The sequence below is a fragment of the Pelodiscus sinensis genome, unplaced genomic scaffold (assembly GCF_049634645.1).
Source record: "Pelodiscus sinensis isolate JC-2024 unplaced genomic scaffold, ASM4963464v1 ctg82, whole genome shotgun sequence".
NCBI lineage: Eukaryota > Metazoa > Chordata > Testudines > Trionychidae > Pelodiscus > Pelodiscus sinensis.
In genome coordinates, this window is record NW_027465999.1 from 431,966 (window position 1) to 493,490 (window position 61,525).

At 65.1% G+C, this 61,525-nt stretch overlaps 2 protein-coding genes across 3 annotated transcripts; one reads left to right on the top strand and one right to left on the bottom strand.

Moving 5' to 3' along the window:
• Positions 1-1,330: 1,330 nt before the first annotated feature.
• On the bottom strand, positions 1,331-43,317 carry CATSPERG (catsper channel auxiliary subunit gamma). The gene is given in 30 exon segments (XM_075917953.1): positions 1,331-1,682; positions 2,934-3,060; positions 3,457-3,556; positions 7,167-7,259; positions 8,266-8,367; positions 8,786-8,884; positions 9,268-9,331; positions 10,206-10,362; positions 11,543-11,599; positions 11,687-11,767; positions 15,855-15,982; positions 16,680-16,800; positions 16,802-16,861; positions 17,875-17,937; positions 20,241-20,454; positions 20,943-21,067; positions 21,961-22,119; positions 23,139-23,250; positions 23,888-24,017; positions 25,420-25,470; positions 26,972-27,085; positions 29,408-29,473; positions 31,401-31,538; positions 33,737-33,908; positions 34,461-34,616; positions 37,132-37,201; positions 38,866-38,992; positions 39,576-39,720; positions 41,047-41,100; positions 43,067-43,317. Coding segments are annotated over 30 exon segments (3,372 nt in total). The 5' UTR covers positions 43,283-43,317; the 3' UTR covers positions 1,331-1,611.
• A 1,129-nt stretch (positions 43,318-44,446) lies between these two features.
• Positions 44,447-52,808, top strand: PSMD8 (proteasome 26S subunit, non-ATPase 8). Of its 2 annotated transcripts, none has more exons than XM_075917950.1 (7): positions 44,447-44,692; positions 47,006-47,078; positions 47,850-47,952; positions 49,714-49,879; positions 50,274-50,374; positions 51,613-51,724; positions 52,324-52,808. In XM_075917950.1, exons 1-7 carry the CDS (start codon positions 44,543-44,545, stop codon positions 52,459-52,461), a joined length of 843 nt encoding a protein of 280 aa, XP_075774065.1. In that variant the 5' UTR covers positions 44,447-44,542; the 3' UTR covers positions 52,462-52,808. The 2 variants fall into 2 exon arrangements, with proteins under 2 accessions (XP_075774065.1, XP_075774067.1); XM_075917952.1 differs by lacking the exon at positions 44,447-44,692 and adding an exon at positions 46,248-46,260.
• The last annotated feature ends 8,717 nt before the right edge of the window (positions 52,809-61,525 follow it).

Here is a 61,525-nt window from a genome sequence, read left to right on the forward strand (position 1 = left end):
GGAGCCTGGTGGGGGTGAGCGGAGGTGCTCAGGTCCCCCTGGAGGGCTGGGTTTACGCTCCCTGACCCCGAGGGACCCAGGGAGAAGTTCCTGCTGGCCCCCCTCCCAGCCGGTGGTGACTGACAGCAGCCTCGGGGCTGCTCTGAGTGAGGCCATCCCGGGGTGGGGGCAGTGACGGAGTGAAACAGGCCTGGGGCGGGGAGTCAAGCGGGGGGGGCGGGAGGCAGCCGGGCGGGGCCCGCGAGGCCTTATGGCGGGGGGGGCTGGCCAGCAGGGCGCCCAGGCCACAGCACGGCAGCTGGGGAGACAGGCCTGAGCAAGCCCCAGGCAGAGGCCTAGGAGGTCCTGAGGCAGCAGGCCTGCACCCCTTGCCAAGGAGAAGGGGCCAGTCCAGCCTCGCCCCGACCCCCCCGGTCACCTCCCCCCAGCCTCGCCCTGACCCCCCCCCCCGGTCACCTCCCCCCAGCCTCGCCCCGACCCCCCCCCCCGGTCACCTCCCCCCAGCCTCGCCCCGACCCCCCCGGTCACCTCCCCCAGCCTCGCCCCGACCCCCCCCGACTCCCCCAGTCACCTCCCCCCAGCCTCGCCGCAACCCCCCGGTCACCTCCCCCCAGCCTCGCCCCGACCCCCCCGGTCACCTCCCCCAGCCTCGCCCCGACCCCCCCGATCCTCCCAGTCACCTCCCCCAGCCTCGCCGCGACCCCCCCCAGTCACCTCCCCCAGCCTCGCCGCAACCCCCCCAGTCACCTCGCCCAGCCTCGCCCCGACCCCCCCTCCGATCCTCCCAGTCGCCTCCCCCAGCCTCGCCGCGACCGCCCCGGTCGCCTCCCCCAGCCTCGCCGCGACCCCCCCAGTCACCTCGCCCAGCCTTGCCCCGACCCCCCCTCCGATCCTCCCAGTCACCTCCCCCAGCCTCGCCGCGACCGCCCCGGTCGCCTCCCCCAGCCTCGCCGCGACCCCCCCAGTCACCTCCCCCCAGCCTCGCGGCGACCCCCCCGGTCACCTCCCCCAGCCTCGCCGCAACCCCCCCGACCCCCCCAGTCACCTCCCCAAGCCTCGCCCTGACCCCCCCAACCCCCCAGTCACCTCCCCAAGCCTCGCCGCGACCCCCCCAGTCACCTCCCCCAGCCTCGCCGCGACCCCCCCGACTCCTCCAGTTACCTCCCCCAGCCTCGCCGCGACCCCCCCCGACTTCCCCAGTTACCTCCCCCAGCCTCGCCCTGACCCCCCCCGACTCCCCCAGTCACCTCCCCCAGCCTCGCCCTGACCCCCCCCGACTCCCCCAGTCACCTCCCCCAGCCTCGCGGCGAGAGCCTCGGAAACAGGCGGAACCGGGAGGAGAGGGGACAGTTTTCATTGGCTCAGTGAAGGGAGCAGCAGGGGATTCCTGGGCCCAGAGGTTTGGGTCCCGGCGAGAGGCCCGGGCCGTCGGGGGAGAGCTGCCGGAGCCCTGGGACAGGCCAGCTGCCGGGGGATTCCGGCCTGAACCCGCCTGGCGGTTCGCCCCCGGGCCGGGGACAGGCTGCTGCGGGCAGGAGGGCGCAGGGCGGGGCCTGTTGGGATCCGGGGGCTCGCAGCGGGACGGGTCCCTCCGTGCAGCGCGGGGCAGGCTCACAGGGAGGAGGCGCTGCGCATGGTGCTGTGGTTGTGGCTGGAGAAGGAGGCGAAGGTGGCCGTGGACTCTGGAAGAACAGAGCGAGGCGGCGTTGGCAGGGCTGGCGGGAGCGGGGGCAAGGCCGCGCCGCCTGGTCCATGGCAGAGAAAGGCAGCAGGGACGTCGTGGCCAGTGCGCCTGGCGCTACCCCCAAGGGTAACCCCCCCGTCACACAGACACCTGCTTGGGTGTGGGGGGGGAACAGAACCGGGCGGGGAGCCGGGAGGGAAGGGACACAGAACTGGGCTGAGAGCTGGGGGGGAGCCGGGGGGGGGACAGATCCAGACTGAGAGCCGGGGGGGGGGACAGATCCAGGCTGAGAGCCGGGGGGGGGGGGGGAGACAGAACTGGGCTGGGAGCTGGGAGGGAAGGGACACAGAACTGGGCTGAGAGCTGGGGGGGAACCGGGGGGGGGAGACAGATCCAGGCTGAGAGCTGGGGGGGGAGCAGGGGGGGGACAGATCCAGACTGAGAGCCGGGGGGGGGGGGAGACAGAACCGGGCGGGGAGCCGGGAGGGAAGGGACACAGAACTGGGCTGAGAGCTGGGGGGGAACCGGGGGGGGGGAGACAGATCCAGGCTGAGAGCCGGGGGGGGGGGAGACAGAACCGGGCGGGGAGCCGGGAGGGAAGGGACACAGAACTGGGCTGAGAGCTGGGGGGGAACCGGGGGGGGGGGGGGAGACAGATCCAGGCTGAGAGCCGGGGGGGGGGGAGACAGAACCGGGCGGGGAGCTGGGAGGGAAGGGACACAGAACTGGGCTGAGAGCTGGGGGGGAGCAGGGGGGGGACAGATCCAGGCTGAGAGCCGGGGGGGGAAGACAGAACCGGGCGGGGAGCCGGGAGGGAAGGGACACAGAACTGGGCTGAGAGCTGGGGGGGAGCAGGGGGGGGACAGATCCAGGCTGAGAGCCGGGGGGGGGAAGACAGAACCGGGCGGGGAGCCGGGAGGGAAGGGACACAGAACTGGGCTGAGAGCTGGGGGGAAGCCGGGGGGGGGGAGACAGATCCAGGCTGAGAGCCGGGGGGGGGGGGGAGACAGATCCAGGCTGAGAGCCGGGGGGGGGGGGGAGACAGATCCAGGCTGAGAGCCGGGGGGGGGGAGACAGATCCAGGCTGAGAGCCGGGGGGGGGGACAGAACCGGGCGGGGAGCCGGGGGGGGGTGGTCACAGGCTGGGCGGGTTAACACCCAGGCCAGCCGGCCCGCTTGGGGGCTGCTCTGGACCCCGCAGTGTCCCTGTTGCTGGATAGTGGTGGGCGGGGGCGGGGGCCCAGCTCACCTGTGCGCACGGCGAGTGTCTCCTCCACCCATTGCAGCAGGCGGGTGAAGCAGGCCCAGACGGGGGGGCCCAGCACTTGGCAGAGGATGTAGACGGAGACGATGGCGGAGAGCACGGCCAAGGAGATCTGCGGGGGGGGCACCGTTATCCCTGCCCGCGGCCGGGAGACACGGGGCCCCGTTCAGACACCGGCGGCCCCGTCTGCCCGGCTGGCGCGAGGCGCCTGGGATGGCTGGAGCCAGGACTCCGGGGGTCTGTCCCAGCTCGGGGAGGGAAGTAGTGTCCAGTGGTCAGAGGGGTCTGGGCTCCTCTCCCAGCTCTGGGAGGGGCGTGGGGGCTGGTGGGGAGAGAGGGGCTGGGAGCCGGGGCTCCTGGCTACAAGGCTTCCCTCACCTTGGCTTCGGCCGGCAGCCCGGGCAGCGCTTAGAGGTGCCCAGCACGTGCGGCTGTGCCAGCCCCTGGCCGTGGCAAGGCCCCCCCGAGCCGTGGCCCCCCCGGGAGAGCAGCCCCCCATCCCCCGCACCTTCATGAAGACGATGGCCCGGGAGGGGCTGAGCCGCAGGCCGTGGACGTGGATGACAAACTCCAGGTCGTAGTCGCAGTAGGTGTTCTCGTCCACGGCCCTGCAGGGAGGGGCGGGGCGGGGCGGTCAGGGCGCCAGGGTTCAAGCCCAGCAGCCCTCGCGGGCGAGCCCATCCGCCCGGACACGCAGCCTCTGCCCCCTCCCGTTACATGGCCCAGAGAGTGGGTCTTGGCAGGGGTGGGGCCAGCACCCAGCTCTGAATACAGCTCGCGGGGGGTCAGAGGATTATAGAATCACAGTCTAGTCTCCGGCCCCCATGGCAGGACCCAGCACTGTCTAGCCCATCCCTGACAGACATTTATCCAGCCTGCTCTGCAATATCTCCAGAGACGGGGATTCCACAACCTCCCTGGGCAATTTACTCCAGTGTCCTAATGTCCAGCCTAACCCCCCCTTGCTGCAGTGTAAGCCCATTGCTTCTTGTCCTGTCCTCAGAGGCCAGGAAGGACACGTTTTCTCCCTCCTCCTTGTGACACCCTTTTAGGTACCTGAAAACTGCTCTCATGTCCCCCCTCTGTCTTCTCCTTTCCAAACTAAACAAGCCCAGTTCCTTCAGCCTCCCCTCCTAGCTCATGTTCTCTCGACCTTTCATCATTCTCGTTGCTCTTCTCTGGACCCTCTCCAATTTCTCCATCTTTCTTGAAATGTGGCGCCCAGAACTGGACACAGTACTCCAACTGAGGCCTAACCAGCGCAGAGTGGAGCGGAAGAATGACTTCTCGTGTCTTGCTCACAACACTCCTGTTAATGCAGCCCAGAATCACGTTTGCTTTTTTTGCAACAGCATCACACTGCTGACTCATATTCAGCTTGTGGTCACTATAACCCCTAGGTCCCTTTCTGCCGTACTCCTTCCTAGACAGTCGCTTCCCATTCTGTGTGTGTGAAACTGATTGTTCCTTCCAAGTGGAGCACTTTGCATTTGTCCTTATTAAACTTCATCCTGTTTACCTCAGACCATTTCTCCAATTTGTCCAGATCATTTTGAATTATGACTCTATCCTCCAGAGCAGTTGCAACCCCTCCCAGCTTTGGATCATCTGCAAACTTAAGCATACTCTCTATGCTGATATCTAAATCGTTGATGAAGATATTGAACAGAACCAGTCCCAAAACAGACCCCTGCGGAACCCCACTTGTTACTCCTTTCCAGCAGGATTGTGAACTGTTAATAACTACTCGCTGGGAATGGTTATCCAGCCAGTTATGCACCCACCTTATAGTAGCCCCGTCCAAATTGTATTTGCCTAGTTTATTGATACGGATATCATGCGAGACCGTATCAAACGCCTTCCTAAAGTCTAAGTATACCATGTCCACCACCTCTGCCCTATCTACAAGACTGGTTATCCTATCAAAGAAAGCTATCAGATTGGTCTGACATGATTTGTTCTTTACAAATCCATGCTGGCTGTTCCCTGGCACCTTATTATCTTCCAACTGCTTGCAGATAATTTCCTTAATTACCTGCTCCATTATCTTTCCTGGCACAGAAGTTAAACTGACTGGTCTGTAGTTTCTCGGGTTGTTCTTATTCCCCTTTTTATAGATGGGCACTAGATTTGCCCTTTTCTAGTCTCCTGGAATCTCTCCGGTCTTCCGTGATTTTCCAAAGATAATAGCTAGAGGCTCAGATAGCTCCTCTATCAGCTCCTTGAGTACTCTAGGATGCATTTCATCAGGCCCTGGTGACTTGCAGGCATCTAACTTTCCTAAGTGATTTTTAACTTGTTCTTTTTTTATTTTATCTTCTAACCCTACCCCCTTCCCACTAGCATTCACTATGTGAGGCGTTCCTACAGACTTCTCGGTGAAGACCGAAACAAAGAAGTCATTGAGCATCTCTGCCATTTCCAAGTTTCCTGTTACTGTTTCCCCCTCCTCACTGACCAGCAGGCCTACCCTGTCCTTGGTCTTCCTCTTGCTTCTAATATATTTATAGAATGTCGTCTTGATTCTCTTTATGCCTGTAGCTAGTTTGAGCTCGTTTTGTGCCTTTGCCTTTCTAATCTTGCCCCTGCATTCCTGTGCTGTTTGCCTATATTCATCCCTTGTAATGTGTCCTACTTTCCATTTTTTATAGGACTCCTTTTTATTTTTAGATCATGCAAGAGCTCCTGCTTGATCCAAGGTCTTTTGCCATATTTTCTATCTTTCCAACGCAGCGGAGTAGCTTTCTTTTGGGCCCTTAACAATGTCCCTTTGAAAAACTGCCAACTCTCCTCAGTTGTTTTTCCCCTCAGTCTTGATTCCCATGGGACCTTACCTATCAGCTCTCTGAGCTTACCAAAATCCGCCTTCCCGAAATCCATTGTCTCTAATTTGCCGTTCTCCCTTCCACCCTTCCTTAGAATTGTGAACTCTGTGATTTCACGATCACTCTCACCCAAGCTGCCTTCCACTGTCAAATTCTCAACCAGTTCCTCCTTATTTGTTAGTATCAAATCTAGAACAGCTTCCCCCCGGTAGCTTTTTCGACCTTCTGAAATAAAAAGTTGTCTCCAATGCAGCCCAAGAACCTATTGGAAAGTCTGTGCCCTGCTGTGTTAGTTTCCCAACAGATGTCTGGATAGTTGACGTCCCCCATCACCACCAAATCTTGGGCTTTGGATGATTTTGTGAGTTGTTTAAAAAAAGCCTCGTCCACTTCTTCCACCTGGGTAGGTGGCCTGTAGTAGACCCCTAGCATGACATCACCTTTTTTTTTACCCCTTTTAATCTACCCCAGAGACTCTCAACACGTCCGTCTCCTACGTCCATCACCGCCTCCGTCCAAGTGTGTTCATTTTTAATATCTAAGGCAACACCTCCTCCTTTTCCCCGCCTGTCCTTCCGGAGCAAGCTGGACCCTTCCATGCCGATATTCCAATCGTGTGTAGCATCCCACCAAGTCTCTGTGATGCCAACGATGTCACAGTTTAATTTCTTAGCACTTCCAGTTCTTCCGGCTTATTCCCCATACTTCTCGCATTGTACATAGGGCATCTAAGGTACTGATTTGATCTTGCCTCCCAGTTCTGCCTTGTCCCTCCTTTCTCTCTGCTATTATAGCCCACGCTCCCTCCCATCTCCCAGGTCTCCATGTTCAGGAGTAGACACAGCTTGGGGGGGGGGATCAGAGGCCCAGACACAGCTCGGGGGCGGGGGGGGGGGGGGAAATCAGAGGCAGAGAGCGGTCCACACTAGACTGGAGGGCTGATTCTTGATTACTCCATTCCTGAGCTTGGAGGGGGTGAGGGCGGTTTTAAGCCCCCTTGTGCCCGCTGAACCCACCCTGCAGAGTAGCCTGGAGCAGCCTCGGGGTTGCTCCAACTTACCCTCCACATCCCCGGAGCCGGGGGAGCAGGGAACAGCCCTAGCTGAGGGTGGCCTGGCCATGCCCAGCCCGACACACTCGCCGGGGGCAAAGGCAGCTGTGGAGACCCCCCCAGGGGCCGCTACCCCCCTCCTTGAGGCCCTGTGCCGCTGGCAGAGCAGCCCATCCTGTCCCCTAGACACTGGGAGCTGGTCCATGGAGCCAGGGATGGGCAGTCTGGCCTAGTGGTTGCAGTTCTGGTCTAGGACTCTGGAGTGGCTGTGGGATGAACAGAGGTGCCGGGGCTATTACCGATTTGCCAGCTGCTGACTCTGCGACCGTGCCCGGGGCTCACCTGTTCGACACCTTCACCAGAAAGAAGAAATCCGGCGCCCTCATGTCCAAGGGGGTCACGTCGTGGCAGGGGGAGTTCTGCTCACAGACCCACCTGGGCAGGGAGAGACAGCGACCTGCAGGGACCCGGCGCCAAGCGTTTCCACTCACGGCAGCTGGCGCGGTCTCTTCTCTCGGCCGCCGCGCACACGGCCACACGGGGACCCCGCAGCTGGTGAGACTCGTCCGTCCGCACCCACCCCCCGCCACGCTCATCAGCCGCCTGGGTCTGGTGGCAAGGGACGCCCGCAGAGTCCCGTCCCCACCTGCACCCTGCTCTGAAGTTCCCGGGAATGGGAGCCCCGCCTGGCTGCCCTCTGTGACGTAGGGGGGTACTTGCTGGGCTGTGGTGACCCCTGCTGTCTGGAGCAAGACCCAGCAGGGAAAACCTCACTATGCAAAGGTGACTCAAAAACCTGTCTGACCTGCGGCCCCCCCATGGGGAGAAACAAAGGGAGGTGGATGCTGCCCTGGCTGTGGGCAGGGCTGGGAGAGGTAGAGTTAGTCCTGGCTGGAAAGCAGGGGAGAAGGAGCTGGGGAGGGGGCTGGGACTCCCCTATCTCAAGGGGGCACTGAGGCCTCTTAGCCCCAGTTCCTGTAACCAGATTCCATCTGTGCTGCGCTGTGCTGGAGGAACAATAAACAACCTCCATTCTACCGGCTGGTGCAGCCTGTTTGTGCCATTTCGGGGTGCAGGAGACGGGGAAATCCCGACGCGTCGTCACACCCTCACAGCTGCCGGCTGAGCGCTCTGCTTCAGTGCCCCGCGGCCACAGAGCCGGGCGCTCGCCTGGGCTGGCAGGCAGGGAAAGCAGGCGTTCCGGTGGGGTGGGCCCGGCCCTAGCCCCCCTTGCGTTAAGGTGGGCCCTAGCCCCCCTTGCAGTAACTCTGCCTGGAGGGGTTCAGGCCCCCCTCCCGCCGCACAGAGGCGGGCGCGTGTGGTGGGCCGAAGCGCCGCCCGCCAGCACCGTGCACCCCACACACAGGGCATACGCGGGCGTGAGGCAGGCTCCCCTGGCGGGCCATGGCGCGAGGGGTGGCCCCCAACGAGACGGCCTTACTTGATCCCACTCTTCCTGCTGGAGAAGATAGTGAAGCCCTTGGGGTCGGTGGGGGGGCGTCTGGTGCGATCGGCCCTCCTCCAGATCAGACTCAGCAGCGTGCTGGGGGGGAAGCTCCGCTCAGCCCATTGCCATGGGTCGGACAGCCCGGGGGCCGCCTCCTCCGGCCAGGAGTGCGATGGATGGAAGGGCGCGCTCCAGCGAGGGGGTGCTGGTGGCGCCCGTATGTGGAGCTGCCTTGCCCCGCGAGCTGCATCCTCAGAAGGCTGCCTCTTCTGCCGTGCAGCCCCCACCCCACGGTGGCAGCCCCAGCTCCCGGAGAGGCAGGAGAAGCCAGGCGGGGCAGCCGGGCTGACCATGGGGGGGGAAGCGGCCCTCCCTTCCGCGGGCCAGCCACCTGCCGCCTGCTGCTTTCGCTGGGCGAGCGGGGCCAGGTCGGGGCAGAGGTAAATAACCCTTCCCCCGCCCACCGCCTGTCCCAGCCCCGGTCGGGGGCCGCCAGCCGGCGCCTGGGTCCTACCTGCTGTTTTCCGTGTTATAGTTGAGGATTTCGCCCGGGCTGTACAACTGGATCTGGCTCTCGGAGTACGGCCCCCCACCAATGACCTTCAGCGTGTAGCTACCCTCGGAGCCAAGAACAGGCTGCCGTGAGAACCGGCGCTTGGAAACCCCCTCGCAGCCCAAACAGCCCAGCCCTCCCCGCTTGTGGCTACAACCCCGCGGCCGGGGCGGGCAGCTGGTGAACCCGGGCAGCGCCCCCACATCCCTGCAGCTGGGGCTGGTGTCTGTCACCCCTGGTGGCTCAACAACCTCGGCCTGCTGCTGGCGGGCTGTTCCCAGAGCTGAAGGTGCTGGGTTCGATCCCCTCCCCCTTGGTGCACCTGCCCTAGCGCTGGTGAGGGCCACGCTTCCCCAGGGCACTGGGCCAGCCCAAGAAGTGGCCCTGGTCACCCAGGGCGGGGTGATGCTGGGGCCAAGGCGGCAGCTTTGCCTGAGTCGCACCGTCCTGTGAAGGGCCCCGAGTCGCCCGTCACCATGTCCTGGATCAAGAAGAAGGGGTAAAACACTGCGGGAGAGAGAAGCACAAAGTTGAGCGGGCAGGGCGCCCTGCAGAGCACAGCCCGGGGGTGGGGGGGTACGTGTGGAGAGAATCCTAGGACACCAGAATGGGAAGGGGCCTCACAGGTCGGCCAGGCCCGGCCCCAGGACCAAGGCTCTGACACCTCTCCGGGGGGGAGACGGCCCCAGCCATGGGCCCATTTCCCCCGACGGGCGGGGGCGAGGCGCTCTCATTCCTACCCCCAATGTCAATAAAGTCGCGCCCCCTTGCGGACGGGGGGTGCAGGCGACATCCTACCGTGGGGGAGCCTCCCTCGCTGCCAGCGGGGTGGGGGAATCTCAGCTGGCCCCTGGCCAGGTGGGGGGTTCCCGTATGGAGGAGAGGCCATGGGCCTAAGAGGGTAGAGCGCAGCAGGCTGCATGCAAGTCCCTCCCTGCCAGTTGGGTGGGAGCAGCCACAGGAAGGCCAAGGTCTGGGCAGCTCAGACCCAGGCTGGGCCCACGGGCGAAGGCGGACGGGCCGGGCGGGGGGGGCCGGGTCCCAGGGGCGAAGGCGGACGGGCCGGGCGGGGGGGGGCCGGGTCCCAGGGGCGAAGGCGGACGGGCCGGGCGGGGGGGGGCCGGGTCCCAGGGGCGAAGGCGGACGGGCCGGGCGGGGGGGGGGCCGGGTCCCAGGGGCGAAGGCGGACGGGCCGGGCGGGGGGGGCCGGGTCCCAGGGGCGAAGGCGGATGGGCCGGGCGGGGGGGGGCCGGGTCCCACGGCCGAGGGGCGAAGGCGGATGGGACGGGCCGGGCGGGGGGCCGGGTCCCACGGCCGAGGGGCGAAGGCGGGGGGGCCGGGCCGGGCGGGGGGGCCGGGGCCGCTCCTGGGGGCTCCTCACCGTCGTCGAAGAAGAAGCAGGGCATGTCGGGGTTCTTGTGCAAGCAGTCGAAGTAGTGCTTGTTCTCCTTGGCCGTGTGCCGCAGGGTCCTGGTGATGTCAAAGGCCAGCCTCTTCCCCGGGGGGCAGCCAATGAACAGGGGCACCATGGCGTAGCCCTGCAGGGGGAGGGGCCCTGTGGGTAAGGGCCCCAGGGATCCCATGACGCAGCCCCTCGCCTTCGCGCACCAGCCCAGCACGGATCCAGGCCCACCCCCACTGCCAGCCCCAGGGCAGCACGGAGTGGGGGGGGGCAGGAACCCTCAGGAAGGTTTGTGTCCTGCTCTTCACAGGGAGCGTTTCGCCACAGGCAAGAGCAACCCTAGCGCTGCAGGAACCATGCTGTGGGGCAGGACAGACAGACAGCTAGCGACCGCGCACGGCAGGACAGACAGACAGACAGCTAGCGACCGCGCACGGCAGGACAGACAGACAGACAGCTAGCGACTGCGCACAGCAGGACAGACAGACAGACAGCTAGCGACCGCGCACGGCAGGACAGACAGACAGACAGCTAGCGACCGCGCACGGGGAGGACAGACAGACAGACAGCTAGCGACCGCGCACGGCAGGACAGACAGACAGCTAGCCATGAGTATGGGGATGGATCAATGGCTAGATGGGATTGTGACGCGGGGGGGCTGTCTGCTCTATAGCCCAGTGGGGTGTGGGGGGGCCTTGCTGGTTGCTGGGCTGGGCTGTGGGTGACTCCACTGGCGGCTGTCTGTAGCACGGCTCAGCAGGACAGCGGATGAGTCGCTAGGCCAGGGGCTCCCGACCTGTCCGACCGGTGCCTCCCAGGGAAGGAGACAAAGGGAGGGGGGCGGAGACCAACCACTGGCTGGGGGGGCAGGGCTGGAAGAGAGTCACTTTCTGTCTGGGATCATGGAGAAGGCAGCCTGGGGACGGGGCTGGGATTTAGGGGCCCAGGCTCCCCCATCTCCAGGGGCCTGAGGCATCCTAGGCCGGCCCTGGAACCAGATCCCATCTGTGCTGGGCTGCATCCTTGGAGAAGCGATAAACCCCCCTGTTCTACCAGCTGGGGGAGTCTGTTCGTGCCACTACGGGGGTGCAGGAGTCACACAGGATGCATGGAGTGGGTGGGTGGGGGTGGAGAGGGAGACAGGGCCGGTGTGGGGGGCGGGGGGGAGACAGGGGGCCTGGTGGGGGCAGAGACAGGAGGGCAGGTGGGGACGGAGATGGGGGGCGGGCGGAGACTGAGACGGTGGGCGGGGGGGCATACAGACGATGTGATATCATTGGCCCACTGCTATCCCCCCCGCGGCGCACATCCCGTACCTGCAGCTGGGGGCCGGACGCCGTGTAGTGGTAGCACTGTGTCGGCGCGTTGATCACCTGCAGTGCGGGGAGGAGGGGTGAGTCCCGGCCGGGCCACGGGGCTGCCCCTTCCCGTCCCTGCACCACGGGCGGCCAGGTGCCTACCTTCAAGATCATGGAGCTCCTCAAGAGGTTCTTGCCACTCAGCCCTTGTTCCGGGTACTTGCCAGTGTCCCTGATGGTCACCTGCGGGTGATTGGCAGCTACTGGGGGAGGGCGGCCCGGCAGGGCCAGGCTCCATCCACACTGGGGGCCGGGCTCTCTTGAAGCACTGAGGGATCCAGAAACACGCAGGCCGGCTCTGCAGGCCACCCCGGTGCCGGGCCCGCACTAGGGTCTGCACCCCCAGCTCCCAGCCCCCAGGGGCAGGGCACAGATCGGAGCCATGGCGGGGCGAGGTCAGGGACCCGGCGCAGGGACCCCTGACTCCTTCTTCTTAGGGGTCCTGGAGGGTTTGTTTCTCAGGAGGCAGTCCCTGCTCCCCAGGCCGGTAGAGGGCAGACCAGGGTGCACTGAGAGGTGCTGTTCCCTGCTCCCCAGGCCGGTAGAGGGCAGACCAGGGTGCACTGAGAGGTGCTGTTCCCTGCTCCCCAGGCCAGTAGGGGGCAGACCAGGGTGCACTGAGAGGTGCTGTTCCCTGCTCCCCAGGCCAGTAGGGGGCAGACCAGGGTGCACTGAGAGGTGCTGTTCCCTGCTCCCCAGGCCGGTAGAGGGCAGACCAGGGTGCACTGAGAGGTGCTGTTCCCTGCTCCCCAGACCAGTAGGGGGCAGACCAGGGCACACTGAGAGGTGCTGTTCCCTGCTCCCCAGGCCGGTAGGGGGCAGACCAGGGTGCACTGAGAGGTGCTGTTCCCTGCTCCCCAGGCCAGTAGGGGGGCAGACCAGGGCACACTGAGAGGTGCTGTTCCCTGCTCCCCAGGCCGGTAGGGGGGCAGACCAGGGTGCACTGAGAGGTGCTGTTCCCTGCTCCCCAGGCCAGTAGGGGGCAGACCAGGGTGCACTGAGAGGTGCTGTTCCCTGCTCCCCAGGCCGGTAGAGGGCAGACCAGGGTGCACTGAGAGGTGCTGTTCCCTGCCCCCAGGCCAGTAGGGAGCAGACCAGGGTGCACTGAGAGGTGCTGTTCCCTGCTCCCCAGGCCAGTAGGGGGCAGACCAGGGTGCACTGAGAGGTGCTGTTCCCTGCTCCCCAGGCCAGTAGGGGGCAGACCAGGGTGCACTGAGAGGTGCTGTTCCCTGCTCCCCAGGCCAGTAGGGGGCAGACCAGGGTGCACTGAGAGGTGCTGTTCCCTGCTCCCCAGGCCAGTAGGGGGCAGACCAGGGTGCACTGAGAGGTGCTGTTCCCTGCTCCCCAGGCCGGTAGAGGGCAGACCAGGGTGCACTGAGAGGTGCTGTTCCCTGCTCCCCAGGCCAGTAGGGGGCAGACCAGGGTGCACTGAGAGGTGCTGTTCCCTGCTCCCCAGGCCAGTAGGGGGCAGACCAGGGCGCACTGAGAGGTGCTGTTCCCTGCTCCCCAGGCCGGTAGAGGGCAGACCAGGGCGCACTGAGAGGTGCTGTTCCCTGCTCCCCAGGCCGGTAGAGGGCAGACCAGGGTGCACTGAGAGGTGCTGTTCCCTGCTCCCCAGGCCAGTAGGGGGCAGAACAGGGCGCACTGAGAGGTGCTGTTCCCTGCTCCCCAGGCCAGTAGAGGGCAGAGCAGGGTGCACTGAGAGGTGCTGTTCCCTGCTCCCCAGGCCAGTAGGGGGCAGACCAGGGCGCACTGAGAGGTGCTGTTTCCGCCCCCAAAGCACGGCCCCGCTCGGCGCCACACCCGCGGCCACGCACCGCCCCCAAAGCGAGGCCCCGCTCGGCGCCACAGGCACGGCCACGCACCGCCCCCAAAGCGCGGCCCCGCTCGGCGCCACAGGCACGGCCACGCACCGCCCCCAAAGCGAGGCCCCGCTCGGCGCCACAGGCACGGCCACGCACCGCCCCCAAAGCGCGGCCCCAGCTCGGCGCCACAGGCACGGCCACGCACCGCCCCCAAAGCGCGGCCCCCGCTCGGCGCCACACCCGCGGCCACGCACCGCCCCCAAAGCGAGGCCCCGCTCGGCGCCACAGGCACGGCCACGCACCGCCCCCAAAGCGAGGCCCCGCTCGGCGCCACAGGCACGGCCACGCACCGCCCCCAAAGCACGGCCCCGCTCGGCGCCACAGGCACGGCCACGCACCGCCCCCAAAGCACGGCCCCGCTCGGCGCCACACCCGCGGCCACGCACCGCCCCCAAAGCGCGGCCCCGCTCGGCGCCACAGGCACAGCCACGCACCGCCCCCAAAGCGAGGCCCCGCTCGGCGCCACAGGCACGGCCACGCACCGCCCCCAAAGCACGGCCCCGCTCGGCGCCACACCCGCGGCCACGCACCGCCCCCAAAGCACGGCCCCGCTCGGCGCCACAGGCATGGCCACGCACCGCCCCCAAAGCGAGGCCCCGCTCGGCGCCACAGGCACGGCCACGCACCGCCCCCAAAGCACGGCCCCGCTCGGCGCCACAGGCACGGCCACGCACCGCCCCCAAAGCGAGGCCCCGCTCGGCGCCACAGGCACGGCCACGCACCGCTCCCCAAAGCGTGGCCCCGCTCGGCGCCACACCCGCGGCCACGCACCGCCCCCAAAGCGAGGCCCCGCTCGGCGCCACAGGCACGGCCACGCACCGCCCCCAGAGCGAGGCCCCGCTCGGCGCCACAGGCACGGCCACGCACCGCCCCCAAAGCGTGGCCCCCGCTCGGCGCCACACCCGCGGCCACGCACCGCCCCCAGAGCGAGGCCCCGCTCGGCTCCACAGGCACGGCCACGCACCGCCCCCAAAGCGCGGCCCCGCTCGGCGCCACAGGCACGGCCACGCACCGCCCCCAAAGCGAGGCCCCGCTCGGCGCCACAGGCACAGCCACGCACCGCCCCCAAAGCACGGCCCCGCTCGGCGCCACAGGCACGGCCACGCACCGCCCCCAAAGCGCGGCCCCGCTCGGCGCCACAGGCACGGCCACGCACCGCCCCCAAAGCACGGCCCCGCTCGGCGCCACACCCGCGGCCATGCACCGCCCCCAAAGCGCGGCCCCGCTCGGCGCCACAGGCACAGCCACGCACCGCCCCCAAAGCGAGGCCCCGCTCGGTGCCACAGGCACGGCCACGCACCGCCCCCAAAGCGTGGCCCCGCTCGGCGCCACAGGCACGGCCACGCACCGCCCCCAAAGCGTGGCCCCGCTCGGCGCCACAGGCACGGCCACGCACCGCCCCCAAAGCGAGGCCCCACTCGGCGCCACACCCGCGGCCACGCACCGCCCCCAAAGCGAGGCCCCACTCGGCGCCACACCCGCGGCCACGCACCGCTCCCAAAGCGTGGCCCCGCTCGGCGCCACAGGCACGGCCACGCACCGCCCCCAAAGCGAGGCCCCGCTCGGCGCCACAGGCACGGCCACGCACCGCTCCCAAAGCGTGGCCCCGCTCGGCGCCACAGGCACGGCCACGCACCGCCCCCAAAGCGAGGCCCCGCTCGGCGCCACAGGCACGGCCACGCACCGCCCCCAAAGCGAGGCCCCGCTCGGCGCCACAGGCACGGCCACGCACCGCCCCCAAAGCACGGCCCCGCTCGGCGCCACAGGCACGGCCACGCACCGCCCCCAAAGCGAGGCCCCGCTCGGCGCCACAGGCACGGCCACGCACCGCCCCCAAAGCGTGGCCCCGCTCGGCGCCACACCTGCGGCCACGCACCGCCCCCAAAGCGAGGCCCCGCTCGGCGCCACAGGCACGGCCACGCACCGCCCCCAAAGCACGGCCCCGCTCGGCGCCACAGGCACAGCCACGCACCGCCCCCAAAGCACGGCCCCACTCGGCGCCACAGGCACGGCCACGGACCGCCCCCAAAGCGCGGCCCTGCTCGGCGCCACACCCGCGGCCATGCACCGCCCCCAAAGCGAGGCCCCGCTCGGCGCCACAGGCACAGCCACGCACCGCCCCCAAAGCGTGGCCCCGCTCGGCGCCACAGGCACAGCCACGCACCGCCCCCAAAGCGAGGCCCCGCTCGGCGCCACAGGCACAGCCACGGACCGCCCCCAAAGTGCGGCCCTGCTCGGCGCCACACCCGCGGCCACGCACCGCTCCCAAAGCGAGGCCCCGCTCGGCGCCACAGGCACGGCCACGCACCGCCCCCAAAGTGCGGCCCCACTCGGCGCCACAGGCACGGCCACGCACCGCCCCCAAAGTGCGGCCCCTCCCATAGCAGCGGGCCCGAGGCTCTCACCTGGTAGAGCACAGAGCCCCGGCTGACCAGGTTCCTCCGGCGGAGGTGGGACACCACGTACTCCGGGTGCCCTAGGACGATGGTGAGCCACACGAAATCGAGGGAGTTGTCTTCTGGGGTTTCCTCTACTGCAGGGAAGAGAGACCCCTCTGAGGGAGGCGCAGGGGCCTGCGGCCGACAAGGCAGCCGCTGGAAAAGCACCCGGGCAGGGAGATCATGAGCCCCATGCAGCAAGGATGGGGGCTTACGGGTGCAGAGCGCCATGGCCAGGCGGGCGGTGATGGAACGCTGTCACCAGCTGCTCATGACAGGGCTCACGCCCGCGGCTCCTGGGCACCCCTGGCCTCCACTGGGCACTGCTCACACTGGCCAGAGATGAGGTCCAGCGCAGCCCTGTGCGCGAGGAACTGCGCGGCTGTGGGCTACCCAAGGGCAGGAAGACCTCACTGCCCTCCTGCAGGTGGGAATAAACCCCCGGGACTCTGGATCCAGCCCCTCTGCTCTGATCACTCCTAGACACCACTGCCATCCAGCCGGAGAGCGGGAGAAACCCGTCTGACGGGAGGCAGGGGTCAGGAGACCTTCTGAGGTCTCTTCCAGCTCTATGCTTCTATGGGGTAACCTTGAGCAGTCCAGGCCCGCTCTGTGCCTCAGTTTCCCATCTCGTCTGTGGAGACACGATGCTCCTGCCCTCCTTTGTGAAACACAGATATCTGGTGAGAAGCGCTAGGTCTGATTACTCCTGCTCTCACGCAGGCGGCGCGCGTCCTCCAATCCCCCTGCAAATGCAGCGAGGCAGCGAAATCCGCCCATTCCCGCTCTTACAGCTTTCTGCGGACAGCTCGATGCTCAGGAACACCGAGAAGGAATAGTATGTTCTTGTCCAGGTAAATCTTTCTGGCAGCTGGTTGTTGGCCTGCAAGTCGTAGATCTTCACGTCGCTCTCCCATGTTGACGAAGACGCCCCCGGAGGAGTTGCCGTTGCTGGCCACGTAGAAGTAGTACTCCTGGGAAAGGCGAGGCGGCTTTCATCTCTACGCCCGCTGCGCTGGGCCAGCGCGGCTACCACGCTCCCAATGCAGCAGGAGCACAAGGCCATGGCTACGCCGTGCGCGGTTTCACGCCGCGCCAGGCCCGCCTGGGCCCGAGTCTCGCCAGCACCCTGTCTGCTGTGGAGCGGCAGACAGCAGCCCCGGCAGGAGCAGGGCGCCTGGAGGTCGCTGCTGGAAACGTGTGTTAACTGCGTGTGCAAAACAATCCGTTCCTCCGGCACAGCGGCCATGGCCCTCGGGATGGGCTCCAAAGCACGTCTGCCCGCCTCGGGAAGGGAGTCCTCAGCCTCCGCCGGGCATGCCCAGAGGAAAAGGACAGGGCTTACGATCCGCGCAAGGTGAGTCTGGGCTTCCACGCCCCTGGGCGCACCTCACCCCAACAGCCCCAAAGCGGGGGGCCGTGGAGGGCTCCAGCAGGGTTCCCTGGAAGCGGGGCGCTAGGGAGGCCACCCAGGAGAGATTCAGGCGCCACCCAGCTGAGTAGCAGAGCGCCCAGAGCCAGCAGCAGGTGTTCCTACGGGTAGTGCACATCCCCACACGCCTCGGTGCACAGCACAAAATGTACTCCACACAGATGGGGAAAATCAGAGGAAAGTTTGGGCTCCAGGGAATTCTCAGCAGTAAGCCCTGGGTCCCCATGGTACAGACTTACTCTAGCCCACGGCTACTACCGGCCCAAGTCTGCCCCCTCTGACTCTCGGGGCTCACTCCCACAGCCCAGTGGAGACCTCAGCCAGGTGGGAGAAGCGGCTTCTCCGGCCCCCTCTGCGGAGGCGCTCGGCAGCGGTTCGGCTGCAGCCGCTTGGGACAGGACGCAGAGGAGGGCACTTGGGAAACTGCGGAAGAGAGGAGGGACGTTCCCAACAGACACTGTCCGGGGTCCCAGTCTACAGGCCTGACCCTAGAGGAATCCACCACCGTGGGGCTGGGGGGCTCTGGGGGTCGTTCTCGACAGAAGCTGGCCTTACGGCGTACTGCTTGCGGTTCTTCCACCAGCGCCAGGTCGGGTCGTGGACCGGGTCAGCGTAAGGCTAGAAAAAACGGGGCTTGCTCAGTGGCAGCTCCCCTGGCCCACGTCCCGTGGCACCTCACCCCAGGGCCACGCCCTTCCACCAACCCCCCTCCCAGAGCTGACGGTGGGCCGGTGCGGGCCATGGCTAAGAGCGTGCCATGCCAGCCCCCCCAGCGCTCAGCTCCCCCCGGAGTGCACCCCCCCAGCCCTCAGCTCCCCCCCCCGAGCTCACCCCCCCCCCAGCCCTCAGCTCCCCCCGGAGTGCACCCCCCCAGCCCTCAGCTCCCCCCGGAGTTCACCCCCCCCAGCCCTCAGCTCCCCCCGGAGCGTACCCCCCCAGCGCTCAGCTCCCCCCGGAGTGCACCCCCCCAGCCCTCAGCTCCCCCCGGAGTGCACCCCCCCAGCCCTCAGCTCCCCCCGGAGTGCACCCCCCCAGCGCTCAGCTCCCCCCGGAGCGCACCCCCCCAGCCCTCAGCTCCCCCCGGAGCGCACCCCCCCAGCGCTCAGCTCCCCCCGGAGTGCACCCCCCCAGCCCTCAGCTCCCCCCAGAGTGCACCCCCCCAGCCCTCAGCTCCCCCCAGAGTGCACCCCCCCCAGCCCTCAGCTCCCCCCGGAGCGCACCCCCCCAGCCCTCAGCTCCCCCCGGAGCGCACCCCCCCAGCGCTCAGCTCCCCCCGGAGTGCACCCCCCCAGCCCTCAGCTCCCCCCAGAGTGCACCCCCCCAGCCCTCAGCTCCCCCCGGAGTGCACCCCCCAGCCCTCAGCTCCCCCCAGAGTGCACCCCCCCAGCCCTCAGCTCCCCCCGGAGTGCACCCCCCCCAGCCCTCAGCTCCCCCCCAGAGCTCACCCCCCCCAGCGCTCAGCTCCCCCCCAGAGCTCACCCCCCCCAGCGCTCAGCTCCCCCCGGAGTGCACCCCCCAGCCCTCAGCTCCCCCCGGAGTGCACCCCCCCAGCCCTCAGCTCCCCTCGGAGCGTACCCCCCCCACCCTCAGCTCCCCCCCAGAGCTCACCCCCCCCAGCCCTCAGCTCCCCCCGGAGTGCACCCCCCCAGCCCTCAGCTCCACCCTCAGCTCCCCCCGGAGTGCACCCCCCCCAGCCCTCAGCTCCCCCGGAGCGTACCCCCCCCACCCTCAGCTCCCCCCCAGAGCTCACCCCCCCCAGCCCTCAGCTCCCCCCCGGTGCTCACGGCCCCCCCCAGCGCTCAGCTCCCCCTGGAGTTCACCCCCCCCAGCCCTCAGCTCCCCCCGGAGTGCACTCCCCCCAACCCTCAGCTCCCCCTGGAGTTCACCTCCCCCGCCCTCAGCTCCCCCCAGAGCGTACCCCCCCCACCCTCAGCTCCACCCTCAGCTCCCCCCGGAGTGCACCCCCCCAGCGCTCAGCTCCCCCCGGAGTGCATCCCCCCCAGCCCTCAGCTCCCCCCAGAGTTCACCCCCCCCGTCCTCAGCTCCCCCCCGGTGCTCACGGCCCCCCCCAGCGCTCAGCTCCCCCTGGAGTTCACCCCCCCCAGCCCTCAGCTCCCCTGGAGTGCACTCCCCCCAACCCTCAGCTCCCCCTGGAGTTCACCTCCCCCGCCCTCAGCTCCCCCCGGAGCGTACCCCCCCCACCCTCAGCTCCCCCCCAGAGCTCACCCCCCCCAGCCCTCAGCTCCCCCCAGAGTTCACCCCCCCGTCCTCAACTCCCCCCCCGGTGCTCACCGCCCCCCCAGCGCTCAGCTCCCCCCGGAGTTCACCCCCCCAACCCTCACCTCCTCCCGAAGCGCATCCCCCAACCCTCACCTCCCCCCGTAGCTCACTCCCCCACCCTCAGCTCCCCCGGAGTTCACCCCCCCAACCCTCACCTCCCCCCGAAGCGCACCCCCCCAACCCTCACCTCCCCCCGTAGCTCACCCCCCACCCCAGCGCTCAGCTCCCCCCGGAGTTCACCCCCCCACCCTCACCTCCCCCCGAAGCGCACCCCCCCAACCCTCACCTCCCCCCGTAGCTCACCCCCCACCCCAGCACTCAGCTCCCCCCGGAGTTCACCCCCCCAACCCTCACCTCCCCCCGTAGCTCACCCCCCCACCCTCAGCTCCCCCCGGAGTTCACCCCCTCACCCTCACCTCCCCCCGAAGCGCACCCCCCAACCCTCACCTCCCCCCGTAGCTCACCCCCCACCCCAGCGCTCAGCTCCCCCCGGAGTTCACCCCCCCAACCCTCACCTCCCCCCGAAGTGCACCCCCCAACCCTCACCTCCCCCCGTAGCTCACCCCCCACCCCAGCGCTCAGCTCCTCCCAGAGCTCACCCCCCCCAGCCCTCAGCTCTTCGAGCGGCTGCGGGCGCTCACCCGGCTGTAGTCGGCGTGCAGCCAGAGCAGCTGGAAGATCAGGCCCTGGTACACCGCCAGGGACCTGTTGCTGTGGAAGCCGGTGGGGTCCATGACGTCGGGCGGCTCGGTGCGGTAGTGCTCCATCCGGGTGAAGCGCTGCGGGGCGGGGAGGTCCTTGAAGCGCATGGTGGAGAAGGAGCAGGACTGGAAGAACTTGATGTAGTGCACGTCACTAAGCAACAAGGGGACACAGGCACCAGGGCGGGCTGGCACCGGCCACCCGGGCATGGGGCCGGACGGGGGCGGGTGGAGCACGGGCACTGGACGGACCTTTCAGCCGCGTGTCATGCGGCCCACACTGCTCACAGCCAAGGGGAGCGGCGGGATCAGGTTACACCCAGAAGAGGCCGTGAGGCTGCACCTGCATCCCAGCCTGCCCGGATCGGACCACTCCCAGGTGCTGAGCACAAGGCAGGATGGGCCCCTAGGATCTCTGTTGCCTGGCAGACCACACACGCGGGAGATCTGGCTTCCATTCCCAGCCCTGCTGCTGCTTTGCTGGGTGACCTTGGGCCAGCCTGTCCCGGGGAACGACCGGGCGCCCTTTCGTAAGCGCGTTGAGGCCTGGGAACGAGGACGCAGCCAGAGCTGGCAGCCCCGCCTTGGCCCCAGCAGCGCTGGAAGCGTCTTTGCCCCCGGCCAGCCCATATCGCGACTCACTTGAAATAAACGGAGCGGTACTGGCTGTAGATGAGCTGCTGGTAGGTCAGGATATAATGGACAGGGAAGTTCCTCTTGATTAGCTTTCCCTCCTTCTCCTTGTCTCCATCCCTTATGTAAACCAGCTGAAACGAGAGGCGAGGGCAGGAAATCGAACTGTTTCCAGCCCTGTGCGGAATACATTTTGCGACGTGCACCGAGGCCTGTGTGGATGTGCACCACCAGGAGAAACACAGGCTGCCGGCCAGGCGTGCACTGCTCATCAGCTGGGCAGCACCCAAATGACTCCTGAGCCGCCTGAGGGCCCAGCTTCCAGGCAACCCCGGTCACCTGGCCACCATCTGCTCCTCAGTGGCCAGAAGCTACTGACAGGGGAGGCTGTTCTTAGACGCTCTCTGGCTGGCCCCAGCCGGGGCTCGTGGGGCTCCGGCAATACCCCGGCGTAAATCCGCAGCGCACTCAGGAAGGGAAACTGAGTCGTAGGCCCAGGAGGACTCAGAGGCAGGCCTGGGGCTTTGCTCAGAAGCAGCGTCTGGCTCCCAGTGGGCCGGGAGAGCGGAGGCAGCGCGACAGCTACTCCAGGACAGGCGCATGGGCCGGGATCCTAGCCTGGCTGCCCGGCTCAGAGACGGTCACAGCCCCTTGGGCAGGGGGAGGGGTGTCTTTCCTGATTCACCAGCTACCCGGAGAGCGAGGGAAGCTCAGCTCAGCCTGGCACCAGTGGAGGGGTGAACAGCGGGTCTGGCAGGTTTCAGGCTGCACAGGGCAGGGGCTGGCGGGAGGCTCTGGGATCCAAGCGGGAATCGGGCTCAGACCTGTGTGGAAATGGGCCACTTGGCCATGCCTCTTGCAGTGGGGCAGCTGGGCAGCCCTCCCGGCGCGAGCCCTGGAGGTGCCTCTCACTTCCGATCTCATCTACACGGGTGCCAGTCAGGGGTAGCCCCACGGTGCAAATGGAGTCCCTCCGCTTGGCAGCACGGTGGAGTTAACCCCGCGGGAGCCAGCCGGCCCCCCTCACCTGCTGCAGCCCGTCCTCGTTAAAGAAGAGGCTCACAAACGTCTCGTTGAAGCCGAAGTCCTTGGACCCGCTCATGAGCTGCAGGCTGAGGTACACGCTCCAGGCCTCGGAGGGGTACAGGCGACTGATGGCAGAGCTGCCTTCCACTGCAAACCAGATCTAGAGAGCCAAAGGGCACCAGCCTGAAGAGCCCAGATCTCGGCAGGCTCCCTGCGGAGGGCTTTCCAGAGGGGCTCCCCGCGGCCCCTGCTGAGACGGCAGCTGGCTCTAAGGGACCGCCACCCTGCCCGAGCTCTCTTCAGCCAAGTGCAGCCCCCGCAGGACTCCTGGGTTCGGAGCGCCAGGCGCTCTGTGCCGGGCCTTGCGCTAGCCATGCGGGCGGGGGCAGACTAGTGAGCCGCGTCCTGGCGCCCTCGCAAGGGGCTACACCACCCAGAAGAACATCAGCTTAGCCAGACCAAAGGCCCATCCAGCCCAGTGTCTGTCTGCCCACAGTGGCCAGCGCCAGGCGCCCCGGAGGGAGGTGACACAACAGGGAATCCTCACGTGATCCCTCCCTTGTCATCCATCCCAGACAGAGGCTGGGCACACCATTCCTACCCCACCTGGCTAATAGCCGTTGATGGACCTAGCCTCCATGAATCTAGCTAGCTCTTGTTTGGCCCCTGTTAAGTCCCAGTCTTCACAACATCCTCTGGCAAGGAGTTCCACAGGTTAACTGCACTGAGTGAAGAAAAACTTCCTTTGGTTTGCTTGAAACCTGCCGTCTGTTCATTTCCTTGGGTGACCCCTCGTTCTTATAGTGTGGGAATGAGTCAATAACTTTTCCTTGTTCACTTTTGCCACACCAGTGATGAGCGTACAGACCCATTCCTCACTAGCTCTCAGCGCAGGGCCATCCCATTCACCCCATTTTACCGAGGGGGAAGGAAAACCCTTGGCTGGCTCCACCGCAGTGCAGACTTCCTGGCGCCCAGGCTCTGGGACCTTCCCCGCCTCAAGCCAGCAGTGAAACAGCCCCCTAGCCTGAGCCCGAGACAGCGGGCAGGGGCAGAGCGGCCGTGTACCCCCTAGAACACAGCTGAGCTCACCCCAGGCCCGGGAACTAGCCCCTAGGCCACGCTGCCTCCAGGCAAGTGAAGTGCCGGCAGCTCCACCCACGAGCCACAGCGGCCTACCTCCTCCGACTGCGTCACACACACGAACTCGCCCACGTAGGACAGAATGAAGTAGTTGATGTGGGATCGCCGGGGGAAGTCCGAGAGATGGATGTAATTAACCAGGTCGTAGCTGCAAGGAAAGCGCAGGGCCAGCTGGAGAGGTCACAGGAGTCCCGACCGAGAGCCGGCCCGGGACCTGGCCCTGCTCCCGGCCAGCGGCCCCTCCAGCCTGCACCCTGATGAGTCACATGGGCATTGGCACCCCTGCGTCTTTGTATTGCTCTGCCGGCGAGGCTCGGGCTGCGCCATTTCGGCTGCAGGGGAAGAGCCGGGTGCCGGTTCTGTGTGGGAGGGGACGGCCCCCGGAGTGACCTCGCCGGCTGGTGCCCCCGAGATCAGAACGGGTCCAGCGCTCCGGGGCTGGTGTCCAAAGCAGACGGGCGGGGGGGCTTTAGGACACTCCGGCTGCACCCCCAGAATCTCTCATCTCTGGGAGAGCTCAGCCTTGGGTTGTAAGATCCCGGCTGCAGGACACGGCTGTGGCATCCTGGGATTATGCCCCCAACACCCTAGTCCTGGGCTCAGGCCCCCGCCTCCAAGGCGCTGGCTGGGGTGACTGGCCTAAGGCAGCCCCTGCCCAACAAGAGCCCGTCCCGCCTCGTGTGCATGGGGAAGGGGGCCGGGGCCGGTGGAGGGATCGGGCCCGGCCGAAAAGGCCAACTGAGGTCACCGCGCTGAACCCTGCCCGGCAACCAGCGAGCCCCCACCTTTGTAAGATCACGTTGCCCCAGATGTAGAAGATGCCGCTGAACGGGTTATAGGACAAGCCCCTGGGGACCAGGGCGGAATCCGTGTATTCTTCCAGCCCCAACAGCATCACAAACCCTTTCTCCGTGTCTGCCAAAGGAAGGCGGGGAAGTGGCTTTGCTGGGCTCCCCGCGGGCCAGGCGGCCTTAGGCCTGTTACGGAAGCGGCTGAGAACGGGCGGGGCGGATGCAGGCCACCAGCGCGTGCCCAGAGCGCTCACTATGCAGCCGGGCCCCAGTGCTGGGAGCTAGGGGCTTGCCGCGGGGCTGCGGGAGTGGAACGTGGGGAGCGAGGCCTGGGAGGCGAGCGAATCCGGGGCAGACGAGGGGCCGTGTGCACAGCTCGAGCCCGGCCCTCCCTGCTCCGGAAACACCCCTCTCCCGGGAGTATTTGAATTAGCCGGGTGCCGTTTTTCACCGGGCTGGCCAAGTTTCTCGCAGTCCCATAAGGGTTGCATCCAGCCACCAGGCCTGGCTCCCAGGTCTGGGCCATTACTCAGCTCTGGTTTGCCCCTAGATGCCTTCTCAGAGCCAGGGAGCAGCGGGCAATGCCACTCCCGTGGTCCAGCAAATCCTCAGGTTGGGAACTGGTCACGCCCCGAGGGCGCCGGCCCGGAGAGGTCCAACCTGCGGCTAGTTCCAGTCCACGTCTCCAGGGACACGCCCCGCAGGGGGAGCACCTTGGCCTGCCCGGGGACGCCAGGGCAAGTACGGCCACACTCATCCCTACCGTGGATTAGCCAAAACGTGGAGGCCGCAGCCGCATTACGGGCACAAGCGCAGCATCTGGCGCTACAGCTCTGGGCACGGCCAAGCCGGTGAGCAGCCCAGGCCTGACTCTGGTTTCACTTTGGCCGGGAACTCAGTGAATTCGAATTAAGGCCCCCTCCACCCTGGGCAGAGCAGCCATGCAGGGTCCATGTGCTTTCCCTGAGGGCATGCCCGGATAAACAGGCAGTTTGCAGTGTAACCCTACCCCTGCACTGCCCCCGGGGACCCTGAAATCCCAGGCGCACGGCGGCCTGCTGCCATTCGGAGCAGAGCAGACTGAGCGGGAGAGGCCGGACAGAGCCCTGGAGGGAACCACCCTGCTCTGGGCTGGCGGGGGGAGGCCCTACGAGAGCTGGCTGCACTTTCCCAGGATCTCTGAATGGTGCCTACCTCTCTCCAGAGGCCGGAGACAGGGGAGGCTTCGCACGCTGCCTCCGCCCCCAGCACGATTTCTCCACTTCCATTGGCCAGTTTCCTCCCCCTCCCCTCTGGCACCCAGAGCAGAGACCCACAGGGAGCGGCTACCTGCTTAAAGCGGCGCAGAGAGGCTCTGCAATGCCTGGCTGCTCTGTGCCCGAGGTCCCCGTGGGGGAAGGGGCAGCCCGTGGACTAGATCAGGTGGCCCGCGGGGCAGATCCAGTGGCTTGGTGGGCCACATACAGCCACAGGACGGAAGCCCCCCCCATCAAAGCCCGTTGGAACGTTCCGAGGCGAGTTCTTACCTTTGGGCACAAAGCGAGGGAGGCGGAACAGTACCTGGAAAGTTGCCTTATCTGTGAGCAAACAAACACGGGAAGGCCAAGTTACACTCTGCCACTAGGGGACTCTGCCTGCCACCACGGAACCCAAATCCTCATGGCTGTGTCTACACTGGCCAGGGGCGGATATAGGGCAGGGCGAACGGGGCGGCCGCCCTGGGCCCCGCGCTTCAGAAAGCCCCGCGCATGCGCCGTGGCAAATGGGGCCCCCGCGGAATTAGGCTGCCCGGGGCCCCGCAAAACGGTCATCTGCCCCTGACACTGGCCACTTATTCCGGAAAATCAGCCGCTTTTCCGGAATAACTTGCCAGCTGTCTACACTGGCCCCTTGAATTTCCGGAAAAGCACTGACGATCTACTGTAAAATCAGCAGTGCTTTTCCGGAAAAACTATGCTGCTCCCGTTCGGGCAAAAGTCCTTTTCCGGGAAACTGTTCCGGAAAAGGGCCAGTGTAGACAGCTCAGATTTCTTTTCTGCAAAAACCCCACGATCGCGAAAATGACGATTGGGGCTTTTTTGCGGAAAAGCGCGTCTACTTTGGCACGGACGCTTTTCCGGAAAAAGTGCTTTTCCAGAAGGGCATCCTGCCAATGTAGACGCGCTTTTTCCAGAAATACTTATAACGGAAAACTGTTCCGTTTTAAGCATTTCCGGAAAATCATGCCAGTGTAGACGCTGCCCATGTGTTTAGCTCCACCCCAGCCATTGGGTAGACAGGGAGATCGAGGCACAGAGCAGCCAAGTGACCTGCCCAAGATCGCGTGGGAAGCGTGTACCCAGCACATCTGCGTGCTGCTCCTGGCCCTGCGAGCGTGTGTCTGCCCAAGCTGCCATCACTCCCCGGACTGCAGTGTCGACACCCCTGGGCGGGTGACACCCTGTCACTGCTCGGCACGTGGCCCTGTGCTGCGGCTGGCGCTGTCTGTGGTGACAGTAGGGGTGGCTCTTGGCCAGGCCCTTCATTCAAGGCTGGTCAGTTTCATTCGACACTGACCGGTGCTGGATTTGAACCAACAGCCTAGGCAGGACAAGCAGCCTGAGCCATTTGGTCCTCCCCCAGGGTCCAACTGCTAAACCAGGGCAGGGCGCTACGAGGGTGGTTCCCCAGGGTTAGCCCCTGGCAGGCTGCCGCAGGTAAGGGTGACTGCTGCTCCCATTGGCTGCGGATCGCCTTTCTGGGCCAATGGGAGCTGCGGGAAGCGGCGTGGACAGGGACACCACTTCCCACAGCCCCTGCTGGCTCGACCTGCGATCCACAGCCCTGCCCGTAGCTGCAGAGCGCAGGTAAATGCAGCGGCAGCGGCCTGCCAGGGCTAACCCTCAGGAGCCGGATCAGGTGTTTGCCCACCCCTGGATTAGACCCTCACACCTGAGTTAACCAGTCCCCACTGCGAGCCCACCCCAGACACAGCCCTCCTCCGGATTCCATGCACAGCACGTGGGCCTCAGCACCGCTCCACAGCCTGGGATGGAATGAGGCTGATTGGCAGCGGCTGGCTCCGGGACGACCGCTCACCTCGGTCGTAGCCCACGATGTGGTAAAGGGACTGGTCCCGCTGCCTCTCCTGCACCAGCAGCACAATCAAGTTCTCCTCCGTGATGTAGACGGCCCAGAGCACGCTGCAGGCAACTGGGAGTGGAGAGAGATCGAGAGAGAGGGCAGCAAAATCTTCTCAACTGGCTCTTTCGAAACACCTCGATGATCTCGGACAAGCGACTGTCTCCTATGCTGGTGTAACTCCTCACGGCGTTATACAGCCGGTGTCTCCGAACTGCGCCCAGCACCCCCGAACTGCGCCCAGTGCCCCCAAACTGCACCATGTCCCCAAACTGCGCCCAGCGCCCCCAAACTGCACCGTGTCCCCAAACTGCGCCCAGTGCCCCCGAACTGCGCCCAGCGCCCCCGAACTGCGCCCAGCGCCCCCGAACTGCACCCAGAGTCCCCAAACTGCGCCCAGCGCCCCCGAACTGCGCCCAGCGCCCCCGAACTGCGCCGTGTCCCCGAACTGCACCCAGCGCCCCCGAACTGCACCGTGTCCCCGAACTGCACCCAGCGCCCCCGAACTGCACCCAGCGCCCCCGAACTGCGCCCAGCGCCCCCGAACTGCACCGTGTCCCCGAACTGCACCGTGTCCCCGAACTGCGCCCAGCGCCCCCGAACTGCGCCCAGTGTCCCCGAACTGCACCCAGCGCCCCCGAACTGCACCGTGTCCCCGAACTGCGCCCAGCGCCCCCGAACTGCGCCCAGCGCCCCCGAACTGCACCCAGTGCCCCCGAACTGCGCCCAGTGCCCCCTAACTGCGCCCAGCGCCCCCGAACTGCACCCAGCGCCCCCGAACTGCTCCATGTCCCCGAACTGCACCCAGCGCCCCCGAACTGCGCCCAGTGCCCCCGAACTGCACCCAGTGCCCCCGAACTGCGCCCAGCGCCCCCGAACTGCGCCCAGCGTCCCCGAACTGCGCCCAGCGCCCCCGAACTGCGCCGTGTCCCCGAACTGCACCCAGCGCCCCCAAACTGCACCATGTCCCCAAACTGCGCCCAGCGCCCCCAAACTGCGCCCAGTGTGCCCGAACTGCGCCCAGTGTCCCCGAACTGCTCCCAGCGCCCCCGAACTACGCCCAGCGCCCCCAAACTGCACCATGTCCCCAAACTGCACCATGTCCCCAAACTGCGCCCAGCGCCCCCAAACTGCGCCCAGTGTGCCCGAACTGCGCCCAGTGTCCCCGAACTGCTCCCAGCGCCCCCGAACTGCGCCCAGTGTCCCCAAACTGCACCATGTCCCCGAACTGCGCCCAGTGTGCCCGAACTGCGCCCAGTGTCCCCGAACTGCGCCCAGCGTCCCCAAACTGCGCCCAGAGTCCCCAAACTGCGCCCAGCGCCCCCAAACTGCGCCCAGTGTGCCCGAACTGCACCCAGTGTCCCCGAACTGCTCCCAGTGCCCCCGAACTGCGCCCAGCGTCCCCGAACTGCGCCGTGTCCCCGAACTGCTCCCAGCGCCCCCGAACTGCGCCCAGTGTCCCCGAACTGCGCTCAGCATCCCCAAACTGCGCCCAGTGTCCCCAAACTGCACCATGTCCCCAAACTGCGCCCAGTGTCCCCGAACTGCGCCCAGCGCCCCCGAACTGCGCCCAGCGCCCCCGAACTGCACCGTGTCCCCAAATTGCACCATGTCCCCGAACTGCGCCCAGCGCCCCCGAACTGCGCCCAGTGTCCCCGAACTGTGCCCAGTGTCCCCGAACTGCACCGTGTCCCCGAACTGCGCCCAGCGTCCCCAAACTGCGCCCAGCGTCCCCGAACTGCACCGTGTCCCCAAACTGCGCCCAGTGCCCCCGAACTGCACCCAGCACCCCCGAACTGCGCCCAGCGTCCCCGAACTGCACCGTGTCCCCAAACTGCACCCAGTGTCCCCGAACTGCGCCCAGCGCCCCCGAACTGCGCCATGTCCCCGAACTGCACCCAGCACCCCCGAACTGCGCCCAGTGTCCCCGAACTGCGCCCAGTGTCCCTGAACTGCGCCATGTCCCTGAACTGCGCCATGTCCCCGAACTGCGCCCAGCGTCCCTGAACTGCGCCATGTCCCTGAACTGCACCCAGTGTCCCCGAACTGCACCCAGTGTCCCTGAACTGCGCCCAGCGTCCCTGAACTGCGCCATGTCCCTGAACTGCGCCATGTCCCTGAACTGCGCCCAGTGTCCCCGAACTGTGCCATGTCCCCGAACTGCTCCCAGCGCCCCTGAACTGCGCCAGTGTTCCAGACTGTACCCCAGCCTCAGGGGCTTAGCAGTGAGGCTCTTGCCCCCCAGGTCAGTGGTTAGGCTGAAAATGGGCACAGGAGTCCTGACAGCCTCCGGGCACCCTGCTGCAACCACTAGGTGCCACTCCCTTTCTGGAGTGGGGAAGAGAACCTGGCTGTCCCGCCTGGCCGGGCGAGGGTCCCACGAGCAGCACTCACTCTTCAGACACATGCACACTGTCTCCCTCTCCGCCGTGCGTAGTTCTGAAAACTGCACCGCTCCGTCTGCAGGGGAGAGAGCAGCTGCAGGGTTGCAGCCGAACAGGCCAGAGGCCGGGGCGACCCCACTGCCGCACCTCCAGCCCCGCTAATGCGCTGGGGGCAGAGACAGGGTGGGGGAGGAGAGGGATGGGTAGCGATGGGGCCTGAGGCAGCAAGGGGTTGTCCTGGCCCTTCTCCAGGCTGGGGGAGTGACATGGCTGGTGGCCTCGTGAACCCCCGCCCAGTCACCCCCGCCAATGGCCACAATCCCATGCAAGCTGGCCCAGCCCCTAAGCTGGCCCCCCACTAAGGCACAGTAGGAATCCCAGCTTGGAGGCTCAGCAGGGACCCAGGAGGTCTGGCGTCTCTGCCGGCTTGGCCACACACTCCCGGCGTGGCCCTTGGCTAGTCACTGCGTCTGCCAGGGCCTCAGTTCCCCACCTGCAAGTCACTTCTACGTCTGCCTTGTCTCAGTGTGTCTGATCTCGGGGGGGTCTGGGGGCGCCCGGCCCGACGGGCCCTGATCTCGGGGGGGTCTGGGGGCGCCCGGCCCGACGGGCCCTGATCTCGGCCGGGGTCTGGGGGCGCCCGGCCCGACGGGCCCTGATCTCGGCCGGGATCTGGGGGCGCCCGGCCCGACGGGCCCTGGTCTCGGCTGGCGTCTGGGGGGCGTCTGGCCCGACGGGCCCTGGTCTCGGCCGGCGTCTGGGGGGCGCCCGGCCCGACGGGCCCTGGTCTCAGCTGGTGTCTGGGGGGCATCCGGCCCAACGGGCCCTGATCTCGGCCGGCGTCTGGGGGGCGTCCGGCCCGACGGGCCCTGATCTCGGCCGGCGTCTGGGGGGCGCCCGGCCCGACGGGCCCTGGTCTCAGCTGGTGTCTGGGGGGCGTCCAGCCCAACGGGCCCTGATCTCGGCCGGCGTCTGGGGGGCGTCCGGCCCGACGGGCCCTGGTCTCGGCTGGTGTCTGAGCGGTGCCCAGTGTGACATAGTGGGGGGGTGTCTGCTCTGTACCCTGGTTCCCCTCTCCCCCTGCGCTGGGATGGGAGATTCTCACTGACTCTCCCAATGTGGATTAACCCAGACACCCCTGCTCAGCCTCCCAGGGAGAGACAAAGGGAGCAGGGCGGAGACCAGCACCTGGCTGGGGGGCAGGGCTGGGAGAGACTTTTTTTTATTTTCTGGCTGGTATCATGGAGGAAGCAGCCTAGGCAACGGGCTGGGGTTTAGGGGCCCAGGCTCCCCCATCTCAGGAGGTGCTGAGGCATCCTAGGCCTGCCCTGGAACCAGATTCCATCTGTGCTGGGCTGTATCCTGGAAAGGCAATAAACTCCCCTGTTCTACCGGCTGGCGGAGTCTGTTCGTGCCATTACAGGATGCAGGAGATGGGAAACCCCAACGCGCCGTCACACCCAGTCCGACGGGCCCTGATCTCGGCCGGGGTCTGGGGGCGCCCGGCCCGATGGGCCCTGATCTCGGCCGGGGTCTGGGGGCGCCCGGCCCGATGGGCCCTGATCTCGGCCGGGGTCTGGGGGCGCCCGGCCCGATGGGCCCTGATCTCGGCCGGGGTCTGGGGGCGCCCGGCCTGACGGGCCCTGATCTCGGCCAGGGTCTGGGGGCGCCCGGCCTGACGGGCCCTGATCTCGGCCGGGGTCTGGGGGCGCCCGGCCTGACGGGCCCTGATCTCGGCCGGGGTCTGGGGGCGCCCGGCCCGACGGGCCCTGACCTCACTTGGGGCCACACACAGGAGACACAATAATAACAACAGTCCCCAGAAGCAACAGAAACAGCAAAACTTTGAGAGCTGCCAGTTATCTGTATGCAGAGCGGGCGCCTCTCCCCAGCTACCAGCCCACCAGGTAGGGGAGAAAGCCCCTGAAGGGGCGGCTCCAGTTGCTGGGCGGAGTCAGGCCCACAGCCGGGGCGACCCGGCAGCGCTCCCGGCCTGCACGTACCTCGGATGGTGCCCAGGAAGACGACTCCCTCCTCTGAGCCACTGCCGAGAGCCATCACGTACTCGGAGTCGTTGTGGGGGAAGAACACGGGGTTCAGCTTTGACACGCACATGTTGGGCAGCACCCGGGTCCAGGCGGCTGCAGAGAGGAGCCACTCAGGGACGGCCACGGCCCCGCCGCTCTGGCAGCCAGACGTCCCGCAGCCCGGCCCTCAAGGGCCGCCTGGGATCCCACGCCTGCGTGCGCCAGGGAACGGGCCCCGAGGAGGAGGGTGTCCAAGTTGCCAGGGAGCTCTGCGCCTTTGCCACCTCCCCGGCCTGTTCCCCAACCACCAGACCTGTCTCCAGGGGGGAAGCTGATGGGTCCGGGCCGCCTCTGTCTGCCCTTACCAGCCCCCGGCGGGGGAGGCGAAAGGGTCATGTGGCTCCCAGCCTCCGTCTGCCCTTACCAGCCCCCGGCGGGCGAGGCGAAAGGGTCACGTGGCTCCCAGCCTCCGTCTGCCCTTACCAGCCCCCAGCGGGCGAGGCGAAAGGGTCGCGCGGCTCCCAGCCTCTGTCAGCCCTTACCAGCCCCCGGCGGGCGAGGCGAAAGGGTCACGTGGCTCCCAGCCTCCGTCTGCCCTTACCAGCCCCCGGCGGGCGAGGCGAAAGGGTCACGTGGCTCCCAGCCTCCATCTGCCCTTACCAGCCCCCGGCGGGCGAGGCGAAAGGGTCGCGTAGTTCCCATCCTCCGTCTGCCCTTACCAGGCCCCGGCGGGCGAGGCGAAAGGGTCACGTGGCTCCCAGCCTCCCGCTGCCCTTACCAGTCCCCGGCGGGCGAGGCGAAAGGGTCACGTGGCTCCCAGCCTCCCGCTGCCCTTACCAGCCCCCGGCGGGCGAGGCGAAAGGGTCACGTGGCTCCCAGCCTCCGTCTGCCCTTACCAGTCCCCGGCGGGCGAGGCGAAAGGGTCGTGTGGCTCCCAGCCTCCGTCTGCCCTTACCAGCCCCCGGCGGGCGAGGCGAAAGGGTCACGTGGCTCCCAGCCTCCCGCTGCCCTTACCAGCCCCCGGCGGGCGAGGCGAAAGGGTCGCGTGGCTCCCAGCCTCCGTCTGCCCTTACCAGGCCCCGGCGGGCGAGGCGAAAGGGTCGCGTGGCTCCCAGCCTCCCGCTGCCCTTACCAGTCCCCGGCGGGCGAGGCGAAAGGGTCGCGTGGCTCCCAGCCTCCCGCTGCCCTTACCAGCCCCCGGCGGGCGAGGCGAAAGGGTCAAGTGGCTCCCAGCCTCCCGCTGCCCTTACTAGTCCCCGGCGGGCGAGGCGAAAGGGTCGAGTGGCTCCCAGCCTCTGTCTGCCCTTACCAGGCCCCGGCGGGCGAGGCGAAAGGGTCGAGTGGCTCCCAGCCTCCCGCTGCCCTTACCAGTCCCCGGCGGGCGAGGCGAAAGGGTCGAGTGGCTCCCAGCCTCCCGCTGCCCTTACCAGCCCCCGGCGGGCGAGGCGAAAGGGTCACGTGGCTCCCAGCCTCCCACTGCCCTTACCAGCCCCCGGCGGGCGAGGCGAAAGGGTCACGTGGCTCCCAGCCTCCCGCTGCCCTTACCAGTCCCCGGCGGGCGAGGCGAAAGGGTCGAGTGGCTCCCAGCCTCCCGCTGCCCTTACCAGGCCCCGGCGGGCGAGGCGAAAGGGTCGAGTGGCTCCCAGCCTCCCGCTGCCCTTACCAGCCCCCGGCGGGCGAGGCGAAAGGGTCGAGTGGCTCCCAGCCTCCCGCTGCCCTTACCAGTCCCCGGCGGGCGAGGCGAAAGGGTCGAGTGGCTCCCAGCCTCCCGCTGCCCTTACCAGTCCCCGGCGGGCGAGGCGAAAGGGTCGCGTGGCTCCCAGCCTCTGTCTGCCCTTACCAGTCCCCGGCGGGCGAGGCGAAAGGGTCACGTGGCTCCCAGCCTCCCGCTGCCCTTACCAGCCCCCGGCAGGCGAGGCGAAAGGGTCACGTGGCTCCCAGCCTCCCGCTGCCCTTACCAGCCCCCGGCGGGCGAGGCGAAAGGGTCACGTGGCTCCCAGCCTCCCGCTGCCCTTACCAGTCCCCGGCGGGCGAGGCGAAAGGGTCACGTGGCTCCCAGCCTCCCGCTGCCCTTACCAGCCCCCGGCAGGCGAGGCGAAAGGGTCACGTGGCTCCCAGCCTCCCGCTGCCCTTACCAGCCCCCGGCGGGCGAGGCGAAAGGGTCACGTGGCTCCCAGCCTCCCGCTGCCCTTACCAGTCCCCGGCGGGCGAGGCGAAAGGGTCGAGTGGCTCCCAGCCTCCCGCTGCCCTTACCAGCCCCCGGCGGGCGAGGCGAAAGGGTCGCGTGGCTCCCAGCCTCCGTCTGCCCTTACCAGTCCCCGGCGGGCGAGGCGAAAGGGTCGCGTAGTTCCCAGCCAAGGAGTAGATCAGCTGGTTCTGGCGGACGAAGAGCATTTGCTCCGTGGCGATGGTGTCGGAGATGGCAGAGGAGAACACAGACACGGGGCAGTTGAGGGACCCGATCCAGCAGTTGTCAACCCCCACCTGAAGCAAAGAGAGGAGGGGCAGCGGGCCAGGGTCTGATCTCAGCTAGGGGCCGACCCCGCTCCCATTTCAATCCGCGGTAAAGCTCCCAGGGCTTGTGGCTGTGGCCGCTCTGCTAATCAGCTGGGCAACATCTGGTCTCTCCTGGCTGCCGCCCAAGACCCAGCATACAGGGAAGCGTGTGCAGGGCTGTCTCACCACACACCTCCTCCAACTAGATCACACTCCTCCCTGGCTCGGGGAACAGAACACAGCCGTCCTGACGCTCTCACCACTAGGCTTCCCCCCCTTCCAGGCACAGCAATGGAACCCAGGAGTCCGGATTCCCAGACTCCTGCTTCACTCTCCCGTCCTGCTCTCGTACCGAGCCCAGCTGAGGCACACTGCGAGCGTGTGCACACGACACTGCGCCAGACAAGGGCTCCGACACGGCCCTCTGGGCCTGCCAGCGCCGGGGAAAACCTGCCCCACGTCCTTCCTACCTCAACGGCAAGAGAAGGGAGCTGCGCCTGGCGCCTGGCACAGGGACCCACCCCCATCCCGGCCCTTTACCTCCAAGAAGGTGAAATCCGCAAACTCCGAGTCGGACACCAGGACGATTTTGTAAGCGGAGAATCCCCCCAGCAGCAGCACGGGGGCGTGATTGAAGGTGGCCCAGATGGGACGGGATGGGCTGCGCAGCAACATCAGGTTCCTCAGCGTGCTGACCTAGAGCAGCGGGGCCAAGCGTCCTGCCATGGGCACCCCCAAATGTAGGGGAGACCAAAAGCACAGGCCAGCAGCCTTCTCCTCCTTCGCGGCCACAGCCACCTCTCCTCCTGGCCCCAAAGAGAGGGCCCCAAACGCCCTCCGCAGCCCCAACACCACAACTCTCCCCACCTGCCCGGGCAGGACATCTTGCCCCGGGGGGGGGGGGGGGCTGAGCCCAGCCCCATAGAATCCTAGAATGGGAAGGGGTCTCAAGAGGCGTCGAGTCCAGCCCCCCGCCCTCACCCTGCCGAGCACCGTCTGGCCCATCCCTGACAGGTGTCTGTCTCACCTGCTCTTGAAGATCTCCAGAGATTCCGCAGCCCCCGTGGGAAGTGTGTTCCGGTGATTCACCCCCGACAGGCAGGAGGTTTTTCCTCATGTCCAACCTCAACCTCCCTTGCTGCAGTGTGAGCCCCTTGCCGCCTGGCCTAGCCTCAGAGGTGAAGGAGAACGAATTTTCTCCCTCCTCCTTTTAGGCACTTGGAAGCTGCTGTCATGTCCCTTCTTGGTCTCCTCTTTTGGAGACCACACGCCCAGTTCTTCCAGCCTTTCCTCGGGGCTCAGGTTTTCCAGCCCTTTCTCTGCCCCACAGGACAGAGCACCGTGGCAGGGTGCAGACCGAGCGGCTTTGCTGTGCCAAAGTGGGAAGGGTCCGGAATAGCTTTCTGAAGCCGATGCGTGCCTCGGTTTCCCTCCTATGTCAGACAACTAGCCAGGTGGGTGGGAGGCCTGTTTGCTCTCAGGGCCGTGCCGGAGCCTGAAGGGGTCAGTAAAAGGACTGGCTTGGCCAGCCCCTGCCAATGGAAAATCTGCTCTGGCAAAGCCAGTCACTGGGACAAGTGAGCCCTGGTGCAGAGGGAGACGGAGCCCCTGCCTCTCAGCAGGGCAGCCGCAGAACACAGGGCTGGGGAGCTGCAAGGTGGGGCGCAAGGGTGGCTGCTGGAAGGTGAGAGCGTCTCTGGCCGGCCACAGGGGAGCTCTCTCCCATGGGCACAGAGCGGCTGCACCAGTGCTCTTAGGGCGAAGGGTCCGTCGCAGTGCATGGCTATAGCCTGCCCAGCACCCCAGCCAGCTCTGATTTAGCTGGCACGGGGACCAAGAGCAGCCGAGAAGCTCTGGCAACATGGCCATCGGCACCAGCCAGCTGCCTGGATAAGTGGCCAGACGTCCAGCCAGGCGTGGTAGACAGGCAGCATTGCCAAGTGATTACAGCCCTAGACTGGCACTCAGCCGATGTAGAACCTATTCCTGGCTCTGCTCAGCCTGCCATGTTCCCCCTTCCATGCCTCAGTTTCCTGTCTCTACAATGGGGAGAAAGCACTTGGAGGTCTATGTCACGTTACTGGATTTTAAGGGGAGCAGCCAGATCACTGCTGCACCCCTGGGGGGTGTTTGCCCCAAAACTTGGTACAAAGGGGGCCATGTGAGGTGTCAAACGAAAGCTTCTGCGCTGCTGATTCTGTCTATTCTAGTCCCGTACTTGTATAATACCTGTGTGTGGAATTATGAACATGGACTCCAGGGTGCTGCACAATTCTCTGTCTGGCTGAGCAATGGGCGAGGAATGCGCAGGCAATGGCTCTGCTAGTTAGCAAGGAGACGATGGATCTCTAGGTGCCAGGACACACCTCAGGAAAGTGACTGACTCGGGACACAAGGAGAGGTCGATGGACCATGTGACCTTCTGTGGCCAGGAGGATGCCAGGATGGATATAAAATGCCATGTGGCAGACTCCATTTTGGTCTTCAGTTTTGCTCTGAATCCGAGATGCAGCCTTGCAGGGAACGACGAACCGGAAAGAACTGTGGACCCGTCCTGACATAGGATGTAACCAGAGACTTTTAAAATAGCAGTTTGTAACATCTCTGCTAAGAGCCTGCGTCGAGAACTGGGGGATTCGCTGCATGTAATGCATTCTCCTTAACAACCTCACTCTCGTGCTTTTCTTTCTTTTAATAATAACCCTTTCGATTTTAGATTCTAAAGGATTACCAGCGTGCTCTTGTGGGTAAGGTCCAGAGTGTAAATTGAGCTAGGAACTGTGGCTGGTTTCTTGGGACCGGAAGAACCCGTTCGGGGTAGGTGAAGTTGGGTTCTATATCCCCTCACCTGTGTGCAGGCCTGGGACCGATTGGGGCACAGGAAGAGCCGGGATGTCTGAGGGGTTTTGCTCGTGAGGCTCCTGCAGGCCGGTTGGCAGCTGAAGCGCTCGGTGGGACTGGTTTGTGACCTATTTGGGAAGGTCTCCAGTCTGGGGCTGTGAGGAGCCCCGAGTCTGAGCAATTCGCCCTGAGTGAACACCCTCAGCTGTGCCCAGACCCGGCCCGTCCATCACAGTCTACAGATGCAAAGCACCATAGAAGAGCTTGGTGCTGTTCCTCCTACTCCGGTTTAAACCTTCTCGTCTTCTCTAGGGGCTCATCCCATCCTCACCCACATGAGGTAAGAGCCCAGCCCTTTCCCACAATTTACCTTCCGTCCCACGGAATACTGGACACCACTCTCAGTTTCCTTCACGTAGCCATTGATGTTCACAGAAAACCTACGAGCGGCAAAGAGAAAGGGATTTGTAGCAGGCTGTTTGCCCCGACTCCTGTCCAATACAGTGGCCAGGCCAGGGGTTCCACGCAGCCCGTGGGCGTGGATCGAGTCATGTGGGGTGGGGCAGGGCAGCCCCCATCCAGGGAGATCCCATTTCCTTTCCACAGGGGGCCAGCTGCCTTAAAATCACCAGCTGTGAAGAGCAGTCCATGCTGTGCAGAAGCACCATGGCGAGGCTAAGACTGAGCCCTGAGCACTGCCCAGCCCGGACTAGGCTCTGAGCGGTATGCGCTAGTCTACAGCAGAAAGGCAGGATGCCTCGTATTCCTCACAGGGAGGCTCGTATCCCCTATGGGGAACTGAGTACCACCCCCCTTTAATCCCAGCGTGGGACAAATGCCCAGGACAGACAGGAGTACATGTCCAGGGAGGCAGAAAAGAAAAGAAAAGAAAAGAAAAGAAAAGAAAAGAAAAGAAAAGAAAAGAAAAGAAAAGAAAAGAAAAGAAAAGAAAAGAAAAGAAAAGAAAAGAAAAGAAAAGAAAAGAAAAGAAAAGAAAAGAAAGAGGTACCCAGGGTAAGTGGATACTTAGTACATCAGGAGAAGAATAATTTTGTCATTTATTTATCCCCTTATATAGCTAGATCCATCTATACCCAAATCTATCTCTGTCCCTATCCACCCACTCTATCCCCCCATCTATCTATCCCCCCATCTATCTATCCCCCCATCTATCTATCCCCACACACCCCCTCTATCTATCTATCTATCTATCTATCTATCTATCTATCTATCTATCTATCTATCTATCTATCTATCTCCATACCACCACCACCCCATCTGTCTCTCCATCTGCATACACCCCCCTCCCCACTCTCTCTCTAGGGTTACCAGATGGCTTAAGAAAATACCGGACACGCTTGACCTCAGATCGAGGGCAGAGGGGCAGCCGGGAGGGGAGCGGGGCTGGCTGTGGGAGATCGGGGGGGGGGGGGCGGGGAATCAGATGACAGGAAGCTGGGCTGGCCAGGAGGGGGTCAGGGAAAGAGGGGCTGGCTAGGGAAGATTGAGGGGGGAACCGGCCAGCAGGAAGCAGGGCTGGCCGGGAGGGAGTCAGGGGGAGCAGGGCTGGCAGGGGGAGATTGGAGGAGCAGGGAACCAGATGACGGGAAGCAGGGCTGGCCGGGAGGGGAAGGAATCGGCAGCTGGGAGCGGGGCTGGCCTGAGCGCCCACAGATCCCGGGGTGCTGCCCGTCCTGCGCACGGTCCCGGCAGAGCACGAGCGAGTCCAGCCCCAGGGATTCCATCCTGCCCCGGCTCTCTCCTGCGTAGCTGCGCACTGCCTGCCTGCTAGACGCGCTCAGGCAGCAGCAACTCCGTACCGATACTCACAAGAAAACTAACTTCAGCAGACAATCCCGACATTTCTCAGTTTGTTTCCCGGACAGAAAGCTCAAATCCCGGAGTGTCTGGTTTAAAGCCGGACACCTGGCGACCCTGCCTCTCTCGTGCGTGGGCTCCACGTCCAGCGCTCACACGGCTGCCTCGGAGCCCACCCAGAGGGGGGAAGGGCAGAAGCCCAGTTGTGCCCCTCGGCAGGCCCTGGTGGGGGGAGGGAGCGATGCACAAGCGGAGCAAAGGGCCCAGGCCACGCCCGCCCCCTCACCTCTTGCTGTCCACCTGCAAGCCCAGGCCGTTGCTCCTCACCAGCACCTTCATCACCACGCTCCAGTTGGTCATGGGCATGGGCGTGTACCAGCACATGCGGCAGAGCTCCTGGCTGCCACACGGCCCTGCGGAGGGACAGAGGCACGACCTGGGACAGGGCCCTCTGGCCAGCCTGGGGGCCAGGCCGACTGGTGCACTCTGGCATGCCCTGGGGCCGAGGGGGAGGGAGGGCAGCAAGGCTTGACCTGCTCCCCCATCCGGGTCCTTTATGCTAGCTGCAGGAGTCCCTCTCCCGGGCTCCTCTGCCCACCCCCAACCCCTCCCGTGTTGCCAGCGCCCCCCACGCCGGGGCCTTGGCATTCACCAAAATGCAGCCACAGCCAGGCAGCCATCTCTCCGTCTTTCCCCCGTCCCTCCTGCTGCTTCCCCACGCGCCTGCCCCGCTCTCCCTTCCTCCACCAAAGGCAAGAAGCCGGACTCCGGTCTCTCCAGGCGGGTTCCTAGGGCGGGTTAGGGGCTCAGCACAAAACCTGGTGGGTCATGCAAGTCCCATCTCAACCCCCAAAAGGGAGCTAACGCGGCACCGGATCCTTGGCTAGTCTCTCGGCCCCAGAGCAGAGGCGCTCTGAGGCAGCCGAGGGTACAGCCCTGGGCCCCCAGCCATAGGGAACCGGGGATTTGCACGGCAATGGCACAGAGGCAGACTACCCTGGAGCTGGTAAGGGGCGGCTTTCATCTCGATCTGCAGCTGCTCCGGTTTCCAGTGCCCTATGTTGACGGGCTCTTGAAAGGTGACGGTCACAATGGGCCTCAGCCCAGTCAGGTGGGCCTTGCGAATGAGCATCGCCGCGTCCTGGGGGGAGGGAAGAGGGGATGCCATGCTGAGGGGCTGCGGAGGCTCAGCCGTCATCAGCTCGGAGGAGCCCATGGAATCTCAGTGGGAAGCCTGCTAGTGCCGTTCTTGGAAGGGGGGACGTTAGCCTGGGACTCTGGAGCCAACTCCCTGCTCTGCCGCTGCCTTGCTGAGTGGCACGGGACAAGTTGCTGCTTGATGCCTCAGTTTCCCCCCGTGAGACGAGGACAGGGACACTTCCCTTCAGTGGCAAAGTGCTCTGGGAGTGACAGATACAAGTACATTAGATGAGGGAAGGAAGGGGGCCTAGTGACTGGGCAAAGGACTTAATTGGGAGACATGAGTTCAGATCCTGGCTCCGTCACAGACGTCTCATGTGACCCTGGGCAGGTCCCTTAGCTGATCCGTGCCTCAGTTTTCCCATCGCTACAATGGGGGAAATAGCCCTTCCCTGCCTCATGGGGTGCTGTGGGGATGAAGACATGCTCAGATAAGGCAGCCGCCGACACCAGGGAAGTACCTGAGGCCAGGCCATGCGGGTGAAGAGGTGTGATTCTGACTGAGTCGGGCTAGCAGACATCTCCAGTGCAGACACAGCTCTACCAACAAACTCAGGCCTTTCCCACTGCAGCCTGTTTCCCTGGCTGGCGGTGGTAACAAACCACAGCTCTGTCAGCACCACTGCCTCCACACTAGGACTGCCTCTCCAGTCCTGTTGGCCTGTGTTCCTATGCCAGCAAGGCGCTTCTACCAGACGGGGCCTAAGCCAGATACCTCCAACGAACACCAGGTGGGGCTGGTTTTTCAGTCATTTCTGGAATCACGGTTTGCCACTGAATTTTTGTGGCCATAGCAAATTCACAGTGGCTGCAGTTCTGACAGTTAAAGATTATACGTGTGAGAGTCCAGTCATGGGCTACTCTGAAAGTGCCATATAAAGAAAACAGCAAATCTTTCCAGTGTTAATTAATCTATCCATAATCTGTACCATAAAAGTTGCACAGTTACGGCCATCGAGTTTCAAAACCAGCCGTGGCCACACACCCTGCTTTGTTTGCAAAAAGAAAGGTGCCGGTACTCCAGGGGAAAAGTTGTTGAGCAAAACAAAAAACCCGGGGAGGAGCCGGCATTGCCATTTGAGACATTGCCCAGCCAGCTGTCGGACATTAGCGCAAAGGGGTGCCGGTACGCTCCGTTCTTTCCAGGTAAGCTCTGACTGGAGGTGCTGGTTTTGCATCTGGAGGTGCCGTCACAAAAAAGCACTGGCTGTATACGAAGACCCTTGCGGCCACACACTCTAATTGCAAGGACCTCTCTTTACTGTACCTGAGTGGTGCAGGTCAGGTTTATTTTCAGGTAGTACGGGAAGCCCAGGTAGTGCTGTCAGAAAGGAGAAGCAGACTTTTCAGAAACTTTGGAGTGACAGGGACTATCTGGGACTTTCCCTCCAGTTCAAAGACAAGTTGCAGGGCTGAGATGAAATCAGCTGCTAGCTCTCCATCCACTTCCCACCATCCCTACTGTCACGTTGCTGAATTGGAGGGAAGCAGCCAGATCGCTGCTGCACCCCTAGGTGGGGGTGTTGGCCCCAGAAATTGGTGTGGGGGGAGCCATGTGGGGTATTGAATGGGAGATTATTGTTTGTTGATCTTATGTACACTATTTATGTGAGTGTATAATGTCTGTGTGTGTAGGTAGGAATCTGTAATCTGTGTGGAAGCTGAATATTTCTGTGAATGTGGTTAAGCATGGCTATGGACAGGCTGAGTAGCAAAGCCCTGTGGAACAATGGTTCTCAATGGGCTATGGACACACCCAAAGAATGGGATTTGTCACCTGAGGGCAGCCAGCAGGAAAAATAGAGATTGGCCTCTGACCAGGTGACTTGCTGCAGACTAGAAGAGGCCAGGAAGGAGTATAAAGAGGCCATGTGGTCGATGCCATTTTGTTCTCAGCTCAGCACTTCATCCCAGAGGCAGCACTGCAGGGATTGAAGAGCCCGGAAGACCTGTGAACCCATCCTGATCGTAGGATGTGCAATAAGGACTTTTAACCAGCAGCTGCAACATCTCTGCTAGAGCCTGCATCGAGGACTGGGAGATTCGGTGCATGTAACGTACTGTACTTTAATAACCTTACTCTCAGGCTTTTCTTTCTTGTGTTAATAAACCTTTAGTTTTAGATTCTAAAGGATTGGCCCAGCGTGATTTGTGGGTAAGATCCAGAGGGTAAATTGACCAGGGATCTGTGGCTGGTTTCTTGGAACCGGACAGGACTTGTTCGGGGTAGGTGGGATTGGGTGCTAGGACCCCCCACCTGTGTATAGGCCCGGGGCCATCTGGGGCACGGATATTGCTGGGGTGTCGGAGGGGTTTTGCTCGGGAGGCTTCAGGCAGGCAGCTGAAGCGCTCTGTGAGACTGGTTTGTGGCCTGTGTGGAGAGGTCGCCAGTCAGGGGGACTGTAAAGAGCCCCGGATTTGAGCAACTCGCCCTGAGCGGACGCCCTAAGCTGTGCCCAGACACGGCCTGGTCTGTCACACCTACCACACTGCCCAAGGCATCTGAAGAGCAGGGAATAAACCCTGCAAACCCTGACTCTCAGTCTCCGGCCATGGACCACTCTGCTTCTCAGAGCTGCAAATACATCCGATCCAACCAGCTTACCACACTCTTCCCCAGTGGCTGGACAGACCCCAGGAGCCCCCAGCGCAAAAACCAGGCTTGGCAGAATCTGCATTTGATTTGGTTATCATTGCGAGGGATAATACAGATGGTTATTTTATGCAGGTTTTTTATTTTTAGTCATTTACATTTTCATAGCTGCAGGAAGCCAGCTAATAGGGTGGGTCAATCACTAATTACTGCATGACAGTAGATGCTGGGATTCAAAAAGTTAAAACTTTCTAGCTGTTCTGTCTGCTATTTATTTGGAACCTGGACCCCTTAAACTCCATTCATCTGAAGAAGTAGGTTCTGCCCACAAAAGTTCATGATACCAGCTAGATTTTTTGTTAGTCTCTAAAGTGCTGCAGGACGAGTCATTGTTTTTTAAAGTTTTTTTTTTCCAGTTACAGACTAACACGGCTACCCCTCTGAAACGTGAACACACAAACTGTCAGCATCACATGCCAAACTATGCAACATGCACAGCCTCAAACCAAGCTTGGGTAAGTTCTCAAGCAGTGTTATTCTTACGTTGCTGATTTGTAAATTTACCTGCAACAAAGTGGAGCATGGAGCCCAACGGGATCAGAGCTGATGTCAACATGAGAGCAGAATCAAGCCCTGTTCTATATTCCTCATTCCCCTTCCCCCCCCCCTCAAGCTTTCTGAAAAATTCACTCACCGAATTCCTGTCATTCAGGTCTATGGCTGAGTCTGTGAGATTCTGGAACACAGCGGCTACACTAGTGACTGGGTGCTGTCTAAAAAACACAGCTTTGTCTCCACCCAGATTATCAAATTCATTGAGCTCAACTTTCCACTCGCAGTCCTTCAACAGCAGGCAAACCGGTATGTGCCACAGTATCAGCAGGGCAAAGAGATGCTGCATATTCTGCATCTCTTGGTTCCTGTGCAGGCACCCTGAAGAATAAACAAAAAAAAATGATGTTTTCTATCCACTTCATTAAGAATAATTATATTTAATCCTGATATAGTGAAACATCTGACTAAGAAATTGATACAGGGATTATTTCATGCATCACTAAAATTCAACAACTCTAGCTGCTCTAGAAGACAGAACTTTATCTTGCACGAAAGGCACTAGCTCTTTATATGGTTGCAGACAGCTCTGGGGTGGAGCACAGCAGGTGTTTTAAAAAGCACACAACACCACAGAAGTGTGGGATGGGAGCGATGTGAAGAACAACACCATGATACCCAAGTAAAGCTGCAGGTGCATTTTTGGGAAGCAGAGTTTAAATCCTGAACTGAAATGCAGTCAGGAGTTTCAGAGTGAGTTGAAGGTCATAGTTTGGGAGTCTTTAGACACTTAAGTGTGTGAAATCCTCTAGGTTTCGGAAGAGAGTTTCATGTGAAATCTCCCCTGCCGATATGTGCAGAGTGCAGCTAGAATGAGGGGTGTCTGATGTTATGAAAGGGACGGACACCGCCTGGTGGAAAAGCCCAGCAGAGAGCCCTTTGGGAACGTGTAGCTACAGCGAGAGGCTGTGCACGGCGCACCCAAGGGACTCACCACACCCTATGGCCCTTTCGGAAGTGCAGCCCTGCAAAGTGACTTGGCACAGGGCAGGCTTTCGAAGGGACACGTGGCCCAGGCCAGGACTGGGGTTGGAAATAGGACCCCTGTGTTTTCCTCCCGGCGGTGCCTCAGTTTCCCATGCTGCCAGTTCTCAGGCCGGGGACCGAGGGCTCAGCAGGGGCAAGGCCCAGGACCTGGCATCGCCTGAGTCTCTGAGGCCGAGTCCACATGACCGTGGCCCAGGCCCTCCTTATGACGTCACTTCCACTCACATGACCTCACAGCCTTTCCTGCGTGACATCACACTCCCGTGACATCATCGCAGCCCCGCCCCTTATGACTTCCTGTTCCCCGCCCCTAGGATGGCCCCTGTGACGTCACGTTTCCCTCGGGCCTGACGCCACACTCTGACCAATGAGGCCACCTCCCCCACCTCCTCGGCCAACGACTTCCGGCTTGCGCTCCGCGCATGCGCCTCCCGACCCCTTTGGATGGCGTCAGACGCCCCGCGCGCGCCCCTCCCTTGCGCGTCGCCGAGGCGCCCGGCCGCCATGTTGGCTGCGGCTGCCGGCGGCCGTAAAGCAGCGCGGCCGTAAAGCGGGGCGGCGCTGCCGACTCATGGCGATGGCGGCGGCCGGGCTGGTGCTGAACGGGGCGGAGGCGGCCGGGCTGCAGGCGGCGGCGGGGATGTACGAGCAGCTCAAGGGCGAGTGGAACCGCAAGAGCCCGAACCTCAGCAAGTGCGGCGAGGCGCTGGGCCGGCTCAAGGTGCGGGGGGGCCGGGCCGGCTCAAGGTGCGGGGGGGGGCCGGGCCGGCTCAAGGTGCGGGGGGGCCGGGCCGGCTCAAGGTGCGGGGGGGGGCCGGGCCGGCTCAAGGTGCGGGGGGGGGGCCGGGCCGGCTCAAGGTGCGGGGGGGGGCCGGGCCGGCTCAAGGTGCGGGGGGGGGCCGGGCCGGCTCAAGGTGCGGGGGGGGGCCGGGCCGGCTCAAGGTGCGGGGGGGCCGGGCCGGCTCAAGGTGCGGGGGGGCCGGGCCGGCTCAAGGTGCGGGGGGGGGGGGGGGCCGGGCCGGGCCGGCTCAAGGTGCGGGGGGGGGGGGGGCCGGGCCGGGCCGGCTCAAGGTGCGGGGGGGGGGGGGCCGGGCCGGGCCGGCTCAAGGTGCGGGGGGGGGGGGGGCCGGGCCGGGCCGGCTCAAGGTGCGGGGGGGGGGGGGGGCCGGGCCGGGCCGGCTCAAGGTGCGGGGGGGGGGGGGGCCGGGCCGGGCCGGCTCAAGGTGGGGGGGGGGGGGGGCCGGGCCGGGCCGGCTCAAGGTGCGGGGGGGGGGGGGCCGGGCCGGGCCGGCTCAAGGTGCGGGGGGGGGGGGGGCCGGGCCGGGCCGGCTCAAGGTGCGGGGGGGGGGGGGGCCGGGCCGGGCCGGCTCAAGGTGCGGGGGGGGGGGGGGCCGGGCCGGGCCGGCTCAAGGTGCGGGGGGGGGGGGGCCGGGCCGGGCCGGCTCAAGGTGCGGGGGGGGGGGGGGCCGGGCCGGCCGGCTCAAGGTGCGGGGGGGGGGGGGGGCCGGGCCGGGCCGGCTCAAGGTGCGGGGGGGGGGGGGGGCCGGGCCGGGCCGGCTCAAGGTGCGGGGGGGGGGGGGGGCCGGGCCGGGCCGGCTCAAGGTGGGGGGGGGGGGGGGCCGGGCCGGGCCGGCTCAAGGTGCGGGGGGGGGGGGGGGCCGGGCCGGGCCGGCTCAAGGTGCGGGGGGGGGGGGGGGGCCGGGCCGGCTCAAGGTGCGGGGGGGGGGGGGGGCCGGGCCGGCTCAAGGTGCGGGGGGGGGGGGGCCGGGCCGGGCCGGCTCAAGGTGCGGGGGGGGGGGGGGGGGCACGGGCGGGCCGGCTCAAGGTGCGGGGGGGGGGGGGGGGGCCGGGCCGGGCCGGCTCAAGGTGCGGGGGGGGGGGGGGCCGGGCCGGCTCAAGGTGCGGGGGGGGGGGGGGGGGCCGGGCCGGCTCAAGGTGCGGGGGGGGGGGGGGGCCGGGCCGGCTCAAGGTGCGGGGGGGGGGGGGGGGCCGGGCCGGCTCAAGGTGCGGGGGGGGGGGGGGCCGGGCCGGCTCAAGGTGCGGGGGGGGGGGGGGGGCCGGGCCGGCTCAAGGTGCGGGGGGGGGGGGGGGGGGCCGGGCCGGCTCAAGGTGCGGGGGGGGGGGGGGGGGGGCCGGGCCGGCTCAAGGTGCGGGGGGGGGGGGGGGCGCGCCGGGCCGGCTCAAGGTGCGGGGGGGGGGGGGGCGCGCCGGGCCGGCTCAAGGTGCGGGGGGGGGGCGGGCCGGCTCAAGGTGCGGGGGGGGGGGGGCGGGGCGCCGGGCCGGCTCAAGGTGCGGGGGGAGGGGGGGCGCCGGGCTCCACTCTGCAGGCGAGGCAGGGCCAGACCATTCTGCCAGCCGGGGGGAGTCGGGCAGGGATCCCGGCATTTGTAGCGAGGCGGGGAGGGGTCCCTGGGCTGTGTTAAGGGGGACCCCCCCCGGCTCACAGAATGGTCTGGTCCTGCCGGGTCCCTGGGCCGGCTGCCACGTCACTGTCGGCCGGTGGCGGGGGCCGGGGGTGACCCTGGCGGGGCAGCGCTTGCCTGGGACTGGGGGCCCCTGGGGCGTTGGCTGAGCGACCCGGCAGGACCCCGGGAGCCGGGTTAGTGACCCGCTGCCTCCCGGTCACCCTGCCCTCGGGGAAACGTCGGGCGGCTCTTCGCTGGCCGGCCTGTGGCTGTCGCGATGGGCTGGGCTCCCTTGTGGGTCTGACACGCGTGGAGGCTTGTGGCAGGCAGGGCTGAGCACTCTGGAGTGGGCGGGGCTGGGTGCGCAGGTGTTAGCGCTGGGTTGAGCTAAGGGGCTAGCTCAGCGCTTGTGGAGACCCCGGACAGCTACAGCCTGCGTGAGCAGAGCCGGGCCGAGCCTGCCCTCCCCCCACCAGCGTGCTGTAACCTCTCTGAGGGGGCCCTGGTAGATGTTGCTGATCCCCTCGTGTGCTGAGCTCCCCCCCCGGAGAAGGAGGAATGCTCGCGCCAAGCGCCTCTCTGGTCCTGGTGTCCGGACTCCTCACGTGCGTGTCTGCTTTCTGTTCTAGCTAGCCCTGCTGGAGCTCAACTTCCTGCCTACCACGGGCACGAAACTGACCAAGCAGCAGCTGATCTTAGCCCGTGAGTACCACCCCTCGTTCGCGAGAAGGAGCTTGTCCTGCCCCTCCGCCCCCGAGGCAGCAGCCTGCGTGCTCTAGTGCCCACCGTCGCTGGGCATGGCAAGCAGCCAAAGGGCACTGGATCGAATATGCTGCCTCCAGACCGATGCTTCTGGTGACAGGCAGAGCCCCCCCAGGAAGCCGGCCGGCTGGCTGCAGGACTGGGTGCAGAGGAGAAGAATCATAGAACTGGAAGAGACCTCAGAAGGTCAAGTCCAGCCCCCTGCTCTAGGCAGGACCAATCCCAACTAAATCAACCCGGCCAGGGCTTTGTCAAGCTGAGACTTAAACACCTCTAGGGATGGAGACTCCACTACTTCCCTAGGGAACCCATTCCAGTGCTTTGCCACCCGCCTAGTGAAATAGTTTTTCCTAATATCCAACCTGGACCTCTCCCACCACAACTTGAGCCCATTGCTCCTTGTTCTGCCATCTGCCACTGAGAACAGCCTCTCTCCATCCTCTTTAGAACCTCCCTTCAGGAAGTTGAAGGCTGCTATCAAATCCCCCCTCACTCTTCGCTTCTGCAGACTAAACAGACCCAAGTCCCTCAGCCTCTCATAAGTTCCTTTCCTGCCCATGGGCCCTGGTGAAGGTTTGTTCTGCCCTGCTGTAGCAGCAGTGCTGGGAACAAAAAAGGCCTTTAGCAGTTTGGGGCAGGCAAGAGGCCCCCCTGCCTGCACCCCGCCAGTCAAGCTCTCTTGCTCTGCTCTTCCACCTCTGTCTGCCCCAGGGGATATTCTTGAAATTGGAGCCCAGTGGAGCATCCTGAAGAAAGACATCCCGTCCTTCGAGAGATACATGGCGCAGCTGAAATGCTACTACTTCGACTACAAGTGAGTGTCGACCCCGGGGTTCCTAGCGCTCCCACTTCGCTCAGCGAGACTCAGGTGCGGGATCCCAGTGGCACCTGGTCTCATGCCGCACTGGATTGCATCCCAGTCACGGTGCTGGGCGAATGGCTCTGGTCAGGAGGCACCCCTGTCGGGTCTCCCGTCTCTCTCAGCCCGGGAGGGGTGCCCTGCAAAGCCAGTGCACCAGCACAGTGCACATTCCCGGGAGCGATTCTTTCTCAGCCCCAGGGGAACGGGCCCTCGGGGTGGTCTCCCTGCTGGCCAAGACCCCTCTTAATAAAGTGGCCAAAGAGAAACACTGAACCAAAATGCTTCTTGCTGCCACTCAAGGGCTGTGTTGCTAGCACGCCAGACAAGTGAGAAAATGTGGTTCTGGAATTAGGGGAGAGAGGTAACTAGTGATGTCCCCCATGGGCCCTATTCCTGGGTCCAAAGCAAACTGGGAAGAGCTTCAAGAGAACCTGGCCAAACTAGGCATCAAAGTGGCAGATCAAATTCAGTGTTGATCAATGCAAAGCAACACACATTGGACAACACAATCCCAACTACATGTATGAAATGAGCTGTTACCGCTTGAGTGTGATCTTGGAGTCACTGTGGTGAATCTCTGAGAACATCCGCTCTGTGTTCAGCAGCCCTGAGAAGTGCAAATTTCTGCGAGAATGTTTAAGAAGGGGAGAGTAAGCCAGAGAATCGCTTCACTGCCTCTCTCCAAACGTGTGATACACCCATGTCTCAATACTGCGGGCAGACGTGGTCGCCTCGTGTCAGAAAAGAGATCTTGGACTGGAAATAGTTCAGGAAAGAGCAACAAAAATGAAGGGTTTGGAACAGCTGCCATATGAGGAGAGGTTAATAAGACTGGGACTTTTCAGTTGGGAAAAGAGATGTCCAAAGTGGGGAGTAAGAGTTTTCTAACGTGACTGATGTGGAAAAAGTAAATAAAGAAAAGTTATTTACTCCTTCCTATAAGAACTAGGGGTCACCCAATGAAATGAATAGTCAGCAGGTTTAAAACAAACCAAAGGAAGTTTTTCGTCACTCAGCGCATAGTCGACCTGTGGAACTCCCTGCCAGAGGAAGTTGTGAAAGCTAAGGCTATAACAAGGTTCAAAAAAAAGCTAGGTAAGTTCATGGAGGTTAGCTATTAGCTAGGCTGAGTAGGGATGATGTCCCAGGCCTCTCTAGTCAGAAGTTGGGAATGGAGGACAGAAGTGGGATCAGGCAGTGATTCCCGGCTCTGGGGCACCTGGCACTGGCCGCTGTGGGCTGGAGGGACCTTTGGCCTGACTTAGTCTGGCCGCTCGGATGTTCTGAATAAACCCAACTGGTGTGTTGGAGACTCCACCTAATTGGCGGCCGGAGCAGTGAGGGGACAGGCAATTCCACTTGGCATTCTCTTTGGGTCCTTGGAGAAGAGACGGGGGGGCAGACAGAGGCTCCTGAAGCGAACGTCTTTGTGGCTGGTGCTCCTGCGGGGTGGCCAGGCCTGGGGTGAAAGAGGCTTGGGCTTTGACAGCAGCGAGTCGGTGCCTCTCAAGGCCCTGGAAGGCCAGTTACGCTGCCCCGGAGCCCTCGGAGCCTGCCCGCTGGGCGCTCCCCGTGGTTACGGGGAAAGGGCGCAGGGTCGTGCTGGCATGAGGCTCTGCGTTACGCTGCTACGGAACAGGCTGAGCGCTTGGGGGGACGCCCCACAGCCGCGGGCCCCTCCCGCTGCGACTGACACGCCACCGTTCCTTCCAGGGACGAGCTGCCGGAGTCCGCCTACAAGCATCAGCTTCTAGGCCTGAACCTGCTCTTCCTGCTGTCCCAGAACCGCGTGGCCGAGTTCCACACCGAGCTGGAGAGGCTCCCCGCGAAGGACATCCAGACCAACGTGTACATCAAGCACCCCGTCTCCCTGGAGCAGGTAGCCCCACCGGAGCCCGAGTGCTATCAGCTCGGGTGACATCTGTCCGGCAGCCGCAAGCCTGGAGCTCGGGGCACCGTGTGGCTACCGCTGCCGCTCTTGGCTGAGCTGTGCAACAGGCCCTGACTGGTGTTGACACATTCCCAGCATGCTCTTGGGTAGGACTGGCATGTGACCCTCAAATCCTGGACAAAATCTGGAGCCATCCTGCTTCCCCAAAGGCCCCTCCCTGTTTCGCCGAGTCTGTACCTCTGGCCGCATTGCTGTGCGCTGTGAAACTGCAGTCCAGAAGTGGCTGCATCTTAGCGGAGGGTAGGGGTGCATGTGTCTGTGGGGAGCAGGGGTCAAGTCCAGCTGGTCCAGCCCCTTGACTCCTCCTTCTCTCCCTGGATAGTACCTGATGGAAGGCAGCTACAACAAAGTGTTTCTGGCCAAGGGCAACATCCCTGCGGAGAGTTACACCTTCTTCATCGACATCCTGCTGGACACCATTCGGTGAGTCGTCCCTCCTGCGGGCTGTGGCCGGGACTCCGGCATGGCGCAGGAGACGTCACCCCGCCCGCGAGGCCGAGCCCGCTGGAACGCCCCGAGCAGATGGGGGTTTCCCAGCGTGGCTGCCAGGTGCCGGCTGTTACCAGCCTGGAGTTGCTTCCGTTGGGTGTGTTCGGTAGCGCCGAGGAGCCCACGGCGTGGACCGCTGCGTGAGGAGCTGCCCAAACGAAACCCCCCCGGCCCTGAAACGCTGCGATCTCCCTGCTGTGAAACACTCGCATGGGGAGTAACGTGTTGATCCTTCCCGTAACCCCTTAGCCCACCCCCTGCTGCCCTGCGCCTGCCACCACTCCATGAGCCCAAGCAGTAGTGCCCACCGATTCTGGGCAACCCGTCTGAGCCCCCAGCCCCTTTGCAAAGGCCCCGACTCAAGTGCCAGGCCAGGGCTGTGGTGTGTTTCTGGCCTCTTTAACCGTAGTCTCTGAGCACCCTGCAGGCTGCAGTGGCTTTCTCCTCACAATCCCCCCACCCTGCTTTGGGAGGGCAGCTCTTCCTGTTACAAATGGGGAAACTGAGGCAATCCTGCAGGCTGCCCAAGGTCACACAGCAAGTCTGGCTCGTGTTTCAGCCAGCCACTGGCGTGTATGGGGGTATTCCCCCCCGGTGTATTCTGGGAGGTGGTTTTCTCCGTTCTCTGGCCCATCGGGGTGGGGTGCCGGGGCTCCGAGGCGGCGCTGAGCAATCCGGTGCTCAGCTGGCTGGTGGCTCCCATGCCCACACTGCGTGGTGGGCGTCCGTGGGATCAAGGCGTTTCCCCCAGGTCGGACTGGCAGGGACCTTGTGGATTGTCTCCCTCTGCCGTGGGGAGTGCAGGTCCCTGGCCAGGCTGATGTGGGTGTCTAGGACCATTGCAGAGGCCTCGGGCCTGCGGACCTGCATGTGGCACGCAGCAGCCTGGTCTCTGGGCTGTGACGCTGCTCCCGCTTTGCAGGCCGGCGCTGGTGGGGCTGCTGGCCTGTGCCGGGCGGGCCAGACCGGCTGACCCAGCGGTCCCTTCTGGCCTTAAACTCCCTGGCTCTCGCCCAGAGGAACTGGACACTGGCTTCCTGGGTCGTCCCGCCCCGTCTAGGCCTGGCTGCCTCCCCGCCTGTGGCTGTCCTGGCATCAGCCCCCAGCTGCATTGCTGCTGCACCTCGTGCTGGTTGGGGGCAGAGGCGTGACCCCTTGTTTCCCTTTGGCAGGGATGAAATCGCTGGCTGCATTGAGAAGGCGTATGAGAAGATCCTCTTCAATGAAGCCATGAGGGTTCTGTTCTTCAACACCCCCAAGAAAATGACGGAATACGCCAAGAAGGTAGCCGGGAGCCTCGCTGTCGCTGCCTGGCGGCCGAGCCAGGCCTGCTGCCCGTTTCTGCTGCTCCTCCTTCCCACTAGTCCTCCCGAGCTGTGGCAGGCTGAGCCCGACCGGAGCCGGCCTCCTGCGTCGGCAGGATCCCTCAGTGCAGCCCGTGGGACTACAGCACTGGGTTTTCCCCCATCTTCAAAAGTAGTGCCACAGTGCCTCATGGGAATTGTAGTTCAGCTGTCTTTTGCTCACTTCTTTCTGGCTGGCCTACATTTCCCATGATGCACCACTTGCCCTCCTCTTGGAATGGTGCATCGCTTACTGTGATGCATCATGGGAGATGTAGTCCAGCTGCACTACTGAGCTGTGAGCAGTGCCCCCATGGGAACCCTGATGCTGACACAGAAGCCGGGACCATGGGTCTTAGAATATCAGCATGGCCTGGGCTGTAATCTGCCTGGAAGGGCCAGACTGTCTGGAATTCCAGCCTGCGTGCCCTGGGAGGCGGAAGTGTTTGTAGCAGAAGGAAATGGCACAGGGCGGGGACAGACCTGGAACCCACAGATCGTGGGGGCGGGGGGTTAAAATGTTCTTTCCTCTTCTTCCAGCGTGGCTGGGCTCTGGGCCCACACAACTACTACAGCTTCAGCAGCCAGCAGCAGAAACCCGAAGACGCCACCATCCCCTCGACAGAGTTAGCCAAACAAGTCATTGAGTACGCCCGGCACTTGGAAATGATCGTCTAGCGAAGCCCCCAGGACTCTCCACACCTCCCTCCCCTGGTTGTTTTAGCGTCTTACTGTGTTCATCAACCAGTCTGTTTTTTAACGCCACGTCAAGGGTTTCTCCAGGCCCGTGCAGGAGCGGCGGGGCTGCCTGTCCCTTAATGCGGGACCCCGCTGCTCTGGGCCTCTCTCTGGCAGCAGCGTGGGCAGAGGGCAAGCGCCCTGTAAAAACCCTTCTCCATGGGAGGAGCCGCTCCTTTGATCTGGCTGCTGGGGTACGGCTGAGGCCCTCGGCACAGGCACCTCCGATGCCAGCCAGCGAGTGGGCAGGCAGCCTCGCCGAGCCACCATTAAAGTGTCTGGCTTCACGTTCCCTGCTCCGTGTCGTCGCGCCAAAGGGCTGGGCCAGCTCAAACAAAAGGTGGCTCTTGTCCAGCGGCCTCCGCTCGGCTGCGGGAGCGACCGCTGCGTCCTGCTGTGGGGCAGGAGAGGGGGCCCTGGGATCCTGAGTGGGAAGCAGGCAGCGAATGCCCCGGGGGCTGGGCCGTTCCCTGCCTGGCCTGTGTGTCGGGAAGACCCCGGCTCGGCCCCTTCGCTAAAACGGGGCTCCGCAGGCTGCCCTGCCGCTCGGGGAGGGGATGTAACCACCAGCCCGCGGGGCCCCTTCCCGCCATTCCCCAAGGCTGCTGCCAGCACCGGCCACGTCACCCACTGCAGGGGGCTGGGGTGGGATTTAAAATAAATGGTGGCGGGAAAATCTTCTAGGAATAGAACCTGAGTGCTCAGCAGCCTGGGGCAATGGCCTGGCTCTGCCCCGAGCGGGGCTTCCGCCCTCCCCCCTTAAAGGCCAGTTGCAGCAGGGCAGGTTCCCAGAGCTGGCTCCTGCCCCTGGCCGGGAGGGGAGGGGGGCGCGTTCCCAGGCCTTTCTGCCCTTCGCACTAGACAAGCGCAGCAGCTAGTGGCTGGGTGCAGCGCTGATACTGGGAAGGGGAAGCTGCCTGTATCAGTTCCTGGCCCGTGGCTGGGTAGGGGCTGCCGAATCCCGCCCTGCTGCCGTGCCCGGGGGGGCTGCGCAGGCCGCGGTGGGGGGGCTGTGAAGGTCACAGCAGCTGCCCCAGGCACAAGCTGCCGACTCACAACTGACTTTCCCCTGGAGTCTGTGACTGTGAGCGCCCCGCCCTTAGCAAGGCCCTGGGTCTGGTCAGCTCCCCTCCCCCCCCCCCACTGCCTTCGGGCAGGGGCCTGTGTCCCTCAGCTGGCAGCAGAGCAGGGTCCTAGCTAGTGGGGGCTACACATGGGAGTGACTTCAAATAGCGCGGCCCCCCATTTCGGAGCCCCGCCCCGCCCCTTATTTCGAAGGCTGCGCCTTGCTGGGGCTGCTGCGAGGTCCAGTCCTGGGGCGGGAGTTAGGGCGCACTTGGCTATTTGGAGACCAGGCCCCCGTGTCGACCTTCCCTCGGCTTCATCCAGCAGAACTGGGGTGGGGGCACTTTACTCTGCAGCCAAGTCCCTCAGTCCGGGCCGGCCCCCGGCTGCCATTTGGACTAGCACCCACGCCGAGGCGGGAAAAGTGACAGCGCTGGGCCTAGTGCGGCCAGGCGCAAGGGCTTTGGGGGCTTGCCCTGGGATTTCCTTCGGCAGCTGTGAGGAGGGCCCTTGCCCAGAGCTGGGTGCAGCCGGGCGAGTGGGCTCTGGGCGTGCTCTGTGCTCCGCGCTCCTGGCATGCCATCCCTGGCCCCAGACGCCTCCTGGGGCATTCGGAGCCAGGCCGATTCCGCCGCAGCTCTGCCTGCAGGCACCGGGAGACCCTCCCCTGCTGCTCCCTGCACCGCCCTGAGTCCCCAGGGGCTGCATGTCCACCTACCCGAGCTAGGGCCTCTGCACGGCCCTTCCCCAGGCCGGGGTCCCCCCTTCACCCTGGCAGTGGCTCCATGCCCCCTCCCCCTGGGCCTGCAGCGGCCCCCGATGGCTAAGAACCCGGCCCGCTGTCTCGGGTGGCGCCCAGGAGCCGTTCCGCGTGCTGTGGCCGGGCGTGGGAATGGAGCGGAGCCACGGAGCTGGCCAAGGCGCTTTATTGGCGGGAAGCGGAGGGTCCCTCAGTCGTCGTCTCCCGCCTGCTGCTCGTACGACTCCAGAAAGAAGCTGGTGCCGGCGACCAGGGATCCAGCCAGGATGGCCGTGGAGACCCAGGCTGGCTCAGCCAGGTGGTTGGCGGAGGGCGTCAGCCTGCAGGGGAGGGTCAAAGAAGAGAACAGGAGGTGGGTTGGGTGGCGCGGACACGCGGGCGACCTCCCCCCTCCCGCAGCTCTTCCCACGGGGCAACGGGACGGGCACATGCACGGTCTTGCTGGTGGAAGCTGCATCTCCAGCAGGAGAGTTTGCTGGTCAAACTATTGGCAGCAGAGTGCTAGTCACGTGCAAGGTGAGATTCCCCTCCCCCCAGGCACGTGCAAGGCGAGATTCTCCTCCCCCCCAACACGTGCAAGGCGAGATTCTCCTCCCCCCCAACACGTGCAAGGCGAGATTCCCCTGCCCTAGACACGTGCAAGGCGAGATTCCCCTCCCCCCAGGCACGTGCAAGGTGAGATTCCCCTCCCCCCAACACGTGCAAGGCGAGATTCCCCTCCCCCCGACACGTGCAAGGTGAGAATCCCCTCCCCCGACACGTGCAAGGCGAGATTCCCCTCCCCGAGTTTTGAGGGCTGCGTGGCCAGCGGGCGCCTGGCTTGACGGGGTAGCTAAGAGCACGTCAGAGCGGCCGGCCCGGAGCCGGTGCCGCGGTTGCTCGCTGACGGTATCGGGGGCTCTTCGCCGCCCGCAGGTGAGGCCCGGCCCCGGCCTGGCTGAACGCTTGAGCTCGCTCTGGCTGGAAGGATCCGTGGGGCTCAGGCCCCTCCCCTGGGCTCTGAGGACGGGGCCGGGAGACGCAGCCCCCACTCACCAGGCGGAGATGTTCCTGGGCAGCTGCCTCCGCTCCTGGTGCCTGCAGTAGCACTTGTGGGGGCAGGACTCGGTGAGCTGGAAGGGCGGCCAGTGGTGGGCGGGAGCCTGGGGCTGGTGGGGCGAGCCGTCCGCACCCGGCTCGCAGGCCTCAGCCGGGGGCTCCGGGGGCTCCCGCCTCTGCCGCGGCGCCCGCCCCTTCGGCTGCCCGTGCGCCTTGGTCTTCTCCTGGGGCCTGGGGCTGGCGGCTGCCTTGGGCTGCCCCGCGGCTCGGGACTGCTGCTTGCGAGCCTTCGGCTTGGTGTGGCCGGGCGCCCCCTTGGAGGCGCCGCCCTGCGCCGGGGCCGTGTGGGGCCGGGCTGCCCCGGGGCAGGGCGCCTCCGGGCACGTGGGCGCTGGGCTGGGAGGAAGAGCCTCCTGGCCAGGCAGGGCCATGGCTGGGTCCTTCCCTGGGCCGGGCTGCCCCGGGGGCAAGGCGGGAGCGCCCGGGGCGGGCGGGGGAGCAGCCCTTGCCGGCGGATTTGCCTCTGGGCCCTGCCGCTGCTGGGTCTTCCCGGCCTGTGGGCGCTGCTCCAGCTCCGCGAGCGAGGCCGGGCTGGGCTGAGGGGACTCTCCGAGGGGCTCCCAGCTGGGCCCCGGGCTCTTCCTGGCGTCCTCGGCCAGCCAGGGCCTGTGGGGCTGCAGGGGGCCCCCAAGCGGAGCCGTGTCGGGGCCCAGCCGGGGGCCGCCCCTGCCCTGGCCCTTGCGCCGCTGTGGGTACGGGGTGGGCGCTCGGGGCTTCCCCTCCGGGCCCCTGAGGCTGAAGGACGTCAGGTCGTCCAGGATCTTGACCAGATGCAGCGGCTGCTTGGCCTGGCTGGGGGCCTGGGGGGCGGGTGGGGCCGGCTCCTTGGTGCCCATTTTCTGGAACTGCTCCAGGAAGGCCTGGGTGAAGCAGTCGAGCTCCTCCTGCTCCCTCCTGTCCAGCTCTCTGAGCAGCGGCAGGTTCTCGGCCGCCGGGGCCGGGGCCGGCTGGGGACTCTGCTTCAGGGCGTCAGCGTAGGAGATGCCGGAGGAGATCAGGCTGGCCCGGTGCTTGATGGCCTTGATGCTGGGCGGGCGCTGCCCGGGCTGGATGGTGACTTTGTACAGGAAGCTGAGGCCGTGCTCCAGCAGGGCCTGCACCCCCTCTGGGTTCACCCCGCCCTCCGGCCCGCCGGGGGGCTCCCTGGCTCGGCTGGCCCGGGGCCGGGCCTGGGCGCTGGGCATGGGGCGGGGACTGGCGGGCGCCTTGGCGTCGCCCCGGCTGCCTTCCTCGTGAGACGGGGGCGGTTTCTTCCCTCCGGAGGCGGGCGGGGGCCACGGGGGGGCTGCCCTGGCTGGGCTTTCTGCTGCAGCACGAGGCCCGCCCTGGTCCTTGGCGTGTGGCGCGTCTGCCGGGGCCGGGCTCCGGGCCTTGGCGGGCGGCTGAGGGCTGTGGCCCTGGGGCCCCGGCGGGCCCTTGGGGGTGCCGGTCCCCTGGGCCCGCTCTAGTGGTGCTGGGGCAGCCGCACCCTTGCCCGGCAGGTCGCCCTGGCCGCCTGGCCTCAGGACGGAAACGGACTCCCCCTTGGTCTTCCCCTTGGGCGCGGCCTTCCTGGGCTTCGGCTCGTCCTGCTCGGGGGGCGGGTGCTGGGGGCCCGCTGGGACCTGGGGGTCTCCTTGGGCTGGGCTTGGCTCCGTGCCATTGCCGGCTCCCCCTGGCCCCAGCTCCTGGGGGGGTTCGCTGTGTCTGCGGGGGCTGCCGGGGCTCTGGCCCCACACGGACGGCAGGGCGAGCTTGGCTGTCCTGGAGCAGCGTTTGCCCAGCTCTGAGGGCGGCGCCTGCCCCCCGTGTCCGTCCGGCTCACTGCCCGGGGCCGGGCAGGGCTCCTCGGCTGCAGGGGCTCCGGGCTGAGGCGGGAGCGTCACGGTCTCCCGTGGGGCACCTGCCGAGCAGCCGTCGGCCGCGCTGGTCGTCCCATCCCCGCCTCTGCCTGGTGCCAGGGCTGCGTCCGCCGGCGCTTCCGACTGCACGTTGCCCATGTTCAGCCCTGGCCCTAGGAGAGAAGGACAGCGCTGCCCAGTGGCTAGAGACTCTTGCAAACTCGTCGCCCCTCCGCCAAGGACCTGGCCCTCTGCAGGTTTGGTTTTCCTCCACCGCCTGGTCTGCGGGTCTGGGCCCTCCCGTGGACCACTGCTGGCTGTTTGCCTGCCTGTGTCCCGCTGGCATCTCTTGGCTGGGGCAAGGGCCTTTGTGCAGCGCCGAGCGCAGCCGAGAGGGGCCAAGCCGCCAGGGACCCAATGAACAGCGACGTCCAGGGAGCAATTGCTGCTGCAGCTCTGGCCTTGGAAAGCTGTTTAGCCCCCGCCCCCGCCCCCTTGCAAAGGCCCCTGGAGCGTGACGACTGTTTGGGTAGCAGAGCGCACGTTCCGGCCTAGAGAGAGAGCAGCCTCACTGGGCTGGGCACTAGTGGCAGAGACAGTCCCTGCCCCCAGACAAGCTAACTGGACAAGGGGCGGGAGGAGAAACTGAGGCACGAAGTGGAAAGGGACGTGGTCTAGGGCCCCCAGCGTGGCCGTGGCCGAGCGGGAAGAGTGGTCCTGATGCTGATGCCTGTTGGACCCGGTGTAAGCCTGGCTTGTCACCGGTCCCTGGCTAGTGAGCCCCTGCTGGTCCACGCCCATCCCCAGCCCCCCCAGGGAGCCCCATCTGCCCCCAAAGCCATAGGGGAATGGCCCAGGAACACCCCCCCAGCCCCGTGCGCCTGCCGCAACTGCCCCAAGCCCAGACAGCCTCAGCCCTGCCCCCCCCCCCAGCTGGCCCATAACCCCCCATGCCTCATCTGCGGCCCCACACCCACTTGGGGCAGTGCCCCTTCCTGCCCCACAGAATAATGGCCCATGCCCCGACCCTCCTATGCTGCTCCCTGCCCCCTCCCCCGTCACTGCCCCCTCTGCTCTGGCCCCGCCCCCGTCACCACCCCCTCTCCCCTGGCCCCGCCCCCGTCACCGGCCCCTCTCCCCTGGCCCCGCCCCCGTCACAACCCCCTCTCCCCTGGCCCCGCCCCCGTCACCGGCCCCTCTCCCCTGGCCCCGCCCCCGTCACAACCCCCTCTCCCCTGGCCCCGCCCCCGTCACCGCCCCCTCTCCCCTGGCCCCGCCCCCGTCACCGGCCCCTCTCCCCTGGCCCCGCCCCCGTCACCACCCCCTCTCCCCTGGCCCCGCCCCCGTCACCACCCCCTCTCCCCTGGCCTCGCCCCCGTCACCACCCCCTCTCCCCTGGCCCCGCCCCCGTCACCACCCTCTGGCCCCGCCCCCGTCACCACCCCCTGCTCCTGCCCCCTCTCACCGCCGGGGCGGACCAGAACCGCCGGGAGCCTGGAACCCAACGGCCGCGGGCTCCGGGGGTGGAGAAAGCCCCGCCCCCTCCGAACTGCCAGCCCCGCCCCCTCCGAACCGCCCCCCCGCCCCGCCCCCTCCGAATCCGCCAGCCCCGCCCGCTGCAAACCGCCCCGCCCCTTTCGAATCTCTCTGTCCCGTGAGCCTCCCGCCCCCGCCCCCGCAACCCTGCTCACCCCAGAGACTCCTCTGGCCCCCCCACTCAGCCCCCTCTCCAGAGCCAGCCCCCCCCCGTACCTCACCCTTGGGACACAGCCGCCCTCCGTGCCTCCCGCTCACCTGCGCCCCCCACCCAGGAGCTCCCTGCCTCTCCCCAGGCCCCACACAGTGCACCCCGCCCAGCCTTCCCATAGGGGCCCCTCCGGTTCCCTGCATCACAGATCCCCCCATCCCAGGTGCATTCCCCCTGCCCCCGCCCCCCCATGCAAGGAGGACACCCACCCTGGCAGGAACAGGGCTTGTGGCTGAGCCTGACCCTAAGCTGTGCCCGGCCGGGTTGGGCCTTTGGCTCCCTGCCTTGCTGCCGGCCTCCGGCACGACCTCAGACTTGGAAAGGTCTTTGGGAGGTGCGAGACCTAGAGGGTTACATGTAGGCTCCTGAGTGCCTAAGTGCCTGTGGAAATCTGGGCTCTGGCTGTGTCTGGCCTCAGTTTCCCCCTTTGTACCATGGGGATAATAGCTGAGTCCTGCCTGCCTGGGACATGGGGGGCGAAAGGGAACCAGGGCTGTGAGGTGCTTGGGGACCCTAGGGGGGAGGAGGAGCGTGTACTAATCCCAACTGCTAACCCGCAGGTCTGGAGGCCAACCTCCTTCAGGAAGTGTATTATCAGCCCTGGTGTGCAGGTGGGGAAACCGAGGCACGGACTTGCCCCGTGTTGGCCAGCGGGCCAGTGCTAGGGCTAGAACCCAAGGCTCCTGCCTGCCACTAGGCAAAACTGCCTCCTCCTATGAGCACCTTGGGCAGACAGGGAGCCTGAAATGGCAGATACGTCTTTTGTCTCTGCTGAGCGGGTGGTTCCCCGGTGGTGTATCCCGCACCTGGGGCTTCGCCCTCGCCCTGGCACTGGCCCCGCCTTGGGCATTGCCTGGCACAGGAGGGGTTAGAACTGAGCGTCCTCGCAGGGGCTGGGGTTTCGGGTCAGCCGGCCCACTGGGCTCCGTGGTGCAGAACCTGGGTCTGGCTCGCCAGGCAGAATTAGGCTCAAGGTAGGTTCTTCGCTGGCATCACCATGGCAACCAAGGCTCCGAAACACTGATGGGTTTCTCCTCAGGTTCCCTCCCTGAAGGGCTGATCCGCTCTCCCGGTGTCATGCCAGCGCTCAGGCACAGGCGGGGTCTGGGCCTACGGCAATGCCCGGGCCTTGAACCCAGTGCGCCAGGGTGCCACGCGGCTCTCGCCCCAACCCAGGCGTATCCCAGGCTGCCCTTCCCGCCTGGGCACCACGACACAAGAGTCTCCGAGCCGCTGCCGTGGGGCTGGCCAGGCCTCGCTCCCCAACCCGGATCTGGCGCTGCGCGCTGCTTGCTCTCTTGTTCTGGCCCGGGCTGCTGCTTCGGCTCGCTGGGCCAGGATCCGGAGTCGGGAGGGCGAGGCCTCACGTGACCCTGAACAGCCACCAGGCCTGGCCTCCGCTTTGAACCCCAGGCCCCCTGGCAGGGCCTTGGCAGGCGAGTTCTTGGCCATTGGAATTGGGAAGGGCCCAGGCTGTGCGAGCCGGTCCTCCCCCAGAGTTCTGGACTTGGATTGGCTTGGCCCAGTGGCCGATACTGGGATCGGATCCTGATCCGGTGCCAGTCCTCCCTGAATTTCCAGCCCCAGCCTCTGGTTCTGACCCATTTCAGAGACAAGTGAGGCACTCAGCACGGAGTCTGGGCTGCCTGGCCAGCCCCCCAAGCTCTTCCAGCCCGGGTTCCGACCCACGTCCCCTTCCCTCCCCAACCATCGGCTGATGATTAATGTGCAGGCGCTTTGATTTCCCCTCCCCTAATCCTACAGGGGCATTAGGACCAAGTGGAATCCACTTTTCTCTGCTCCTTTTCCCTTTCCCCAGCTCAGCTTTGGAGACTCTTCTCTCCCCAGCTCGGGATTCTCCTCTCCCGGTGTAAGAAATCAGTCCAGCCCCCCAGCTGTGGTCAGTATTAACCAAGGCAGGTGCAGGGGGGGAGGGAGGGTGGGTTGGGAATGGGGGGGGGGTAGGAAAAAAGGGGAGGAGGGATTAGAAATGTTACTTGCTGAAAAATGGCTGCTGGATCCTCATTCTCCTTCGAATGATGAAGAACCAGAGAAAAGAGAATTTTAAAAAATGGAAAATCCCCCCCATATAAAACACACCCAAGCCACACACAGAGCAGCTGCACCAGCATGGATTTAGAGTGAGTCTCTCGGCCCCCCTTAAAATCCCCATAAGAGCAAGAAAAGGGGGGGCTCTTTTAACCCAATTTCTGCCCCTCTTTTTTTGGCAAAACCAGAGGATTTTAAAATGTTATTTTGTGCCTTCAGAAAGGTGCCTTTGAGAAGGAGGCCAAAGAAGAGCATCCTGCATGCTGTCATGTCTCCATTCTCCTTCCGTCCAGCTGCTGCTGCTGGCTTTAATGTCATTTCTTCTCTCATCCTCCCTCCCCTGTTTCAATGATGGCTTTAAAGGCAAACGCGTTTTATTAGGGTACTTTTTATGAATGAAATTAGATTCCCCCTTCCCTGGGAGGGGGGAGACTGAAGGGTATTTGTTTGTGAATCAATCCGATT

Bases quoted from the DNA above. Each gene is read 5' to 3' on its own strand.
- PSMD8 (XM_075917950.1), top strand. From the start codon at position 44,543: ATGGCGATGGCGGCGGCCGGGCTGGTGCTGAACGGGGCGGAGGCGGCC. The intron at 44,693-47,005 runs GTGCGGGGGGGC...TTTCTGTTCTAG, and splicing joins AGGCGCTGGGCCGGCTCAAG to CTAGCCCTGCTGGAGCTCAA. The intron at 51,725-52,323 runs GTAGCCGGGAGC...CTCTTCTTCCAG, and splicing joins TGACGGAATACGCCAAGAAG to CGTGGCTGGGCTCTGGGCCC.